The following is a 72089-nucleotide window of genomic DNA, read 5'->3' as shown; positions in this document are numbered from 1 at the left end:
TTTTATTTTTTTTATCTTTTGAGTTGAGGGAGGGGATTTGTTACAATTTTCCCTACAATAAACCAAGAAAAATAAAATACAATCCAATCATATAACTGATCAAGCATTTATTTTTCCATAGTATAAGATATTATTTTATTGACTTATATTGCGTATAAGTATTTGCCTTCACCAGCTTACTTATTCATGTTTGTTATAATTACATCGAATTATCTAATATATATATATATATATATATTATATATATATATATATATATATATATATATATAAGCACTGTCTAGTGTGCACGTAACCTCTCTACTGAAAATTCAAAATCAGGAAATAGTTATTTAAAAAAAACCCAGAAAAGATATAGTAATTTTCAGGAAATAGTTATTTTTTAAAAAAAAAGCCCAGAAAAGATATAGCTTCATCATTTCGTTTAATCTTCGCTGCTCACCAGAAAATTTAGTTTATTAATTTTTTTTTTTTTTGTGCTCAAAATTTTTTTGTTTGGGTTTGTTTTTTTTAATAACTCCATATTAGAATTTTTCGTGTACACACGTTTGGTCCAGCATGGACACACTTATTGTACTGTACTTCATACATATTGCTTAACGTGGTTCCTATATTAACTAGATGTACACCACATATTTTTTGTTAAGTGGATGCCACTCACAGAATAGTGTCATGTGGGTAGCGTGGTAGATTTTAATTGGTTAAAATTAGTGGACCTCATGTGGGATTCATTGATTTTAACCAATCATGGGATACACGTCGCCTGCAGAGTAGCCTACGGATGACATGTACAAAACCCATATTTATGGGGTGTCGACCTATTTTATAAATGATTAAAAAAATTTATATTTAAAATTTGTGGCATAATAATTAATAATTAATTTACAATATCGTACAATTTGATTTTGGATATTTCCAAATTATATAGTTAATATTTGGCTAGGTACATGTACATGTGTGACACGTAGACTTATAAGATGGAGATTATAATAATATCTTGTTTATTATTACATCATTAAATTACATAGTAGTTTGCTTGCATGTACACAACGTTGGATGTGAACGTTCTTATACAGTCTCGTGTTTCGTTCAGGATAATTAAATTTTTGCGGTATTTTTGATCTGAAATAGTTAAGATCATCGAATAATTCATTATTCTATGTCACGAGTCGAGCAGTGTTTAATGATGTAAACCAGTTATCATACATATATCAACCATGTAAAATAGAAAGAATAAACGAAATTTGATTTTTTATGGCAACATTTTTTTAGACTAGTCTATCATACCAGACTTGCTCAGTGTGATTTACTTAACTAACATAGTTAATTTGCAGACTATTATGTTAGTTCGAGGGTTTACTCAATGTACATCAAATTAAAGATAATGACTATGAGTTTACACATCATAAAAATAATAATAATAAAACGAAATTATAAAATTTGGACTGAAAACCATTACATATGATTTATCATGTACTAAACACACTAAAGATAGGCAAACATACATATATGGGCATTATGTATTTGGAAAAAAATAAATAAATTTATAGATATATTTTTTTTTCAAATAATTTTTTTTATTCATTATTGTAACCGTCGTTGACACCGTAGTCTAATTGATCACATGATCATTTCATTTATCCTCTATAAAAACCCATCAAAGTTCTCGCACACCTCTTCAATCCAAAAGGATTTAATTCTCTGCAACCATATTTTATGCAGAGATAAAAACAAATCATATTATTATATTTACATTTCATCATTAAAAAAAAAAAAAGGATTTAATTCCATTTCCTAAAAATGGGCAACAGCGACCAAGCATACCCGTCGTCGAACACCTACTCCGCCGCGACCCACCGCGTGGGGATTCCGCCGCCGCAGCCATTCGTGAAGTCGCTGAAGAACACGGTGAAGGAAACATTGTTCCCGGACGACCCTCTCCGCCAGTTCAAGAACCAACCTCCCCGGAAAAAGTTTGCTCTCGGGCTGCAGTACGTGTTCCCCATCCTTGAATGGGGTCCCCGCTACACTTTAGACTTCTTCAAAGCCGACCTTATCGCCGGAATCACCATAGCCAGCCTCGCCATCCCTCAGGGGATTAGCTACGCCAAGCTCGCCAACTTGCCCGCAGTTCAGGGCCTCTGTGAGTGTACATAAACTATATATATATATATAAATCCTCTCGTACGTACGTACCTGCAGCTAATTTACTTAATAAGTACTGTACGCCGCCGCAGATTCAAGCTTTGTTCCGCCATTGATATATGCTATGATGGGAAGCTCGAGAGATGTGGCGGTGGGCACCGTCGCGGTCGGGTCGCTGCTCACAGGTTCCATGCTGAGCGCGGCGGTGAACCCGGTCGAGAACCCGACTCTCTATCTTCATCTTGCTTTCACCGCCACTCTATTTACTGGGATTTTCGAAGCCGCTTTGGGCATTTTCAGGTTCTTCATTTTTCATTATGGGAGATTTTTGTGAAGTAAAAGCCAACTAGCGGAACCAAGCCCGGGTGGGCCCAAATTTTTTTTAAAATTTTGTATGTAAAATTTTGAATAATTTTGGTTTAGTTTGGTGTTAACCCGGGTAGTCCAATTCAAAATATTAAAGGATAGGAGAGCTTAAAATTTTAGCTCGGGTGGACTAAAAATCATGGGTCCGCCATTGAAGCCGAGAAGTGTTTCCTAGAAGCCCTCTGAAACGCTGTCATAGCATTGATAATATATCAATAGATTGATTAGCATGTACGATTGGGTGCAGGCTAGGGTTTATAGTGGATTTTCTGTCGCATGCAACGATAGTCGGATTCATGGCCGGAGCCGCGACGGTGGTGTGCCTGCAGCAGCTGAAAGGGATTTTCGGGCTCGACCATTTCACCCATGAAACTGATGTTATCTCAGTCATGCGCTCCGTTTTCTCTCAAACTCACCAGGTAATTAATTAATTTGCTCAAATCAAATGCTATTTTTTTTTATTTTGGTTTTCAGCTAAAATAGTATTTGCAACTTCTAAAAATTTAACTAACTAATACATGATAAATACACGTATAGAAACGTTAATGAAATTGGCCTTTTTTTGTTTTAAGAATACAAATCGCTAAAATTTGATCTTACTTCAATAATAAATTGGTCGTTTTTTTTTAACACTTTTTATGTCGTGTTAATGCGACGTCGAATATTAATATAAGACTGAGAAAAAATATAAATTTCAGTGCTGTCCTCAAAATGACATGTCCTCACCGACCTTGATCTGATCTGTATAATAGCCGTGAGGGTGCTGCCACCGTCTACAGATCATAAAATGTTGATGTAACACATGAAATTAAATTATATATGGTGCATATGCGTGGTCCAACTCCTTTTCCAGGAGAAGACACGACCTTAAATTTAGTCGATAACTTTATTATATGTAATCATAAAAATCAACAAATTATTATTTTTTTCATTTAATTAGTGGCCGTCGATTATATATCGATACCGAATTTCGTAGTCGATGGATCGCGACATGCAGTACTTCAATTAATCTGTGCCGATCGGTATTTTTTGTATGTACATGTGCAGTGGAAATGGGAAAGTGCAGTGCTGGGAATTGTGTTCCTCTTCTACCTCCTAAGTGCAAGATACTTTGTAAGTTCATAATTATCAACTATATATATATATATATAGGACTATATATATACTTCTTTTTCCAGCTCAGTTATTAAATATTTTATCCTTTAATATAATACCTTCAATTTTATAAAATATAATATATAATATGATGTAATAATTGGGGGGAAAAAAAAGCATGCATCAGATATTGCCAATTTATTATCAATCAATGCACATTCTCATCACATTATATTGGCATGTGGGCTGCTTCTGTAGTCGCTAGCTATATGCTACTCAAGACATTATATAATTTTGGACCACTCTGAAACTTAAAAGTAAAAAAGAATTAAAATCCAAAATTAAATTAATTTAATTTATGCATCATAATTCATATGCGCATGCTAATTAAAGTTTGAAGGACTAATATTAGAGTCACGTGCGGCTTAATCTTATAAAGAAATTAAGTAAGCCAAGAACATAAGAACACTAGACGACTTTTAGAGAGAGGAAAACTTGCATACTTGAATACTGTCATATTTGTAATAATCAAGTTATGAATTAATGAACGAACTGCTATCGATCTAGTGTGGAGATTCAATCTGATCTAGAACCATATAAGAATTACTCCTCGATTATTGTCCAGATATTAGCTAGTATTCAGCAGAGCAAATTAAGATTTAGAAAAAAAAATATACAAGTGGTTTCTAGAGAGATTTAATTTTATCACTAAGTTGTTAGAGTGTTTACTACAACTCCAATTAAATGGTAATTATATTTAGGAAGTAAGATGAGAAATGGAGTATTATTATTTATGGTTAATAAAATTTACTTTCTTGCTATTTTTATTTCTGGAAAAAAAAGTTTAAAGTTTGATTAGTAATAGAAAAATTGGTTGCATGCAGAGCAAAAAGAAGCCAAACATGTTCTGGGTATCCGCAATGGCCCCATTAACCTCTGTGATACTGGGAAGTCTGTTGGTTTACCTCACTCATGCTGAGAAACATGGAGTCCAAGTGGTGAGGGCTTTTCCGTAATTTCCCACTGACACACAATTCTTCCTTTCTTTTCTTGTCTTGCACACAATTATTGCAACACTTTGTGACAAATCACTTTACCGCAAATAATCGCCTACTTTCCACATTTCAATGCATACTTTTCACTTTGATTCATTCATAAATAGCCATCAATCAAAGTTTAAAATAGGTCTAAGAGACCACATGTTTTATACACGAAAACTCACGCGACCCCTGTTGTTGTTGATGGGTGTTTTAGTCGGTGAAGTAGGTGAATAATTGGTCAAAAGTCAAGAGTTTGATTTTTTCTATCAAAATTTTTTTGGACTAGCATGTCGCACAATACTTGTCAAGTGCGATTTATTTGACTAACGTAGTTTGCAGTCTATCGCGTTAGTTTGAGATTTAGCAATCAATGCGTATCAAAAGATAAAGGACGTGTATTGTCACGTCATTTAAAATAATAATAATAAATAAAAAAAAGCTCACATCTCATGACACAAATTTTTGGATCAGGTCGTGGGAATAGTGATTATCGGTCGTATGTTTCGAAATGTCTATATATATATATATATATATATATATATATTGCAAATTGAAATGTGAAATTTTTTTATAGATTGATAGGAAGATTTATTAATCTTGTAAAATACAGATAGGAAAATTGAAGAAGGGGATAAATCCAGCATCAATAATGGATATGGAATTCGGGTCAAAATATCTGACGACAGCTATCCGAACCGGTATCGTCACGGGTGTCATTGCTCTAGCTGTGAGTACTTTCTTTTCTTGTACTTATTATAATATTTAATTTAATTTCTATATTTGTAATATCACCAAATGAGACTATATTGCATGTGAAAAATCTACTCATGCAATTACCATATATTTGCAAGCTCAATAATCCACGTCTCATCTTATATAGTATTTGGTTACGAAAAATGTTTTACTAAAGCACTTCAACTTTTGTTTTTTTTTGGAAGCTATAAGTTTTGGCTTTTGAGTATTTGTTTCTAGTTATATTTTCAAATTAAATAAATATTTTTTAACATTTATCCAAAAATCAAAATTGACTATATTGTGTAATAAAAACACTTTTTGCTTATTTAAATATTTTTTTCCCAACCGGGTCTAAATTAAAGGGAAAGATACCAAATTACTGGCTGGTGTGGTCCAAAATGAGAGCCCCAAATTTCACCAAATTTACAACCAATAGATCATGCATATGGAGTACACAACTTCACGATCGATGCCACCATTAAATATGAATGGCCTCGATTAACTTAACTTAATTTTGTTCCTTAAGAAAAATAAGGAAAACATATTTCTCATGGAATTCCCACACGTAATAAACAATTGATGTGACCTTAATTCTATCACATCTTAATGTCTGTCCAATAAAATTGCAACACATCAAAGGCAAGTATTTCGAATTTTCTCTGCAACTTGTAGCTGATGTGACACCGAAATCTCATGTTCAGTACGAGATCTCGATTCGAGATTCAATTATAACAATCTCTTTTCCTGCCTCAAATATATGTGAAATATCTAGATTCATCAGAAATGTCATCGGAAAATGCTAACAAGACGTTGAAATGACAGGAAGGAATAGCAGTAGGCAGAAGCTTTGCAATGTTCAAGAATTACAACATTGATGGAAACAAAGAGATGATTGCCTTTGGGTTCATGAACATTGCTGGTTCTTTCACTTCTTGTTACCTAACCACAGGTAATTAACCACACGGGCCCAAGCCCAATGGAAAACCAAAGCCCAAAAAGTAGGCCATTATTAATAACAAATTGGATGAATATTTGCAGGCCCATTTTCGAGGACAGCGGTGAACTTCAATGCAGGATGCAAGACAGCAGTCTCCAACATAGTGATGGCATTTGCAGTGATGCTAACGTTGTTGTTTCTCACACCACTGTTCCATTACACCCCGCTCGTGGTCCTGTCGTCGATCATCATCGCCGCCATGCTCGGCCTCATAGACTACGAAGCCGCCATCCATCTCTATCACGTCGATAAATTCGACTTCTTGGTCTGCATGAGTGCCTACGTAGGAGTCGTCTTCGCCAACATAGAGATCGGCCTAGTCCTCGCGGTACATATGATCGTTGTTTCGTGATTGGAATTAACATATATATGATTTTAATGTATGAAAATTAATCCCTTTGCAGATTGGACTGTCTATTCTGAGGGTACTGTTGTTTGTTGCAAGGCCTAGGACTTTAGTTCTTGGTAATATTCCAGACTCTAAGGTTTACAGAAGTGTTGAGCAGTATCCAAACACCAACAATGTTCCAGGAGTTCTCATTCTTGAGATTGATGCACCTATTTATTTTGCTAATGCTAGCTATTTGAGAGAAAGGTACCATAAATAAAAATCAACTTATGATTAATCAAACAAGTTGTATATATTATGGCATCAATATAGACTTTATCTTGGTTTGTATTTCTTTTTACCAGAATTTCGAGGTGGATCGATGAAGAGGAAGAGAAGTTGAAGTCATCAGGAGAAACTGAATTACAGTACGTGATACTCGACATGAGTGGTAAGTTGCATGATTTCTTTTGAGATGCACATGTGATGCTCAAACACGACCATTTTTGACTGGGTTTTTGGAAATGTGGGCAGCTGTTGGGAACATTGATACAAGTGGGATTAGCATGCTTGATGAGGTCAAGAAGGTCATGGATCGAAGAGGGCTAAAGGTAACCGGTTTGTTTTTCAAATAAATTGCGGTGTCACTCACTAGTCAAGTGATCATATTTGAGCTTTACCATCTGCAAAAATGTTTAGTCTCATGTTGGTTGTTTCGACTTTGAAACGTGATCGTGCAGTTAGCGTTGGCCAATCCGGGAGGTGAGGTGATGAAGAAGCTGAACAAGGCGAAATTCCTGGAAACAATAGGGCAAGAATGGTTGTTTCTGACAGTGGGAGAAGCTGTTGGGGCATGCAATTATATGATGCACACTCAATGCAAGCAGAAAACGAGTGATGATGATTCCCAAAAATATAGCAGCAATGTGTGAGACGAATAGCCTCAGATTATCATTTATTAGAGAAAAAATGAAGAGACGAGTGTACTTATGGCATGTTGTATGTGTAGGTTGATTGAAAAGATGCGCATATTTGTGCTCTTTCAAAGTTGTATATCGGCTTTTATCAAGAGAAATCGATCCTTTCTTGTTATGGTTTCAGAAAGTACTCGAGCTCAATTTTGCATGATCATGTAGCCAAATACAGATCAATGTCCTGTGACGATGCAAACCCAAAGTAATCCATGTATGGATGTAAACAAATACTCCTTGTAATATTCATAATGTATGCAAGAAATCCTCGACTTCTGCTCATCATTCATGATACTGGTACGACATATAGACTGTACCTCCATAGGCCATAGCAGCTAACAAGAGTCGCACCGCCATAGCGACTCAGCAACATATCATAGCATACATCCGACCACCATAGCCACTACAATATAAAACAGCACAAGTCCGTGCCATCATAGCGGATCTTTTCATGCAACATAAGTATACAAACCCTCACACGCCAGCATACACATGGGAGTTTATAGTTACAGCCACCGCTGCTCCTGACGTTTGGAAACTCCCGGCCATAGTTTGTCGCAAATAAAGTCATTGAATGATTACATATACTTTTTCCATCGAAGTATATGTGGGACAAACAAGAAAGTTGCTCCAAAACGTGGAATCGAGAGAGTTTATGGTAATGGTTAACAAGCTTAGGCTTCTCTTGACTTTTAGTCTCAGTATAACTATTGTAACAATGGTGCGCTTTACAACTACACAGTTGAATAGATGAATCCTGGTATGCAGAGTAAGAGAAAGCTGGATGAAAAAATAAAATTACTCGAATATAAATTTTATTCCACAAGAAACACTAGGTTGAGTAGCGTTATTAAAATCCGGGGTGCATAGTTTGTTTCTTTGAGCTAGAGTAAGTAAAAATGGAATTAACATATCCCAGAAAACAGATCTCTAGTTTTCAACAGACACATTAGAATATTTGCAAGCACCTAACAGATGATTTTCAGAAACAAAATACCTAAAAACAAGGATTTAATGAGCAAGAATTTAGGAAGCCAGTCTCCTTAAAACGCAGGGCTTCTAAAATATAAGCACACCAAGACTTCAATGATCAACAGTGGAAGGCTCAAAGCATCCACAAAATGGTGCCTTATTCCGGCCCTGGCCTGTTCTTCTTGCTCCATACAGATAATCACGCAGAAGAACTCTCCGTCTTATCTCAGATATATTAGGTTTTGCTTCTTTTTCATCTCCGAGCTTGAGTAAAATAAACTGTAGTTTTTGTACCTCCAGCTGCAACCTCCCAATTTTTTCAGACATTCGTCGTGCCTGCTCAGATACCTTTCTCCTTGCATTTCCATCCCCTTCTAAGTCAAACGACGACTTGATATCAGAGAAAGTGCTATGTTCGACGGTTTTTATCAATCTGCCATTGAAGTCAAACAATTTTATGATGGCTACATCAGCTTCTTCAAGCTTACCTTTGAGTGTTTCACACTCAATCACAGCTTTGCCACGCTTTCCCTTTTCTGTAACCTGAAGTTTTCTCTTCAAATCTTGAACTGTGATTTGCAGATTCGCCAGTTTCTGAACATCTGAGTCAAGACGTTCCAACACCTTCTTCTTGTTCTCTTCTTGAACAGCCCCAGAAAATCTTTTTGAGATCTCTGACTTGTCCATGCTCGACTCTTTGACAAATAGTTCATCTGAGGCAAGAAACTCACCTTTTTGGTTCTTTATAGGATCTATATTTTCTGGTAACTCAACAATTTGATTATCCATATCGATCGGTTCTCTACTGCTGACTCCATAAGGTGAACCATTCGATATCTGATCAAGCATGATGTCTTTCATCAGAAGTGTATTTTCGGCCTCAGAGATCTCAGATGTTTGCTTCAGACTTCTTCTGTAACGCCAGCTCTCTGATTTTAGAAACTCAATTTTCCTTAATGACGTGTCCAATTTAGAATGCAGATCGATGCTTTCTTGAACCATGGCATCCCTTGTTGCAGCTGATGCCTTTTCATAGGCCTGAAGTCTGGAATGCAGATCACGCAATTCTGAAAGCATATCTTGCATTGGGGCCTTCTCATCCTCATTGAAATCAATTCCTTGCAAATCATTTATAACTTCAGCACCCTAAAACAAACAAACAAGAAAAAAACTCGGCAGTTGTCAAAACAAATGACTGGTAGATGCTGAGTGGAGATTTTCAATAAATTATACTCACACTAGGAAGCGTAAAATCAAAACAGTCAAAGAACTACAAAATAATGCATCATTGCATACATCAATTAAAGCTTCACCCGTGGTCAGTGTAACACTCATGTTAGCACAGAAGAATTTTATCCAATTCCGCAATCCATCCAATTAAAGAATATTATCCATATCATCAAGAGTCGAGACAACAAACCTCTACGTAAACTAATCCTTAAACAACTCTCTCGAATTTTGTTCCACCCAATAAAATATTCCACATACTTGTTTAGTGCAAGATGTTGATGAGCCAAAATCAAGAAATCAAAACGATAATAAAAAGCTAAGACTTTCACTACTTGCTAAAAATCGATTAAAACCTAAGGCAAAAACTTGTTCAAAGGAAAAACAGAGGCTGCTGTCTTGACAAGGGGTTTAAAGTTTAAAGACCAATCTGTATAAAGTATTGGTTATTTTTCACATCGTAAATTTCTGGTGTCATAAACTGTCCACCTACTTCAAGTAAATGTATCGCATTTTGTTCATATCCAAGCAGAACCATTATCAAGTGCACATTGCTAGGTAGCACCCATTTTGGGAATATAATGTTCTTTTCACCAGAAGAATTATGTCAGCCAATGGGGAATGCTACTTCAATAATTAAATTCAAAGGAATTACTGCAAGCATGGAAGATTTGTTCAACGTCAGATCAGCCGGTTACAATATATTTAGGGTACTCAATAATACCTGCAGTTCCTTATCTTCAGGATTTTGAAGCTTGATCTGTCGATCAGTGTGGTTCTCCAGGGAGGCTACACATGCCTTCAAGGAAACAATTTCAGGGCGAAATGCAGCAAGTTGATTTTTGAGACCTTCATTTTGATCGATATAGTCCAGACATGCCCCTTCGAGCTCGTGAAACTTTTGCTTGAAAAGAAGCTGACAGACCATGGAGTACTGTAATTGGCCAAACGCTTTTGTAGCCTGAATTTCCAACTCGTCAATCTCCTCTCCTTTCAATTTCAGCTCATTTTTCAGATTTTCCCCATTGCTTTTGCTCTTATTGAGCTCTTCATGCAAATCATGAAGCTCACCTTCCAGAATCTGACTCGCTTCACGCAGAAGATTATTCTCCGCGTTCAAATGGTCATTCGTTGTGGAAAGATTGATAATCTGATTCTCTTGGTCATCCCTAATAGTCTTAGACTCATTGCTCTCAAATTTCAAATCTTCCACAATTTTATGCAATTCAAATTTCTTTTTTTCAGCTATATTTATCTTTTGTTCAGCTTCTTGAAGTTCCAACTTCATCTGATGTAACACATTTTTTCCATTTTCAATATCGTCAGATAGCTGATCTTTGACAGTAGCAATAACCTTCAGCTCATTCTCTGATCTCTGCAATTGCTGCTTGAGGCAAAGAAGTTCGACATTTGATTCTTCCAACCTCCCCTCTGCCGAGCTTAACTTTCCCACTAGAACACCATTCACATAATGAAGTTTATTACGATCTTCTCCCAATTCTCTTACCGCCATTGATTTCTCTTCGGCACAGCTTCTCAATATCAAGGAGTGATTATCCAAAGTGAATACTTTATCACACAAAACACAATTTTCCTCTTCGAGTGCATTATTTTTTTCCTCCAAATGTGTAAATTTCTCCATCAGGGATCTTTTCTCCTCATAAACTTCTGATTTTTCTCTTTGCAAGGACTCACAGGTACCTTGCATGTCCATTAAATTTCTCTGTAAATCTTTGATCTGAATCATTAGTGCTTCCTTAATGCAGTCTCTTTCCTTCAATTTTAGCCTCAAATTTTCGCTTGTCTCGAGGTGATTAATTACCTCAATCTGTTTATCTGAGAGCTGCTCAGATCTTTCCTTGAACTCATGCTCGATGTTGCTTTTTTCCACGTGAAGATTATGTGCCTCATGTCTTAGCTGCCTCATCCACTCACCAAGAACAGATGATTCAATGGCCCAATGCTGATTTTCTTCCTCAGCTTTGCAGAGTGACGTTTTCAAATCTTGAATACTACTAAACAGCTGGTTGAAATAAAAATGGTGTTGTTCCGCTTTATCCATTAATGCAGGATCCTGATCAATGTTCAGAACTTTCAATAACTGACAAGTGCCAGCCCTCAGACTTGAAGCTTGGTCGGACAAAGATTTAATTTCGACTTGTTGCTCAACTTTGCTCTTCTCTAACTGTGACATAATCTTTTCAAACAAAGTGGATTTCTCTAAAAGTTGTTCATTCCTTTTCATCAAGGAGAAATTATTTTGTCTCAGCTCTTGAGCAGTTCTTTGCAAGACGAATATCTCGATTTCAAAATTCAAGGCATTATCTATCACTTCATCAAGTTCTCCCTTTCTCCACCGACATTCTTCGTGCAAATCACGCATTTCAGCTTCAACACCTATTAACCGCGACTCACTAATCCGAATGTAATTGCCATGTTCTTGCCTTGCTACCTCCAAAGATTTCTGCAGCTCTTGAACTTTGCGAAGAGTTGAGTCTCTTTCTTTCTCAAGAGCTATGTATCTTCCTTTTAGTTCTCCGTGATGTTTTCCAAGCTCTTCCAATCTTTTCAGGGTGCTTTCTAGCTGAGAATTTAAACCCTGCTTCTCACCGATGAGATCAGCGTTCTCATTTTCGAGCAACTGGCATGAATCTTCTAATGTTTTTGCTTTAACCACTAGCATCTGGAGCTGATCGTGAGCATCAGAAAGGGAATTTGCCATAACGGTGTTATTCTCAGTGAGGCCCTCCAAATTCTTGTTTGCTTCCTGTAGTTGGATCATGAGAGAGGCTTTATCGTCAAGAAGGGAAGATTTCTCCTTCAGAAGAGATTGTAAGGATTGCTCTAATGCTTCTATCTTTCCTCTGACTGCATCTAGCTCAGCATTCAAATCAGATAAGGAGGTTTCTAAGACTGCATTTTTCTCAAGAAGCTGCTCCATAATTTCCAGTTTCGTCATGAGAGCTTCTTTATCCCTTCTTTCTCCGTCCCAAGTTTCTTTCAAGTTGGAATTCTCATCCTGCAATTCCCTCACTGTTGGTCCAAAGGACTCTGGATTCAAGCCAACCATATGCACCTGGTCCACAACTGAATGATGCTTCTTTTGCAGATCATTCAATTCCTCTTTTAGGCAATATATTTCTTGCTGCAGTGCATTTCTTTCATCTAGTCGAAGTTCAACTTCCTCCTCAAGTTTCCCTTTTGAATCTTTTAAATCCGAAATCTCATCTTTCATCTCCTTGATCGACGAGGATGAAGATGCATTGAGCTCATCAAGATGTTTGTTCTCCTCCTTTACCTTAAGAACTTCATCTTGCAAACTTTGATTATGGGTCTGTGAAACGTCCAAAAGTTGAGCCCTCTTATGCAGCTCGGAAGCCATAGATCGCAGTTCTTCCTGTGTTTGGGCGTGCAAATGCTGCAAAGTCTGAAAAGCAGTCTCAGCCTCCACAAACCGTAACCGTTCTTCTTGTAAGCAAGCCCAAAGTTGTCCTAATTCCTTCTGCTTCTCTGTAAGATCTTGAGTTTGTGTTCCCATCTTCAACATCAAAGACTCCAACTCAGAGTGGAGAGACTGATTTGACCTTTCTAACAGGAGACATTTTTCTTCAGCACCCTTTAACTTGGATACTCCACTATCTATCTCTAGATTAAGGAGTTTAGCCTCGTCTTGTGCACGTGTAAGTTTGTCCTCTAGACTGGAAATCATCTCCAAGCATTGCTGGTATTGAAGAGCTGCAGCCTCCTTTTCATCAGTTAATTTGGAAATTGTTTGTTTAAGAATTTCAATTTCACTTTTCGACTTTTCTGCTCTCTCTTTCAACTGACTAGCATCTTCTTCAGTGACTCGTAGTTTGTTCTCTAAGTTTGATATCACCTCCAATGATTGCAAGTACTGATCAAGAGCTGCATCCTTTTCAACGGCCATCTTATCCCGTTCAACTCTCAAGGATTGTGCTTCCGTTTCAGCTACGCAAGCTCTTTGATTGGATTTCTCGGTATCCTCTCGAGCAGTATAGATAATAGCCTCTAGATCAGATAACCTTTCCAAGGATCTCTCATATTCTTGAAGCTTCGACTCTTTTTCAGATTCTAGTTTAGACAGTGATTCCTTCAAAATAACAACTTCGTTTTCAGCTTTAGTTGCACGATCGCTGTACACTCTGAAATCTTCTCGAGTCTGAGATATTTCCAATTCAAGCTGGGACAGTCTATCTACACTCTGTTGATACTGAACAAGGCCAGCTTCCTTCTCACTTTCCAATTTGGCAATGTATTCCTTCAACTTTAGGATTTCCTCAGATTCACGTTCTTCTGCACGTTTTGATGATTTTTCAAACCGGGTATTCTCTTTTTCCTCTGTTTCATCAAAATTAAGGCCCTTCCGCACCTTTTCAACTGATCCAAAGGGGTCGTTAAGCTGCTGTTTTAAAGCCCTCCTTCTTGCAACAGTGTCAGATTCATCAGTGAATTCTCCATTCTGTTTGAAAGCATCCGCATCAGGTGTTCTAGGATCAGTTCCAGAAAACACAGGTGAATCATCAGCAAACATAGAAGGGACTTGATTCGGAAAAGCTTCTGCCATAGTTCGATGTGCATGTCGAATCACACCAGTTGCATGATCATATCTTTCAGCCAGTGCACGATATGCTCTATAGAACTCCTCGACCATTCTCATAAGCTCGGGACGTTTCTTGTAATACATCTCAGCCCTCCTTGCAAAGGAATCTGCATCTTCCTCAATGAGCTTTATCATTACTTTAACTTTCACATCCATATCTATCAAAGCACAAGACAAATATTTCAGCAGAAAATACATAATGACGATCCAGGAGAATGCCCAAAAGGTATAAGATACAACAATTTTGATTCATGGCAGTGACCCCTGAGAAAGTAATGCCTAACTTTTGTAAACTTAACTGAAGAACATAAAAGGAACCATCAATCAGAAAACACCAAGGACCCGAGGCGTAAACACGATTCTCAAGTGAATATTGACATCTCTGTGCCATGTTTCCATATAACATAGCAGAAATTTCACAGAATATAGACTCATATGCAGTTAGAAGAAGATGGAACGGAGAAGCAAATACTTCTAATTCTCCAGTAAGTTCATAATTTCAATAAAACCGGAAAAAACCAGGTTATACCTGTGAGATTCTCCTGAAGCCATTTAGAATTCTTGGGGCTAATATGACTATCCCACCACCATGAGTACATACGTTTTGAATCTGTGTGCGACAACTTTGCCATCTCTTTCGATGCAAGCTCGAGCTTCAAATGGTGTAATCCAGGTACTCGATCCAATTAAACAAAACTCGGAAGCACCCAATTCAATAATAAAAGATAGAATTGAGTTGAAGATCACTTAGCCCCTGTCCCCAGTAATGGAAAGAATGGAGGAACCAATCAATTAGTCCCAAATATCTCAAGATTTCCAGAATCGAGTTGGGAAAAAAAAAAACCTTATAAAGTAAAAGTATCAACAACTTAGAAGATCGCATAACAAGCATTAATTAAACTGATCAACGAAATTAAGACCTGAAATTATCAACAACAAAAATGGGAGCCTCAAGAATTACCTGGCCAATAAAAAATCACGCAAGATCCCCACTGCAAAATGAACATAGAACTTCAGCAGCCTTTTCATCAAACAACTGCTCCACAACTCCTAGAACACAAAATTTAGTAATAAAGAACTAAAACACCCAACTACCCAGGAAACAGAAAACCAGATTTTGATCATACCAGAAATTGTAAAACCAGGATCACTAAGACAACCACAATTTGATTTCAAAACCCGTGAAAGATGATGAAGTGTGACAAGTCAACCAAACCAGCAATACAGTATGAACAAGCAAAAGTATTTACTGAAACGCATACGAAAAATAAAGATGGCTGGATTCTACGCTAAGAAAACATGGGATTAAACAAAACAAAGAAAAGAAAGTTAACAGTGCACAGATGAAACGGAAATATATTACACAATAGTCTGATTGGGAAATATGACCCAAAAAAGTATAGATTTGGAAAAAAATAACACACCCCATCTTCATCACAAAGTTTTCTCTTTCTTGGTGCCAGATCCTTCACTGTGTCTTTCAGCAGAGGCTTTAATTCCCTGGTGGAAAAAAATATGATCTTTGCTCATCTGTCAAGCCCATAGATTTTTTTATTTTTAATTTATTTAATAATAATAAGTATGGAAAACAAGAAAATGACAAATTTCATGGCGACTATTAGGTGTAGACTGCTTTGTTTTGTCGACTGTTTCCTTCTCACGCTTTCTTTTCTTTGCCATCTTTTTCGATAATAAATATGGTTTTTATTATTATTATCTTACAGTATATAATATAAACATTTTAATTAATTGATGAAACTTAATATAAAATTATGTTTAAATCATAATTAAATTCATAACATAAAAAAAAATTATTAGATGTATTATTCATTTAATGTGATCTTATATGATCTTATTTATTAGATTTTTCTTTTCTTTTTTTAGAAGAGTTCTTTATTAAATTTTTTTATTTATTAAAATGACATTAACTTTGTGATTTTTAGTGTCTTTTTATTTATGAAATATCACTCACCTCTAAATTAGAAAGTGTTTGGATTAAGAATCCGAAAGAAAAAAATGTTTTTTTAAAAAAATAAGTGTTTTTATTGTTTCAAATGTGTTTGGATAGATTTGAGGTGTTTTTAAAAGCAACAATGTTTGATAGAGCTTTTAAGAATCACTACTCAGCTTTTTCTCACCAATTTAATTAAGCCAAAATAAGTATTTTTTTAAAGCTCATATTTATAGCTTTTCAAATGTTTTTTTAAAACTCAACTTAAAAAAATTTGATTTCAATCTATTCATCTAAACACAAAATTATTACAATTTTTACTTTAAAAAGTACTTTTAAAAGCCAACTTAAAAAACTATTTTTTAAAATAAAATACTTATGTATCTAAACTGGTTCTTAATTCATTGTTGAGTTTTAGTGACTATTTATTTATAAAAACACTATATTTTTTGTATTTTTTAAGTTTATTTTTCTCTTTTTTGTTTTTTCTGTTTTTAGATTTTTCAAAACTCGTATTTACTTATAACGAGTAATGATACTGAATCAAATATTTTAAATTGAATAGTAGCCTTAGATTACTCTTCTACGATGTATTGGTAGATGAGATCCTAGCATATGGATAATACTCAAATCATGCATCTAACGGTTTGTATTTTTACACATATGCGTAATTAATTATATATTGTTGACGTGACAAATCATGAGACATTAGATCTATCATTGGGGTATTACTCATATGCTAGGTTGAAATCTACCATATTGGATTAAGTTTGGTATCAAATTAATATATTTATTATTTATCCAACATCAATCAAATCATTGATTATTGATCTTTTATAGCAATAAAATCATTAATATAAAATTACAATATTAATCCTCATATCTTTTTTGTTTATATTTATTCATCATTAAAAATATTAAAATAAAATTTACTATTTTATCTCAAATTTAATCATTCAAAGTAAACATATTATTTATCAATTACTATTTTACGTCAAACTCAAATATATGAATAATTATACCATTTTTTTCATTTCCAATCTTACTTATCAAACCAAAAATACCCTTAATCATCCTCAAAATGAGATTTTGTATAGGTCTTAATCGTAAAATCAATATTTTATATTTTAAATAATCATAAAATTTAATAGTTTTGCAATTTCAGTATTTTGAATCGTAGCACAGTATCATATTTCGATCATTTAAAAAAAATAGTAACAGTTATAATTACCAAAGGTCCAACAGCTAGCCTAAATTATTCTTGTCTTTATATCGCAGTATCATATAATTGTGGTCTAATCATTCATTAATATGCGTTGAATAATTTAAATTTGTGGGTTTAAGTTAAACATGTGAATTATTATTAGCATATTCTTTGTTTATTGGTCGATAATAAAATAAGACACATTTGATCCGCGTCACCAAACTGGTGATCCAATCTAGGCAACTACCAACAATGTAAAATTTAGCTTCAAATGATTTAATTAAATTTATGTTGTTGTAGTTAACCAAAGTCCCACATTGATAGATCAAAGAAAGATCATGTGTTAATATATGTAATGATATCTTCATTGGTATATATGAGGCATTTTAGGTGGTTCCAAAATCAAAACCATGAAGGTCTATACCTAAAGTGGACAATATCATATCAATGTTGAGATATCCGAATTTCATTGATCAATATATATATATATATATATATAACCACGATGATAAAAATATGAATCTTGACTCAAGTTATAATTAAATTTTGTTATCTTTGAACTTATTCTTTGTTATGATTCTTTGTTATGATAGTGTATGATTCGATATTTTATTAAATTGTTGAAGATGAGCAAACAAATCTCTATCACGTGATTGTTGCCGATTGGGAATCTTATAGCTGCCCTTTTACATTACATTTTAATTTACGAATCAATGAAAGAAGGCTTCCTTCAAATATTCTCCATCTAAAGTATGCATGTATAATAAATGGAGTGATTTTATATGTATATTAATTTATGCATGGAGTGATTTTATATGTATATTAATATTTGTGCATAAATTTTTTCATCAAAATTTCAATATAAATTTTTATTTCTCAAAATCTCATAACACACTATATAATAACAAAACTTCACGTTATAATTGGCGTAGATATTGATTTATGATATATTGAATGTACCTTTAGCATTATTCTAATAAATTAGTTTATCCATAAAAATTACTTTACTATTAGTATATTTATTATTTAGTTAGTGTTTGAGAGAATTTCTAGAAGGAACTTTTTAAATTTTTATTCACAAAATTTTTTAAAAGAAAAGATAACAAATGTTTCTTAAAAACTTTTCCAAACTCTACCTTAATAATGTTTTAAAAATTAACATTAAGTGCAACTGAGAGTGAATGCTTCTGATATGCTTTGTGCTACGTACATTTTCTACAACGGAAACGCATACAATGATAGCTCCCGTTATGTCAAATTATTAAGCCAAATAATAAAAATAAAGGGTCAAATTTACGTTATATATTTTTGGAGTAGATCTTTAATAAAAAAGTCTCACGGATCTATATTTTTTATCCGGATTGATCCGACTCATATTTCATATTTGTAATAAAAATTAATAATTTTTGTCATAAAAATAATTATTTTTCATGAGTCGAATCGAATATGATATCAATATCACATAACTTACGAGTTCATTTTATAAGAGTTTTTGTGATATATTTGTATCGCAATAAAATACAACATAAAATGGAACTGAGTATTTCATTTCGTGTAATGGTCAGTAAACATCCTCTTTTATATGTATTTGTGTGTATTTATGTGTGTTAGATTAGATTTCTAAAGTTAGATGAAGGGTATTAATGTAAATACGGTTAGTAATTAATTAATCATTTGAACAAAGAGGAACACGCACGCTGTCATTCCAGACTTTCGATCAGTTTGGCCCATTGGGTGTGCTTTGGACGGTTAGATTCATTAATTCTCATTATCAATCACCAAATCTTTGGCCCACAATAAATTGACATTTTCCCCTCTCGTTTTTGTTTGTGTCGATTATTTTATCCACGTTGTTTCCGAGATTCTACCTATATATTCACTGTCTCTATACACATTTAAGGATTGAGATTTAGTTTATCAATACATGTGAGGTCCACTATTTTTTCAGTGGATCCCACAAATATTGATAAATCTCGACTCTTAGGTACCGTTTGGTTCTAAGATAGGATAAATAGTACTTAGATAAATAATATAATGTAATATAAAATAAATAAAAAATGATAGTTAATATAATATTTGATTTGATTGATAGATTATAGTTTATATGATTTGATTGATTGATTGATTTTATATAAAAATGATAAATTATAATTTTGTCATTTTTAAAAATAAATAAAATATGAATAATATTATTTATAAGGGTAATATAGTAATTTAAATTCAATTATTTGATTGATATAAAATAAATGATTTAATTGATGTAAAATAAATAATTAATAGATGGATAAAAAGTATGACGAGAAGAACCAAGGATTAGATAGGATAAGTTATACAAGTATTATTTGTACTTGTACCAAACAATCCCTTAAAATAGTGTTATGTAGCACTTTTCAGGTTTTCCTTAACAAAATTTTAAAATTTTGTAAAATTTTGTTTAAAAAAAGTTGAGAAGTGTTTCATATAAGTTTTCCAAACACTACTTAAATACATCATTGGCGTAGTGTCTGTAAAAATATGATGAAATTATATGTTATTTCCGTCATGACTCAACACGTTAATGTTTTAAATGTTAAATTATAATTCTAAAAAAAGGTGAAATGAGAGTTTTTTCAAAAAAAAATAAAAAATTCTCTAGAGTAAATAAAATGCACATTTAATGAAACACTTATACAAGTCTAGATTGAAAGCGCGGATTCAATATGTTATTGTTCAAAATAAATAACATAAAGAAGCATGTTTTTAATAGAGGTTCTTGAAAAGGGACATAATTGTTTATTATTTGTTTTTTCTTGCCGAAAGGCAGCCTTTATGCTTCCCTCGTTTCTATGCTGATGTATCATCCTAAGTATATGCTGATCATTTTCTAACTTTCTTTGTATAGGTTTAACACTTTAATTAATATATATTTTTATTTTTTATTTTTTTGGTTTGGTGTTCAGATATCTTCATTGAGCACTGATGTGTAATTTTTTGGAAACCAGCACTAGCAATATGCTCTTCCTTGGATTAATTGACCTAACGATCAGATAAACTAATACACATGTAGATTCAGTCTTTTATGTCTATTAGTAAAATTCACGTGCAATGCACGTAGAAATATCTTTTGTTGTCGATAAATGTTGTTAAATAAATTAATTAAGATGAGAAGATATTAACACGCAGTTAATAAATTATTTTCATGGTAATAATATATAATTTTTTGGAAAAAAAAAACCTATTACATGTCTTAGTGATGTAATCAATGTAATCTTCGACATTGCAACTAATAAAAATATTTGCAATATTTTCGAACAATATAACACTTGCAGTTTCAATGTTTGTATTATTTACGGTCATGATTATTTTACATCCACATTAATAGTTTAGAATAAGACATTATCAATAATTCATGTAAGCTTATAAATATAAGTGTTATGTTTATTGTAGTTTTACATTAACACAATATTGATATTGAAACTTATGTAATTATTACAGCTCGATCGAGTTTTCTATTTTTTATTAATCTTAAGAAATTATGACATGTTTCGTACCATGAATTCGTCCTATTTTCTATCTCATGTATGTATGATTTATTCTTTATTTGTTAATAAGTGAGGAGATATGTTAATCAAATTATATTAAATATGATTTTGTAATTTTCAATGTTATATATTGATCACTATTGATTTATGAAAAAAATTGGTATAGATAATGCATTCTAAACCTTAATTTAAATTATTGCGTCAAATATTTTTTATTTTTTATTTGTGATCTTTCTATCTTTAACGATTTTTCATATCATGTGTTTTTAATTCTCCATAAAAAAATCATTATTATCATCATCTTTAATAATAATTCGTGTGAACTATCTTCATCAATCATTTGCATTTTTTTATCGTTATTATTTAATCAGACGATCTTTTTTTTATGCTAAAAATATTTACTTACAAGAAATAACAATAATTTCATCATTCGCATCTGCATTCTGGTATGTTATCGTCTTTTATTACTTGTATGTCAGTATCGTTAACGATCAATGTATTTGTTGAACATCCTCTTTTATTTTTGATTTCTCGTTTTTTGAAATCTACTGATCTCTTTTTGCTTACAATGCTCTCATTGGTGAAATTTTTGATTGAATTTTGAATGTCTTTAATTACAAATATTAACATTCCATATTTTATCTCAACCGTTTTGTTGCATATTTTTCTTTATTTATTCATCTGATTGAAAATTTGCATCAATATAATTTTTACAGGATCTTTAATTTAATATGAGACATGTCATCCATACTTTTTCTAGACTTTTGATTTATTAACTAACCCGTAGTAGATTGATTAACATAGATATATTTACAGACTTCAATAATATTTAAATAATATCAATCTTATATATAGCTTTGCTAAAAACAATTGAAGATATTCATCTCCAATATTTGTAAAAATATTCCTTCGTTAATTGTAATATCATCTCATAAAATAATTGTTATAGTTTTTAGATTTTTTGAGGAGAAAAGTAGTTAATTTTTTAAATTTCAACTTTTACATATATGATATTTGTGTATTGGTTTGTTCTTTATTTATTATTTTGGATTAAAACTTGACTTCACATGAATTGATTTATTTCAACACCGATGTGTAATTTATATATATATATATATATATATATATATATATATATATTTATATATATATATATATATTAATAACGTTTAAAAATATGATATTTTGTTATATTTAAGAACTCATGGTATAATTATTTAGTTCAATAGATCCTTACGCAAATTAAAATACATAAGATTTTTTGTTGAAAAAACATGACATTGCATCTACAAACAAATAAAAACTGAAGTATTTTGGTATTTCAATATTTTTGAAAACCGAAACCTTATCTAATATGCACACATTGTCAATTTTGACATTATCATAAGAATTGATTTTACAAAAGTATCCTCATAGAATTTATGAAGTGTGTACTAACCAAGGACAAAGTTGAAAATACGCAATGAAAAACTTTGATCTTGGTTCACACTTTTATAATTAGTATAGATAAGTAATATAATATATTATTTTTATGTCCTAGCCAATATTTAACTTTTACATTTATATCCTTATATGTATTTATTTTTACATAAATTTGTGTAGAGTAAAAGAACAAAGTTGTAGATTCACAATTGTAAAACTATACATTTTTATTCACACTTTTAAATAGGTAATAAATATGTCGTTTAGTATGTAGATTAATAAGAAGAACATTATACTCAAATAGCTCTATTGATTCGTGTGATTGGATTTTCAAATTTACACCTGTTTCTTTGTGATCACTAAGGTTATGTTTGGACATGTACTTATAAAATGTTTTTATAAAAACATTTTTTTAAAACTTTTTATAAAATATTTTAAAAGTTGTTTAAAAAATAAATATGTACGTTTTTGGACAACTATTTTATAAAAATATTTTAACATTTCAAAATTAATGTTGTTTTTCTTTGTCTTCCATAATTCCATTCTAAAAAAATCTAAAAACACATCTGAAGTGTTCTTTTAAAACTATATTTGGAAAACACTTTTTAAAAAAAATTTACAAAAATTTTATCCAAACACATACTTTAAGTTTTTTCACTTATAAAACACTAAAAAAGTTTTTAAAGTACATGTCCAAACGAAACCTTAGGTTTTATATGTGTCTTTATATATATATATATATATATATATATATATATATATATATATATATATATATATATACATAATAATTTATAACTCCTTATACATATATAAAGTTTCTATTTAAGTCCATCTGACAAATAGAAAATGTACATAAATTTATATACATCAAAGGACATGCCCAATAAGATATATTAATTAGTATTTGAGAGAGTTTCTAAGAAGCACTTCTCAGCTTTTTCTTAACAAAATTTTAAAAATTTGTGAAATTTTGTTAAAGGAAAAGTTGAGAAACGATTCCTAAAAGTTCTACCAAGCACTACCTAAATCCAAATAACTTTGATCAAGAGATCAATTTTAGCTTACTAAACTTTGTTTGAGGATCCTTGATACATAAATATTAACATAAAAATTAATTTGAATGACTAAAAAGAGAAGGAAAAAAACTATGGAGATAAGCTTCGTTATTTAATTCTGATTATTTGAAGACGTTGGTGGTAGATAATATCAATGTTGTTGCAAGAATTTCTCGCGTATGCGATAAGGAAATAAAAAAGTTTTCGAAGAATTTAAAATGCACAATCATTCCACCAGCTCCCTCCCAATTTGGTAGACCCTGCTTACACAACATGCATGCTATTAAAAAAAAAAACAATGTAAGTATGTAACTACTCGTAATCAAAGGGAATCGAATCCGAGATCAATTAACTAATTAAGTGGTGAATTTTGTAATATGATGATATCAAATTAGTTGATTAAGATTATTTTATTTATAACAACATTAATTCACAATCGAGTCTTGTGGTTTAGATGATTCATGGAGACTCCACTAGATGAAGTTCTTCTTCCCTACATTTAAAATGATGATATGTGCATGTGCCTCAATTATTTTCCTTGCTGTCCCATTTTAATGAGTATTCCGCAACCCACTCTATCCCTTGTGTCCATATTCTAATTATTATTTCTCCTACCACAACTTATTTTGGTACAATTATATATTTATATATATATATATAAATTAAATGAGTTTATAGTGAGTTCGTATATCAAATTAAGTTAATTATTTTATTTATATTTAAATGAGTTTATATAATGATTTATAATGATTTTTTATAAATTAATCATTTTCGTAAAAAAACGGGTATAAAACAATTGTTATATGTAGTCTTTTTGAATAATTGCGATTGCACAGATTGAGCCTGATTGAGGTGTGAACGAGAGATGTAAGATAGGTGTATATGTGTGTGTGCGATTCGGGGATAATTAATGATTATGTCCCTAAAGTTTCCTAACTTTCCCAAAAATATACTAACAATTTTTCTGGGCCAATTACGTCCCTCTTTTTATAAAAAGTTTCTCTGATATGTCCTCCAAACTAAAAATTTCCTATACTATCCTTATATTAATATTTTATATTAATATTTCGTATAAACATTTCCCAATATTTCCCAATGGCTGATGTTTATTTCCCAATGGCTAAAAATGGTATCAGAGCCTAGATAATTTTATTCATACTTTATATTATTCATTAAATCATATTTTTCTTTGTTGAGAAAGAGATTTTCAACAAACCATGGTTTCAAACAAGAGTTTGAACCAGAAGGATTTCATTTATATGAAATCCCAACAACAAGTGAATCTATTTAAAATAGATTCTTTACAAAACTTAAAGAGACTTAGGTCTTATATACTCTTTGAAGAGATTAAAAAATATGATTTCTAATTCTCAATTTCTAGAGATCACACCAGATTCGTCTAAACTCTCCGGAGATCTTAGAGAAATTCAAAAGACGGTACAATATTACAGTAATCAGCTGTACGAAATATCTCGGAAGATTGGAGAAATCCTTAAGAAACAAGAAGAAATTCTTGTAACTATAAAGGATCTTCAAATCAAAATCGTAAATCTAGAACACACTTCTAGTTCTAGAAAGGGAAATACGTAAGGAAGATTACCACTCTCGTTTGGTACCGAACCTCTGTTACATCAGAAAGGTAAAACCAAAATGGTTCAAAAACCTTTAACTGATGATGAAATAATGATTAATCTTATAAAGGAAGTATCAGAGAAAAACACTATCTGGTGACTACTTTAGAAAGATTAAATCTCGAGGATCTACAAGATCTTGCGGATTCTTTTGCGAATCTCAAAGTAGTAGATCTAAAAATGAATTCCCCTGAGGGTGAACAACCCATAGGGAATCCCTCTAGATATGTGGTTAAAACAGAAGAACCACATAGTGAGTTCCATGTTGGAGAAAATTCACATCCAATCGGAACCAGATCAAGAAGGAGTAATATGTCAATACATCAAACTCCTTATGGAAAAACTGTTTTAGACCCTATACATCATTATGAGGTTATGTTAAACCTAGATGTTCTGGACTTCAAAAACAGAGAAGATCTTATAGATGATTGGACATCAGCTATGAGAATAGCAGCAGGAACTTTAGATCTCAATAAAGAAGGATTTATCAAACTTCTGGAAATGAGTCTAATGGGATCTGTCAAGATAGCTTGGGAAATGACCATGCCAGAAACCAAGGAATCAATCTTAGCAGGAGAATCACTTAGCGAGATTGGAGGAAGAATGACCACCCTTTTTAAAGCACAATTCATAGGGGTAGACTATTTCAATAATCAAGATACAGAGAAAAAGAGAAGATATACTCAAGCTCTGTATAGCCTCGAGTTACATGATATCTGTTTAGTTGATGAATATATTATGTTATTCACCAAATACAGATGGAATTTGGGAGTTGAAGAAAATATAGCCATTCAGCTATTTTTCGCAAAAATGCCAAGCCCCTGGAGAGAAATGCTGATAAAAGAATACGTTTCAGGTAATCTTGATACATTGGCAAGACGCGCCTCCTTTTTGAAAGGTAAATTGGCGGAATGGTGCCATATGGCAGCATTACAGAAGAACTACAAGAAAATAAGGGGTATTAATAAGCATACTCCTCTATGTTGTAGAGAAAATGATCTCCCTACGGTTATAGGGAATAGATCACAGGGATTTAAGAGGAAGAAATTCAGAAATAATCCCTACAATAAAAGAATGAAAAGTTCTTGAAAACCAAGAACATTTTGGTCCAAACAAAAGGCCTGAGCCTATAGATCTGGTAGAAGAAGTGGACCTACACGAGCATCCCCAGCAACAAACTCATCACAAAGCAGGGGAAGAACACCATCTAGAAGAACTTTCAGAAGAACTCATACGAGAGCAAGTGAAAGTTTTAAGGATTGCAATTACTGGACATGTGGAACTGGAGGCCATATATCTACAAACTGTCCAGAAAACGAGAGAAAAGGAGTTAAACTCTTTGAAGCAACACCAGATATGGATGATGCGGTCTTCTTTGAAGATTTAGTCCAAGTATATCAATTTGAGGATATCCCCTCAGATGAAAGTATATACGAAGAAGAGATATTGTTTAACCAAGATGAATCTGAAGATGAATCAAAATCAAAATCAGAATAAAGAAGAAGTGTTTCGACACGAAACACATGAGAGTTTGGCTGGGTTTTTTAGTCAAACCACGATATCTCATAATATGGTCCAAAGGATTATGAGAGAAAATCCAATATTACAAAAGTACCAAGGATTTTCGGCAGGACAAGTAGAAAGAGTCTTAGGCAACCTAGGGCTTAGACAAAGAAGACATCATTTGATTTACAAAGTATCCAGAAGGGAAATGACAATCCCTATGGAGTTAACAAGTAATCAAATAGAGATGCAGTTAATTCCTTTTGAAGAAGTAAGAGAGGAATTGCAGAAGCTGAAAAGTAAGGAAGCAAGAACGATGTCTTGGATTCATATTGGAGTAATCCAAATAATGATCAAGGCAACTTTTAAAGAAGGAATAGATTCACCCATTGATATCGTAGTATGTGATAAAAGAATGGGGAATATCCAAGATGCTGTTCTGGGTACGATCTCAGGAAATCTATGTGCAGGGAAAATTGTAGGAGTTATTTATCCAAGAATAGCCTACAATTTAGCTGACAGAAACTTTAGTCGAGCCTTGACGTTGCATCAAAACTTCAAGGAAAAAAGATTAATGAAGGAAGGTAATAGACCATATTCTATTACTTATCAAATTTCATATGCTCTTTCTAATACTCATCATTATGAATTATTTATTAGAAATGAGTTTATTGAAATTCCAGAAATCTTTGGGAAAGTTGCTCAAGCAATATACCTGGAAATAATCGAGTTTCTTTTAATTCAAGAAACATACATTCAAATACAAGATAAACCGGTTCTATATAGAGATCTTAAAATAGAACCCCGTAGGTTATCTTTCCAAGGTAACCGAATGACAAGTCGAAGGTGGGAAAAATCTCCTATTCAGGAAATTCCACCAGAAGAAAAGGAGTTTTCGATAATAGGAAAACTTAGATCTCCAAAAGGATGGAAAAAAGTCAAAATAGTATTTGAAATTACAAGTCACAGGAACCAATTTCCTTGTAACTCGATTTACTATTTAGAGCAGCAGGTAGCAGGAACTTACCAAGCATTAATAAATATTGGAGAATTAGAAGTTCAAATATGTGGAATTTCAGGAAAAAAAGTGGATCAGCTCATTTTTGGCCTAGAGTTTCTGGAGGACCATAAACCATGAAAACTCCTTGAAAAAGGAATAGAGTTTATGGCAAAAGAAAAAACTTGGAGGATTCAATAAGAATTCTACGAGATGGAAAACCAAGACAATTGGATAAGGGACAATCCCTTAATCAGATTCGAAAACTCTGTTCACAAACAGAGGAAGAAGCAATTGTTGAAATTAGTAAGTCATGAACATGATTTACTAGAACGCATTGAGGAAGTAGAAAGGAGTAACCATACTCTACCTTCTGAAGCCTTAGGAAAACTAAAGGTGAATAGTCTTAATCGGATTACTAGGTACAAAATAGTCTGTTAAAAATGGCGGGGCCATTTAGTAATCCCTTTAAAAAATGACGACAAGTCCTTTCTCCATATACATTCCGATTGGTATGTTGTATGAACAATATAAGGCTGAATACTTTGCAGCTTATATTGACTCGGGAGCAGAAATTTGTACAGCAAAAAGGGGAGTCTTCCCTGAAGAATGTGAAGAAGAATTGCCAAAAATTGCTGGACGAGATTTCTCTCGAAGAATTTTAATTCTTTGCAAAGGAATAAAACAAGCAGAGATCCTTGTGGGAGGAGCAGGTCAAACACCTTGGTACAAGGTAAAAACACCACCAATCTATTTCCATGATACAGGAGCAGACATCCTGTTAGGAAATAACTTCTTACAAATGTTTAAGAAGTACACACAATACAACGAGTCAAGAAGACTTATGTTCACTACAATTTGTGATCATAAAATTATCGTTCAAAGACTCAAAGTTGCTTTTTATCGATAATTACCGATAATATTTCGCATCCAGCGTAGTGATAAAGGACAAATTTTTCACCCAAAAATGAAAGATCCAAGAAGGTTTGGAGAAACCATGTTGAAAATAACAAGAGAACAAAAACTCCAAACAGAGGATATGGAGCTTCTCAAAGTAACTCTAAATCACAGAGATATAGAGTTAGAAAATAAGGTATCCCTTGAAGATGTCAAAAAAAGATCAAAGAAAGTTACAATGAGCATCCTTTGTCATGGTGGGATAGAAATCAACTCAAAGCCAGTCTTACTCTAAATGAAGGCAAAGAGTATGAATTTGTCAGATATAAGCCTATCCCAATGAACATAACAGATCAAAGGGATATGAGAATGATTAGCAAGGAACATTTGGACATTGGTCTAATCAAAGAAGGAGTTTCACCATATAGCAGCCCAGGTTTTCTGGTCAGAAATCATGGTGAAATAAAAAGAGGGAAAATCAGGTTAGTTATTAACTAACAAGGTATTAATAAAATCCTGGAGTTTGATGGGTACTTCATACTCAGTAGAGAACATCTAATTAGCTGTGTACGAAACGCTAAAGTGTTCTCAAAATTTGATTGTAAGTCTGGATTCAACTAGATTCGAATGAAGGAAGGCAGTAAGAAATTCACAGCCTTCTCTACACCATAAGGACATTATATCTGGGAAGTTATGCCTATGAGATTGGTTAATGCACCCCAAATATTTCAAAGAAAAATGGATAATCTTTTTAAATATTATTTCAACTTCATGTTTCTTTATATTGATGATATTCTTATAGCATCAAAAAACATAGATGAACATGTTAAACATTTAGAGATTTTCTTTAAAATTTGTAAACAAGAAGGACTGGTTTTATCTGAAAAAAAAGCAGTCATAGCCATAAGAAAAATTGAATTCCTTGGGATTGAGATTGATGAAACTGGAATAATTCTACAACCCCATATTGTGAAAAAGGTAAAGAATTTTCTAGAAAAACTCAAAGATGTAAAACAACTCCAAAGTTTTCTAGGAGTAGTTAATTTTGCAGGGATGTTCATAAACAATCTGACAATGTACAGAAAGGTGTTCAGCCCTTTGTTAAAAAAGGATGCAAGGTTTATATGGACCGATGACCATACTAAAGGGGTGAACCAATTAAAGGAGATATGTAAGAATCTCCCAAAATGGATATACCCGTGGATGAAGATGATCTGGTGTTATTTACGGATGCTAGTGATGAATGGTGGGCAACAGTGCTTACTAAGATCACTCCGGATGGAGAAATACCATGCAGATACTGTAGCGGTCTTTTTTCAGAATCTGAAGCTATCAGATGACATATCAACGAGAAAGAATTTTATGCAGTTAAAAGGGCTTTCGAAAAAATGGCCATTATTTTTACTTGCTAAAAAATTCACTTTGAAGGTTGATAACACTCAGGTAAAAGCTTTCCTAAGGAATAAGATTGAATCTAAACATGAGAAAGCTAGGTTATTAAGATAGCAAGCTTTATGTCAAAATTATATTTTTGATATTGTTATTATTAAATCTCATGAAAATATTCTTGCAGATTTCTTAACAAGAGATAGAAGGAAGTGACGTAGATTCCATCATGAAAATACAGAGGAATCTCAGGGAATACCTTGGGCTACTTCAAACCGAGTTCAACCAGCTTGTCCTAAGTGCCGATATGGCGGGCAGGTTACAACAAGCTGATCGGATCAAAGTATCCAATCGAATCACAGGATGTATGCAAGCTCAAACTCAACTATGGGCTGCTATTCAAGGTTCAATTATACGTGTCATAGAAAAACCACTGGTTTCTCAAAAACAGGAAATGTTAAAACCATTGGTTTTACAAGAACAAGAAATACAGCCACCGGTTGTAAAACAATATGTTGAGGATTCTAATACTCAAGAAACAAACGCTAATCTATCATCAGCTTTTGATGATCTAGATAAAGCAACAATTGATGATGATAACTCATCAAGTCAACCCTCCGCCTCTGGGGTAAAAGAGGAAGAGATTAATCTTAGGCCCCACACTGACAAGGGCAAATCTAAGATCGATACTAACCCAGCTGTCATTTCTACATTTCAGGTTTATCAACAAAGATGGGAGAAATTAAGCACAAGAAGTGAAATCAACCCGATCATTTGCAGGGTTGATGTTGCAGGAATATATCCAAGGGTTTGGCTAAAAAACAATGTCAATCCTAAGGATGTAAAGCTATGGTATGAATTTGGGGCTCTAGCCTCAGTTTATACAACTTCACCAAGCTTTCAGGAAATATCACAACTACCAAAATGGATTCAGGAAGCAGTCCAAGAAACATGGGCAAATAATGATCATTTTTCCAGAGGAGATGTGCTCGAGTTATACTTCTTTAGTGCAGCTCCAGAACCAACAGGGAATGGATCACACGAGCCCTTTCATTTCATCAAGCTAAGGAGACCTGACATGAATAATCAAAGATTTATCAAGGATCCTATATCTGAAGAAATACCATTGCTGTCCACTTTTGGAGAAAATGAAATCTCAACCAGAAGGGCATGGGGCATTTGGGTTTGTCTCACCGAGATGGATAAGGTCAAGTTTCCGTTCAAATTTTATCAAAATTCTGTGAATGAATCATTCATGTTAAACACAATGACAGGAAAAACTACGGCTTTTGCGGAAGAACTCTTCGAAAAGAAGAGAAACTTTTTGTGGAACAACAAGCTAACGGGGAGTAAAGAAACTCGCCGAAAATTTTGTAACATGGCTCATATCGAAAGATGGTCAGAGAATATCTGCCCAGAATGTCCAAACCAGAAGGAGCCAGAATTCGGAAAAATCTTCAAGCCCCGAACGGATCGAAAAGATTTTTCTGAGACAAGCAAAGGTGGACAGGGACCACCAAAATCGCGTTTTCCCAGGGGCCCACTGCAAAAGCAAAAGATGCCCCGACAACAATAAAAAAGGCATGTGAGGAGAATAAATCCAAAAGAAAAAGTCAAGCAAGTAACTCCTCCACTAGTAAAAGATGTCATCGGGCATGTGACTCTCCCACTAGCAAAAGATGACATCAATAATGGCATAAAGAATTCAAGACAACTGTAAGATTCCCTGAAGTTTCTCGGTGAAACGAGTGGAACTTCGGCTTTAAATACAGGATTTTGAGGAAGCTGAAGACATCGATCATTCCCTTCAGTTTTCTTACGAAATAAAAATTATTGTAATATTTCTCTTTCTGAGTTTGTGTTAAATTTTTGTTTTATGCATTTCAAGAACAAGACTACTATGAGTAGCTAAACTATTTATCTCCTCCTCTTCAAAGGAGGTTGATTTATGTAATAATATGTTGTCTGAATAAATTTTCTAAGTCTCTTGTTCATCCATGCTTATATTTTATAAATAATTTTATATATCATACGCCTTAAGGTAGAAAACGAATTAAGGCTGTGCTGGGTGTCGTTGAAGGAGCTTGTACAGAAACCATCTGTTGCGACTGCGTGGTTGAGTGTGAGGAGCACTTCGTAAAACTCGGCAGGTATGACCCGACGACACTATGGTCAAAGAGGTATTTAATTTTAATTAATCTTACAAAAGCATGATGGGCTTATGCATAACTTTAATAAAATTGGGAAATAAAGGGCAGAATAGGTATTTTTTAGTTTCAAGGACATGTTCGAGACACTTTTTAATCGAAAAGGGATATTTTCAGGATACGAAAAATAAAAGGGATATAATTGGCTCAATAACAAAACTAGAGGGATATATTTAGGAATTATCCCGTGCGATTCGTATTCATTGGTTAAAAAAGATTTGTTGATTTTTCATTTCACACTACGTACACACTACCAAACATCATAGATTAATATAATACCATGTACTGACTAGCACCCGTTGGCTCATGAGATGAAAAGTTGATTAATTAGGAAAAAAAATAACTACTATTTTAATAAATTATATATGTATATTAATATAACATTACTTTTCACGTACAGTTACTTTTCCTTCCCGAGATATTTTCCTGCAACATTCAAAAAATTAATAGGTGTTCTTGATTTAAGAAGTATTTGCAATCACAAAAAAATTATTGTTAGATTTTGGCTTAAAAATTAAAATCGCTTTTGTGTATTTTTTTAAACTCGATCAAATTATGTGTTAGCTTATGCTTAACTTAATTGAAATTCAAAATCTAGTTATATGATGATTATGTCTCCAAAAGTGATTTTAATAAAAAAAAAAAGTTTATGTTAAAATCACTCTAATCACTTATTTATCAAACACTACCCAACTTTGATTTTTAGATTTTCACATTTGTTTCCAAACACTACCAAGTTTTGATTTTTCTTAACTTTTTATAATTTTTAAATTTAATCACTTTTACAAAAGCATATATAATCTTTTGCAAACACTCCTTTAGTATAATAGATTTACCTTTGCAGTCCACTTCGATATTTTTTATCCCTAACACCTATACATATAAAGTAAACATTTTTTGAGGGAAACTGTAATTTTGGTCTTGTACGTTGTCACTTTGCACTTTAATTCGGTCCTCTATGTTTTCATGTTTTCGATTTTTGGCAATTTTAGTCTTTTTTATTCGAAAATGCTTACGTAATATTATACATGTCAGCTCCACATCAGCACTGCATTGGTGTCATATCAGAAAAAAGACTAAAATTATCAAAAAAAAATAAAAATAGCGGAATAAAATTAAAATCTGAAAATATAGGACCGAAATCGAAAAGTGATTTCCCTATTCTCCATAATAGCTGATTTAGGCACTATAGATTTCCCTTTCTTGCATTATAGATTTTGAAAGGGATGTAACATATTTTTATCATGTATTTATTTGTTTGTCTTGTGAATATATGGTTGATTGAAAAAAGTGGATACGAAATTGGTTTGTCCAAACCTAGATAGGCTTTTTCCACAATCGACAGCTTTCCATATTTCAAACAACTCTTACATGTAGCATTGAATCATTAATTAATTATTGATTTTTTTTTTTAGTGAACCAGAAGTTGCCATCTTGGATTAAATGGACTAGAAATTTATAAATATAATTTCAATTGTTTTATTAACAAAAATACACATATTAGATACTCGTGGAATTCAATATTTGATGTATTAAACCTTAAAAATATAGTTTGCTTACATCTAACATTCACTCACTTTACTCAAGTCCGAAAAGATCTCTCAAGGAGGATGACAAATTCAAATATCAACAACCAAGAAAACAAAATGAGAGTCAGTTCCTAAGTGTTTATAAATGATACGATTGCATCATGATTTACCTGTCGAATGAATCGAGGGGAAAAAAAATAGTGAATGTGTGTTATATTAGGAAACCACATATACTTTATGTAAAATTTATATTTTTATTTATATATTCTAACTTAAATGTATATTAATTACTCCAAAAAATATTATATTTATAAATATGAAGATACATGCTATGATGCTACAGAGATAAAATATTGACATGGCTGTTCTCGTCTGCATATTGTATATTTTTAATACAAATGTGTATATTGGTTTAAATCCAGGCCCAATTTTAATTAATTTCGAAGCCCAACTGAAAATATCAGAATGTTTAGATTGGGTTAGATAGGTTTGTCAATTGTAGATGTGATATGCCGGCCCAGATCCACGAATAATCCATTACACAAAGAATTGATGGTAAATCCATACCATATTTTATATTTATATATATATATATATAATACTGTGGCAAGGAACCGGCTAGTTCGTGAGATGAGATAATCATTATATACTGTGTAAGAATGATAAATGAAAATACATTTGTTGAGGTAATATAATTGTTTCTGATAAGTTAGAGTGATCGAACTTTGGAGCTTGGGTGTTGTGCGAGAGTTGCACCATTACCACCATTTATAGTTTTTTGATAAAATGACAAGCGTTCGATCCTATAATTGAAATCAGAGTCAAGGTCATGGATTCGATTTACATTGATTAAAAGAAGTACAATTAATGAGAAAGAGATTGTTGAATTCAATAATTGTTGCATTTAAGCAGTTGCGTGATTTAAAAAATTTGAGTTGTACAATTATAGGACTTGAAGTAAACTTAATTGGAGTTAAACAAGAAAATATCACTGTTTTATTTATTTTTCACATCTAACCGTAAATAACCATGTTAATTTTCTGTTGTTAACAAGAGACTAAGTATAATAATTCGGTCTTCGAGTGTGTAATTTTTTTTCCTGAATCATCTTTGTATTTAATCAATAGATAAAATATTAAATTAAGTGTTAAAATCACTATAAATAATGAATTTAAGATGTTAAATTGTAACTTTTTAATCATTACTATCACTAATCTATCTATTCTATTTCTATCCACCCAAAAACTCCACCGAATATTTTGTGAAACGAATTTCTTAATTAAACTGAGTCATAAAAAAATATTATTTTTTGTAGAGCAGTCAATTCGAATTTGGCCCAAGCACTAAAAAAAGATAGGTTAGGTTGTATTGTTGGTGGCCTGCCAATTTTTTTTTTTACAATTTTTTTTATTATATTCTAATTATTATTTTTAATAATTTATGTATGGATGAATAATTTTGAATTATTTATATCATTAGAAATGATATATATATGGATGAGTTTTAAAATATTTATATGATTTATAATAGTTCATGTATAATCAAGAATTTTGAACAATTATATTATTTATAAATTTATATATGATTAATGAATTTTTAAATATCGAAATTATTTATATTTGCTAATATATATATATATATATATGATTTTTTCCCCCTTTTTTGTCAATTTTTTTAAAAATATTTTTGGTTGATTGACCCGCCAAACCCGTAACTTATAACAGCGGGGCGGCTCGAATTGACAAGTTTGATTTTTTGAGTAGGTATTCTGTGAGACAATATCACGAATCTATATCCTTGAGACATGTCAATTCGACTCATATTTACAATGAAAGTAATACTTTTGACATAAAAAATAATATTTTTTTCACGATTCGGTTAAATAGAAGATTTATCTCTCATAATTAACTCTGTGACAATATCATAAGAATTTTTACCTTATTTTTTTATATCAAAAATATTATTTTTCACTTAAGATATATATCATAACGATCTATCTCATGGATAAAAATCAATAAGATCACTCATAGAAAACGGTTTCAGAAATCTTTACCTGACGAATTGAGACGAGTCAATCCTGCACATTTTTACAATTAAAAGTAATACTTTTGTCAATTGAAGTTTTGTACAATTAAAAGTAATACTTTTGTCAATTGAAGTTTTGTGTTTTGTATAATGTTAAACATTTTCTAGTGGAAAAATAATATAAAAAAACCAAAAAATATGGGTTTCCCTCAAAAAGTGAGAAGAATCATATAGTCCAACAAGTTTTAAGAACTCATGCGTCATAAACTTTATGCAGAAAACATCAAATATTATACAATTTTATTTTCCGAGCACTACTACGCGTTAACATCGTGGTATACACTCAAATGGCTTGTTTCATCCGAACATGTTACATGTTTAATTTAGAAAAAAAATAAAAAAATTTAAGAGCCTTTAAATTTTAAGTAACTTTTTTTTAAACAAATGTTGAATAACTCGTAAACTCTGAAAAATTGTTAAAATAAGAATAGTCACGTACTCTAAAATTTGATGATGAAGATATGCCGAAAGTCTCACATAAATTTACCCTTCATTAATTAGTGTTAGGTGTGAACAAATTAGTTTATATATATATATATATATATATATATATATATATATATATATATATATATATAAAATCAAAATTCGAGCGAAATCAATCTATCAGATTTCAAAGTTGTAAGTCAAACCAAACTATTTATAATTAAATACCAAACATAGGTTTCAGATTGGCTCCATTTGACTTGATTTGGATGATCGTTTTTAAAATTTACTTTTTTTTTTCAATATATATATATATATATATATATATATATATATATATATATGTTACTTTTTTAAAATATACTTTAATTTTTATAAACTAACTATTATAAATGGATATATTTCCATATTCATAAATAAATTAAATAATTAAAAATTATAATGTATGACAAGGACATTTTAAATCTCGCCTCACATATAAATTCTCAAAATGAAATAGGTCAGCTAGAAAAAAATTTACAATCATCTACTCTCACTCTCCAAAAAATTATACACATTTATCTTCCGTCTTCATTCAAATTCAGTCCTCTAGATTCATTTGCATACAATATTGATTGCTAAGTTTTTCAACCTCATCCAAAACTTCACAGAGATCAATTTCATCATGGTGAAGATTGAAAAAGTTAATGGATTTTTTTTTTTTTTTTTGCCAATAATGGGCCGGTTTAGAGATTGAAAACCCTAAATTATATGTGTGTGTGTGTGTGTGTGTAACACTGATTATCGATTTTTCATACTACTAATTATATGATATGACCTAAAAATCAAATAATATACATATAATTAATATTCATAAAAATGGTTTGTTTGAGACTTTCTTAATAACAAATTTGAAACAAACCAATTTCTTCCATCTGACATGACTACAATCGACTAAAAACTAATCCAAACCAACATTATATATTACATGTGAAAGTGTTATTGTGTGCATGTACATATATATAAAATTTGAAAGACAAGAGCCATTATCTTCCCAAATTTGACATATTAGTGAGCCCTACTAAAAGCTAAAGGATAATAATTTGGAAAATGCCAAAAGTACAACAAATATCGCGTACAATGATATTTACAACAATAATATCGTGAGATTTTGCTATTTTATAGTGATATTTTATATTTAATGTATCGTGAAATTTTGATAAATTAAATTATTGTATTGAAATTTTGTTTAATAAAATTTGATGTACAAATTTCGTTGTACATATAGCTATCACTTTAATAATTTATATTGAATAAGAATTGATTGAATATGAAATGTGATAAGCCCATTGGTCCACCTAGGCCTTGTTAATGAATCAAAAGAGGACATGTAAAAAAAGTAAAAGAGACAAGAATTAACCTTACACATGTCATTTCCTAAGTCGTAGCCTTACTTTTTGTACATCAGATAAGGCACTAATTCGATGCCTTTGACCCATATGTGCCCCATATAAAGCTTCTCTTCTTCATATCTTTCATGATTGTAGTATTTTTATTTTGTTGTCACCACTTTCTTCTTCTTCTTTTTAATTATAAAAAAAAAACTATCAAATCATGGACGAAAGTTGTGACAAACAACTTCTTGTAATCAAGAATGTGAGTCATAGAATTTTCAATTATAAAAACTAGAGAGCAAAAAAAAATGAAACGAGTCAGTCGATGCGCTACTACATTGTTGGATCGTCTCACATGAGCAATTCTCATAAACCCATCAACAAGCATTTCTTTAATGGAAGAGACCATATCTTCTTCAACCCCCAAATAATCGTTACAATCTTTATTGTGACCACTTTTACTTTGGCTTTTAATATACATATGGATGCCTACTTATGTATGTGAGGGGGAAAATGAAAAAAAGACTTCCTTTTTTTTTTTTAAATCGCTCTCGCGCTCGCTCTCGTTCTCGTTCTATGTTAATCCCAAGTCCGCCCATGGCAGCAATAAACTATCAGTAGTTGTATTTTTAATATAGTACACTTGTTAGATTATAATGTGATGTGATCTATTTGTTTTATTCCATCTAACGACTTACGATGAATATAATTTAATCGGCAGATGCCATATGAATTAAATATAAATAATGAACATAATAATTTTAAATCCGATCTAATCTTTATCTTATATGATCAAAAGATTTGGCGATTATATTTATAGAAACTAGGAAAGTCTCCCTCTGACTTTTGGGCCATTCTGAGACTTGTTTCAATATATTTTAACTCATTCAAACTTAAAAAAGCAACACAACACTTGGAACATATCCGTATAAGGAAACTTTTTTGTTTAATAAATTATAAAATTACGATATTATAAATTTTTCAGCATATTATCTTTAAATATGTGTGTGTATCTTAATGGTGCCATTATTATTGGATAACTATTATTTGCGAAACATTATCTTTATTCTTTAGAGACTCAGTCTCCGGTGCAAAAAAAGGTAGGAAACATAACAGGTTGGAGTGGGTCCTTTTTAGTTTTAATACAAAAAAATCTAATCTAGTACTTGGTAAATTTTATCCAATCAATCAATTTTTTTTTATATAAAAAAATAACTCTAATAAGATTTAAGTTATATTTATGAGGGCTAGTTTTGAGCTTTTTATTAAAGATTAAAATAAGAGGTTATTTTTTATTAGAAAAAAATGAATTTTTTGGAATGGTAACATATAGGTTTGGTCAATTAAAAAACTAGCTTTTGCAATGGTTATTATTTATGTTTTTTTGTGATATGATAACCCGCGACCGCTATCATGTTTTTTTAAAAAAAATTATGAGCTTATCTTCTTATTAATTTAAAGAGCTAGCACCTAAATGTACCAATAGGGATGAATTTAATAGTATGTTTGGGTACTGAAATTTTGTGAATAAGGATAATTGAGTTAATGAATACATCAATCGAATTTAGTACTTCAATTTCATCATTTGGTGAACCAGTGATTGTTTTCAAAACAACTTAATTTTTAATTAACACAAAAAATTAATGTGAAACCGTTTTATATGTTAATTAATTTTGTGATACAAATCTTCGATCGAACTTGACTTATCGATTTAATTATACCAAAAATATTATTTTTTATTATAAATATGAATCGAGTGTTAATAAGATTGTCTTAGACTCTCAATATCAGAGACGTGCTATTTTATTAAATCAAATTTCGGGGAAAAAATTCCACATCTACGCATCTTAAACTGATCGAGAATGCGCATGTAAATGGGGGAAAAAAGGTTCATATTTTAAACGTGATTCAACCTATTTCGAGTTTATTATCAGTGAAAATTAGGTTGTTGATGCTTTACCAGATTCTTTTATTAAAATTCCCAATTATAAAATCTGTACAAATAAATAAATTTCTAGCTTTATTTAAAAAATAAATATAAATATTTTAGTGGTCAAAAATCTGAATGGCAACATAGAAAATAATATATGTCACATCCAAGGGAGTCTGTTTTAACTTTTTACCTAAGAGTGCGTGCATTATGTGTTTGTACATGTAAGTTTTTTCTTCTTTTCCTTTTTTTTTTTTTTCCAATTTGTTTTTTTTTTCAAAAACAGTAAATTAATTATATTTTGTATTTGAAAATGTTTATTTTTCGAAAAAATAATAAATGAAATATTATGATCTTACTATTTCTTATTTATTATTATTATTGAGCTTAAATATTTTGTCTAGCTGTTTTGCGAGTTTATTACTACCATGTTTTATGTACCATATTTATTTTATGATAAAATAATGATTTTAGTCATGTAAATTGGTAGTTATATATTTTAATCTTGTAATTTATCAAAGATTGGTTTGTAATATATCTTTGTAACTTGATCATCTTTTATTTTGGTCTTTTATGTATGAATAACTCAATTGCTCATTTGACATCGATCTTCCCTTATGTGAAACAAAATTTTTTTTTTAACTATTTTGAAATATTGAGTGTCGTTTTGGTTTATTTATCCTTCAATTTTATTTATATGGATCTTGATGCATGTGACACGAGTTTTATTTGGACCATGTGGGCTTATTTATATTTGCAATTAACTACATATATATTGCAATAATAATTTTACTTATATGATACAAATTTTTTTTGAAAAAGTACTAAGAAGGAATTATCATAGTCTGTACTTTTTCGTAAAAATAATGTGAGTAGTACATAATGGTACCGTTTGGTACAAGTATAATTAGTATTTGTACAACTTATACTATCAAATCTCACGTTATTCTATTTATCCATCTATTAATTATTTATTTTATATCAATCAAATTATTAATCATTTATCTTACATCAATCAAATCATTGAATTTAAATTACTATATTACCCTTATAAATAATATTATTCATATTTTATTTATTCTCAAAAAGACAAAATGATAATTTATATTTTTAATATAAAATTCAATCAATCAAATCCAATAAACTATAATCTATCAATCAAATCAAATACTAAATTAACTATTATTTTTTATTTATTTTTTATTACATTATATTATTTATCCAAATATTATTTATCCTATCCTCGAACCAAACGGTGTCATTATAAATATAATATCGAAAATATTAATTAATTAAATAATCGATTATATTATACATGAAAACAAATAATTATATCCTTATCATCATAGCCCATAAGTTGCACTTACACAGTAACATCAAAAGAATGCAAAAACGACAAAATTGCACGCGTAGAAAGGACCAAAATAATATAAAAAGTAAAAACTACAAATAGAAAAATATATATATATTTTTTCCCAATGTAATGTTATCTTTGCTATCTTATAATGATTGAGTGGGTTAGAATAATTTTTTGTTGGAGAATACTAACTTTCGAATAATCGTTTGCGTCTCTCACTCACTTCATGTTTAAAAATAACTTTTATCTTATGCGTGTGTATTTTTTTTACTAGTATTATATTATATATGTATTAAATATCAAGTATTTCGATAAATCCATTATAAATTTTCATATTTATTTAGAAAAATATTTACCGTTACGAATATACAGCTATACAAGGAGACGAGCACTTCTTTTGCAACAATTATCAAATTTTCATATTTATTTAGAAAAATATTTACCGTTAAGAATTAAGAATATACAAGGAGACGAGCACTTCTTTTCCAACAATTATCAAATTTTCATATTTATTTAGAAAAATATATACTGTTAAGAATATACAAGGGGGCGAGTACTTATTTTCCAACAATTATCAAATTGGTTGCATAAAGTAGAGAATCCTAACGAAGGTATATATCATGGTGTTAACACAAAATTGGTAGTATTTATAATATCTTATTGTAAGTACTATTCAATTTCTCTACATAATTTTCAAACGTTTAATTGCCAGAAACTTCGAAACACTTAAAAAATAAACTATTGCATACATTTTTCCCGTTTAAAACTCTTGTGATTTACTGAGTATAAGATAGGTATTTCATTACAAGATTAATCAACTATAAAAAAAAATTTACATGCTCCCAAACAAAAAAGGAGGAAGAAGAAATAGCAAAAGCGAGGATCGAATGTGCAGTTGTATTCGCCGATCTCTTAAAATGATTGAAAATGATGGAGCTTTGAGAATCCAATAATAATTTGATATATGTCGCAATAGATCCCTTATAACTAAGATCTTCTTCTGACTTCGTGACTCAGAAGAGTATCCGATGTAATTTGATGAATCTCTAGATGTCCTCTTCAGAGATTTGTAACCCACCTTTAAGCGCTAGGAGAGCATACAATACCGACGGGGACTTTCCAATCTTTCTACCAAAAACCAATATCGATCGGTTGGCCCTCATAATTCTGGATCACTCTTTCAATGACTGTTAGTGTAAACATTTGCTTCATAACTAGAATGACTTTCTGAATGACATAAAGTTCCAGAAAAGAGTTAGAAAAACACAATCTATACTTTATTAATTTATTTAATAAATATAATTTTGTAAGTTTATTTTCAATAATTACACAGTAGAATAAGTAAAACGGGAGTTTAATTTCTGTCATGAATTTGAATACAAAATAGCTTGAGTTATAAAGTGTTTATTATTTACACTAGTCTCAAGTGCATGCGCCACATGTTTACACTGTTGAAATAATTATCATTAATTTTCATATATTTTTTATTATTATTATGAATGGTATCTAAAAATTTAATGGTGTAGATAGATAAAGATAAATAAACACTTTTATATATTTATTAAAAGATTTCAAAAGGTAGATAAGATATATCATATATTACACAAAAGATACCAAAATTAATTAGTTTAAGACTCTCTTGATTTCTAAATTCTAATGTAGTATAAATAAATAGTATATATATTTTAGTTAAAAGAGGAAAAATAATTCTTCATAAAGCAAAAATCTAAAGATCAGATTTTACCTCTTTGGATTTTTTAAAATGTTTTTTTAAATCAGTTATTCTCTGTTTTTAGCAATACGTTTTTTACCAACCAAAGAGTTTAAGTATATATATATGTATAAATTACTGTTGTAAATGTATTATAATGGATATATTTTTAAAAAAATTAAAATGGATATAACAAATGAACTGAAAATAATAATAATAATAATAATAATAATAATAATATGAAATTTTAGTTTGGAAATATCCCCTCGGTAAGAAATCTAAATAAACATTTGTACGATTTTCTTTTCACTTATTTGAAGGGGAAAAAAATGAAAACCACGTTGGAAGAGAAAGGCCACAATTTTGATTTCTTCTTCTTCTTTTTTTTTTGTTTTTTTTTTTTGTATCGTGGTGTCACCTCATTAATTTAATTAACATTAAAAATTTGAAAGAAAATAATATTCTAAAACAAGTACAACAAAGTTTTAAAATATCATTAATTTTTCCAAATTATTATTATTATAAATAAGATAGATGAGTTTGATCAATTATTGTCCATGAGAGAATATTCATCAGAGCCCAACTCCACATGGACCTAAAACGACACAAAATAATAAACACAACAATTTCGGTGAGATTTTCCTGAAACAAATATTTTATTCAATTTCATTAAAATATATTATTTTGTATGTCAAAAATATAAATTTTAATTTATATTTAGACTTATTCGATCCATGCATAAATATCAGTAAAATCATCTCACCCAAACCTACCAAATAATAAATCATATAAAATTGGGATGGCGTGCATTATTGAAAATGACTTGTAATTTTTTAGATAAATTTTGCCAAGAAACCCACGCTAAAATCCAAAACAGAGGAGAAATAATTGCTGAGCGAGAATGCGGGGGGACCCCTTGCCCCTTATCTTGCTCGGAGTTTTTTTGTTTGTTTTTTTATTTTCTTTTTGTTTTCATTTTTTTTTCTTCCTCTCCAATAATGAAAATTGCGTGCACTTCTACACTTTCTCTCATCTTTAAAATGGCTCGAAAATCAGCCATTTACAACTCCCCTTTCTGTTGAGATTTAGGTATTTGTTTCGATAAGTTTTCAGAGATTTTGGGGAGTCATAAAAATCAGAGACTCCCACTGGAAACCTTCATCTGCTTTTGCTGAATCTTTTGCATCACCAACTTCGAGTGGTTTGGTTGTAGCTTGTTTAATCGGTTTCTTTTTCGTGATGGGTTTTTGTTTTGTGAGGATTTGACTGAGATTTTGGTGGAGAAACCAAGAAACCGTGGCAAGATTCAAGAGGAAAAGATATTGGCTTTTTTTAATTTTTGTTAAACATGTCAGTTTACTAGAAATGGAAGCTAATGAGATTTAACAAACTTTATGAAAGCTTTTTACTGATTTTTTTAATGAAAAAAATTGCTGCTTTTTCTTGCTTTTTTGTGTTATGATTGTTTCGGGTTTTGAGAGTGAACCCAGCTTTTGATTATTCTTTTGAGGCATATTATAAAAGTGGGAGTCTTTTTTCATGGAGTAACTTACCCACTGATTCCAGGTTAGCTGATCTTTATGATATAAAAAGTTTGATGAATTTTCTCAGTTTTGATCTTTCTATTTTGTGTTCTTTAAATATGATTTAGTTTCCTTTTTCTTCTTTTCCAGTTGAGAAAATTATCTGATTACTGATGCTGAGGAACAGATCAAGAACAGTGACCACCAAACAAGCTATAATGGCTGACCAAAACCCAATCCATTCTCCTGCTAAAAATCCAACAAAACCGGTATCATCTTTCTTGAATTCTCCAAGATTTTTCAATGGGTTTCTGTCAAGAACAATTTCTGATCCTTTAGTCAGCCCAACTTCAATCTTAGACACAAGAATTTCACCAAATTTTGTGACCCCATTTGGCTACGATAATATCTTGTCCAAATCCCCAACCCCATGCCCTGAAATCACCAACAAATCTTCACTCAACAAACAGAATCCAGAAGCCATTGGACTCGCTTTAGTCCATTCAATCAATGAGGAAAGAACCGATGAGAAGTTCTCAAGAACGGTTGTTTATGGAGCAAAACTCAAGATTCAAATCCCCACCATCAATTCGCAGCCCGAATCGCCTAATTCTCCGGCGGATTTCGGAATAAAAACTCGGGATTCTCAGCTGTCGAGCCCATTTTCGGGCACCCCGGTTAAGGATTACTTCACCAGACAGCTCTCTTTGAAAGAAATGGAGCTTTCCGAAGATTACACTTGTGTGATCACACATGGACCGAATCCGAAAACTACTCATATATTCGACGATTGCATTGTGGAGAATTGTTGTGAAGATGATGCTAAATTGTGTGGAGATTTGGGGAGAATTGAGACTGGTTTTCTTGAAACCAACGTCTCAAATTCTCCACCCATGAGCTTCTTGAGTTCTTGTCACACTTGCAAACAAAGTCTTGAACTGGGGAAAGAGATTTACATTTACAGGTTAGCCCAATAAAATATTTATGTTAAATAATTCATATATTATATTAACTATGAATAAATATTGTTTTGCCTTTTATATTATTTCATTGTATAATTGGTAGTTGATTGATGATTGAATTTGCTGTTAGTACTAAATTATTGTTTGTATAAGATGTACTGCTTCCATGAGTGAGTTGTTGAGCTCTTATACTTGCCACTATATAAAATTTTCTACAAACCATATGTTTCCCCAAAAATACAAGGTTTTCGATACATGGACAATGACGGTCACGTGTTACTTTTGAAATCACAAAACTATCTCGAATTAATTGAACGAACTCTTTTAAAAGTGCATTTAAGACAATCTTGTAATTTCAAAAGTAACGTGTGTAATGTTTAGCGTTATTTGTACATATAACATTTTTCAAAACTTACTGTCTCCCTCGCGCGCATTTGAGCATCTCTAGTGTCCAACAAAGGATTCAAAGACTTAAAATCTGTCGTTTTTTTTCGATCGAGGGTCGATCAGTTCGCTCTTGCGTTCGACAATAGTTAAGCTTAACCAAGAGTTGATATTGTTTTCAGGGGAGAGAAAGCTTTTTGTAGCCATGAATGCCGTTATCAAGAAATGCTTTTTGAAGGAATGAAGAATGAAGAGATGGATGATGATTTTTAGGACTCCTTTGTTTTTTTGGGGAAAAAAAGAAGATATTCTATATATTACTACTACAAAGCATTGGATTTTCATTTTTCAATGCTCCTCTTTATTGCTTCAAGAGGAATTCAGCATCTTCAAAAGGGATTTCTATTGATTTTCCATGATCTGTTGGAAGATGACTCAACTAGTCTCTCCTCTTTTTTTGTTTTTTTTTTAAATAATATATATTTCTTGATTTATTTTTTTTTGGGGACTTCTTCTTACCGGTCTTGAATCTCTGTCGCCTGAATAATGTAACTAAGAATTATTGATGGGATCCAATGACGATTAATATTTACTTTATCCCCTTATTTTTAGCATTTTAATGACAACGGCTAATGTGTTTTGGAACAAATTATCTGTTGTAGGATTGAATTCATGCTAGCATAACGTAAAATAGTACTTTAACGTTGAATCCAATGGTTCAAAATTGATTTGGTCATGGGAGAATTTGTCGAATCGACACAAATTACGACTTGATCTCGGAGATATTTCGATTCTATTTTGATCTTGGGGATATTTCGATTCTAGCGAATTATGATGCTATATATATATATATAATATATTCAATCAGTTTGATTCTTAACAAATTTGTATTCGCAATTCCTGAAGGCTGTTTTAGCAATTAGATTATTGGATGTAGTGCGTGAACACAACGATTATGTCAGTATCTCATCAACCGAATTATACAATTTGCTATATCTAAATACTAATGAAAATGGGATAAGTACCGGATAATCTACACATGCATGGTGGTTAACGAGGGTAGATAAGTTTATTTGGTCATTGATTAATGGTGACCTGGAATGCCATTTAAAGCTGGAATGGATTCATATACAGGATAATATCCAACTATTAGAGGGTATAAAAATAGTAAAATACCAACAAACATGTGAAAGGACGTAAGATGTTTTTTTTCTAATGTGATGCTAGTTAGATATTATTATAGGAATATAAGATAGATTTATTAAGATTAGGTTATTCCAAGATGGATTGACCAGATATTTATATAAAGTAAAAATAATATGACATAAATTTGGTTCGAGTTCGCGAGAGTTTTTGTGACTTATTTATATTAATGTTCAAAGTAACTATCTTGTGAGATAGATCGACTATGTTCATCTCTGATATGAAAATTAATATTATTGATATAAAATATTATTTTTTCATTAGTTAAGTCGAAAATATATATCACAAAAGTGATCCATGAAAACAGTATCAAAATTTAAATCAAAACAAATGTAGTACTGTACTGTTAATTAATGGAAAGGTGTTTTAGAAAATTGAAAATAATAATAGAGAAAAGATAAAAACGGACAGATAAATTCAATTATATATATGATATGATATATATTTTTGTTTCTCTCAATAATATAGTAGAGATAAGACAGATGATAATGATAATTCAACAGTATAATAAAGGGACATCAAATAGTACAAGAAAATGCAAATTGGTGGAGGTGGGGTTGATGATAATATCAGTACCCTGTGTGGAACCATATCTAGTGCAAAATGGACCCTCCGTAATTTTAGTTTAGATCTTTGTTTTCTTCTTCAAAACGAAAAAATAAATAATCCACTTTTATAAGTTTGATATTATGCTTTTGCACATTCTCAGTACTTAATCACATATATATTTTTACGACGTTGATGTAGCTTGGTTGGGGTCTCGATCGGCTCGATTTCGGGATGCATCTTGACCGTCCATTCACAATGATCTAGCAAGCATGTGATGTGCTTGGTGCCCTAATTAATCAAGTTGTTATTATTGATACCTTCTGAAATAATTGCTTGCCATGTTAATGGGACATATATGCCAATGTATTTTGCTAGCTGCATATTTTTTTAATTTTCAGTCTAGAATTCGGAATATCGATCCGACCCGATTTATAAGTTCGGCTAGTCGAGCGAGCATGCATCGGACTACTTTTCCAGTAGTCCAGTTGATCATTCGAGATTGACGACTCCGATCCACGACATGATCCCTCTAGAGCCCGGCACTGGGATTAGTCTAATTATATTGTTTTGGAAATCATGAATAGTTGCATATGTACATATATAATGGAATTTGATAAAATATGAGCATACAAATGTAATATATCATATTTATATATCGATCATCTCTTAGCAGGAAGAGTAAATTAAATATATCACGTATAATTCAAGACTTTCTATACCGAAGAGGTAATTACTAAGTAGTCTCAAAATTAAGGTAAACCTAGCGGACAACGCGCATACGATACATGTGCATCAATTATTTTGGAAATAGTGTTTACTCAAGATTTTGTGAACTCACCTATAGCTAGCTCATTTAAGAATTTGAATAAATTTAAATAATTTTATACAAGAAAATGAAATCAAAGCATGATGATTCAAAATCGCATGGATTAGTTGAGGAGTGATTTTTGTACTTACATCCTTGAGATTTTGCAGAAGTTGTCCATAGAATTGAAGTTTTGAATTTTCGGAAGACAATTTGCTTAGGTATGATTTTATTTTTAAAATTTGAAAACTAATCTACATATGGATTGGCATGTTAAAATGGCGAGATTACGTGTGATGTGAATATGGTGAGATTACGTGTGAAAAAAAACTATCATATAGATATGTGGCTGGTTTTTTAATAATAAAAATAATAATAATGCTAATAATAATAATAATAATATTTATAATAATAATAATACTAATAATAATAGCAAACAATTCTTGTTGGGAGGAATTTTAGGACATAAACACAAGTTGGCTGCCTAAACTCGGCCTAATTAAACTCTAGCATCTTGCTTTGTAGGAAAGACACCATTTTAGGAATTTATTATTATTTTGGAGATGGATGGCCTAGGCCTGTTTGGGTTTGGATACACCAATCGGCCCATTAGATACATCCAATCGGCCCATTATTAGGCAGGCACCCATTTAGTGTGGAGTATATATATTGATTTATTATTCATCTTTAACTTTTTTTTGTTAAATATTTGGCTAAAATTCTACAAAAATAAAAAAATAAAAATTTGTTTTTTTTCCCAAGCATGTTAAAAGTAATAGTTTCTTTATTGTAGATATTGATGAGATGATGCATCTTACATTTAAAAACAAAAAAAAAAACAAACGTGACGCTTTTCACGAATAAAAATCTATAAATCTGTTTCACAAAAATCTATTATTTATGTATTATGGTGTCATTCTTCAGGCAAACAGTGGACGTACGAAACATAATTAGGAACATTCTTGGAAACTCCCACCTTTGTCCCAACTAAATTGACGTTCAACCAACCAGCCTACGGATGTCTTCTTAGGTTTTCAACTTCTTTTCTCGGAAGTTGCCAATTTCACAATCACCCCGTAATCCTTTTCCCTCTTTATAGTTTTTAATGTTTGCTTTATTTGAAGGGTTAGTATTAAGTATATGAGTCTATGATAATGTCATGTATCAAAATATATAGAATATTAATTTTAAAAGTACATCCAATATTTTATACACGATATTTATCTCGATTATATATCATGAGCTTGTTATTATATCAAGAAAATTTTTATTAAATTTATGATAAGATTTGGACAAATGAAATTTTTGTTTTGAATTTTCTGTGATGTAAGAAATAATTTACAAATATTGATGTACATGTGTATTATCACTCAAATATATATCCAAGATCGAGTAAAAACTTGAATTTCCGTTTTCCAAACTTCAAATTTTATTATGTTAAAGTCCTAAATTTGAGACGAGATCTTACACTACAAAAGTTTTTCATCGGATTAAAAAATATATTTTTATGTACGTACGTAATTTTTTTTTCCTCAAAATATATGGGATTGATGTCACAATAATGTTAGATACCGTTTGGTATCATGGATGAGATGTGCGATAGATGAATAAAAACATGATAAGATGTGGATAAGCAAGACATAGATATGAATAATATGTTGTTTTGCATGTTTTTTATTTAGTATTGTGTTTATTCTCTTAATCACCATTGTCAATTTCACTTATATGACACTCATCCTCCACTAATACCATGGGTTAAGAGGTATTTGTCATCAAGCCTATATCTAATGTTATACCGGGCCATGAGATATCATTGTGTTAACAAAAAAATGAGAAAAACATGGGATGAGTAAAAATTTGTGTCACATCCCACTACCATCTCATGTACCAAACGGTACCTAATTAATTAATGTATTTTTATTATCACCGGGAAATTTCTTGACATCTTCTTGAGAAGACCTAAGTAATGGTCATTTTAATAATGCAGGATATATGATATGTGATGAATTTCATTTGAAACTTAAGAAGAAACGCTACTGTGCATGCATGAACATGATGTAAGAGCGTGATTGAACAATAGAAAATTGTGTTGATTTTATGTTATATGTGAGAAATTCTTTAATGAAGTTGCTTAAAAATTATAAATAAAGACATAGATCCCATTATGTATGAACCACAAAGGAGAAATCTAAAGCCAGGCACTAGTCTCGATCGTGCAAAGTCGAGTAGGCAAAATTGCACTTATGATATAACCTCCCTGAAAAAAATCATAAAACAGGTATATATGAAATTAATGATATTTTAAATCCCGAATCTATATAAAAATGAGGAGTAAAACTCTCTGCAAATGGAACAAAAATGACTAAAAATTTTAAAAACAAAGAGTCCGAAAAGACTTTTAATTTTTACAGAAGGGGTATATGCAATATTTCACAGGGTGGAAAACACAATTTGTGCTGCATAGAATTATAGTAAAAAAAAACATTTATTTTTAGGGAATTGTTAATCGAGAAAAATTTCAGAAACTATCCGTGTCCGTATCCGAAATTTACGAGGCCAATATATACATTAACTTATAATGTATCTTCATATTATGGAAATTTCACCCAATCTTTTAAGATAATTAGATTCCATCTAGACATTATTTTAAAAACGTTTTTAATGTTTTATAAGTGAAAAAAAAAACTTAAAAGTATATGTTTGGATATACAATTTTTGTAAAATGCTTTTGAAAAATATTTTTTAAAAAATATTGTCTAACTACAATTTTTAAAGAAAACTTTAAGGATGAGTTTTTAGATGTTTATAGAATTGAATTATGAAAGACAAAGACGGACAACATTAATTTTGAAATGTTAAAAGTTTTTTTTATAGAATAGCTGTTAAAAATCAAACACGTATTCCTAAAAAAACTTTTAAACATTTTATAAAACGTCTTAATTAGGTTTGATCTCATTTCCCCATATAATATAATACTAATCGCATGTGATCATGAATTTCTAGTAATAATTATATTTAAAAAAAAATAAGAGTACATTGTTGTTTTATATGTACAATGAATGTTACAAACAAATACACGTTAATTTAAAATTTACAACAATATTTCAAATACACTTTTTAATTTGAAAATTAATATCTAACCGTGATTTTTGCAAAAATTAAAATTTAATTAAATGTCGCCCGAGGCCCCTGCATGTATGTATAAATACATACATCGGCAGCTCTACAAGCATTAACCAGAAATGGACATTTAATGATAAAGTTTTGAGGAGGAGTTGTTCTTCGATCGATCCCTGAAATTGTGTGTGTATTAAGAAATCGAATCTCTGCTACTGATAATTCGATCGATTCTTGAAGTCGGGGGATGAAGGTGAACCCAGCACCTGGAATTAAGTGGATGGCTGATATTGGCTGCCGGAAGATCAGTAAGCTGCGGCGGTTGCCCTTTATCTTCGAAAAGGTTTTGGAGTTGCCGTTTCCCGCCGGTGCCGACGTTTGGGTGGAGGAAACACCGGAATCCATTACATTCACCGTCCACACCTGCGATATCGCCGGAGATATCAAGGCCGATACTGTTGAGACCTTTCCCGGAGTTTCCAAGATTGTCATTCGGGGAGAGGGGCCAGCGGGAAGTGATGAGTTCGAGCTCGATTTGTGGAGGATTCGGCTGCCGGAGATAACCATGCCGCAGCTCGCCTACGCTGCCTGCAGCAACGGCGACCTGGTGGTGACTGTGCCCAAAGGGGCGGTGGAGAAGGAGAGTCCGGGGGTTGTTTACAGCTACGGAGCTGGAGTTGCGTGAAATATTATTTGGGGAGTTGTTTTCAAATGTTTTAAAATTATTATTATTAAATTTTCGTAATTTTGTTAAGAAAAGTTGTGTTTCCTTCAACCAGTTACCTTTTTTTTTTAATTTACTTATGCCTGTATAGGATGTTGTTAGATTTCATAATGAAGTTTTCGTGTTTTCACTTTTCATTTCAAAATGTCAGCCCAAAAGGAAAATAAATAAATAAATAAATTTCCCTCCACAAAATTGTGCTTGCCATGTGGTATATCCACTGTTCCAAAAGACAGCATCTAAGATCATCTGTCCAGATCCAATGGCTCCGGGACGTTGGATTGCCTTCCGAACACTATCTCAGAGGGCAGCTAAGAACGGGACGTTGGATTGCCTTCCGAACACTATCTCAGAGGGCAGCTAAAAACTTCCCGTTAGACGGTTGTCCGTTTGATTTTCGTATTTCTCATTCAGTTTTTCTTTAAAAAGATTTTTAAAATAATCCAGTATACTAATTCAATTTTTGTTTGTTAACAAAAAAGTATTTCGAAAAACAATATCTAATAATTTGTTCTAACGTATAAGACTTCCACCCATACTTGAGTAAATGTTGATCCAAGGCACCGTTTGATTGCTTTGATGGTATAATTAAAGAAATTTACTAAGAATGATAAGTAAAGCTGAAGCAGTGGATAAATTTTGGTAGTGTTTGGGAGAGATACACTTTTGAGCCTTTCATTCAATAAATTAACCGCACCGTTACAAAATTAAACACCTACACATAGATCTAACATATAGCACTGACCACGATTTATTAACTTAGTACCCCATTGAAAAGTCTAATTTTCTCACAATTATATATAGTTCCAACGAAAATAAATAACTAAACATAAATAGTCTTTATATTAAAGATGGTGGCTGGTTCGTTGGAAGGATTGGGTAACATGTAAATTTTCATAGAAACAAAGCTCTTGCGAAAACCATAGTGTGCCTCAGGCAATTAATGGCAAAGGCTTAACCGATACAGCTATCAAATGCTCACTATCAACTCTCACGCACAACACAAATTAAGGCAAGAAAAATAAAGTCGGAGAAGGAGAATCCATCCACCAATAAAGAAAATTCGAAGTCAAGGAACACCTAAACCAAAACAAAATCACATAGAAGATTTAAGCTCATCGCTTCTTGGAGACACCGACAGTCTTTCCTCGGCGCCCGGTAGTCTTGGTGTGCTGCCCGCGCACGCGAAGACCCCAGTAGTGACGGAGCCCACGATGGTTCCTGCAAGCATCGTGAAAATTGGAATAAAGAAAAGCCCAGCTAGAGGTCAAGATATATTAGAAGCTAATATTTGAAGTTAAACCTGATCTTCTTCAAGCGTTCAAGATCGTCCCTGAGTTTCATGTCCAGTGCATTGGAAGTCACCTGAGAGAACTTTCCATCCTTGTAATCCTTCTTCCTGTTTAAAAACCAGTCGGGGATCTTGAATTGGCGGGGATTACCCACTATAACCATCAAGTTATCGATCTCAGCATTAGAAAGTTCACCGGCCCTAGTTAGAAAATCGAAACTTTATTTATTTCGAACATGAAAAATATTGAAAGAATGCCTAATGAAGATTCTGAAACACCTTATAAACCTGAAGAGACAATCTCATCAATATATCACTATTGAACATAATAGAAAGAAAGGATGCAATTGAGCAACGAAATGCAATATAGTAGAGATGGTAATATAGATATTTTGAACAAAAAGAGATTCGAACAATATACAAACCGTATAGTCAACTTTCAGTTGCAACTCGACAGGAGTATGAGATCCAATTCAAATGTCAATAGGAACATTCAATATCAGACTTTCAGCAATTTCATAGTCTCGTCAAAGGCTGAAGGATCCAGATCCCTGACTATTATCATCTATTCTGAGAACCAAAACATGTGTCGCCGTTTCACAAAATTGCACTTAGGAATTTGAAGAATTTTTCAATTTGACAGGACAACTCAAGGACATGACATTATTATCTGTCCAGTGAACAGTTTCCTTGAGATGGAGCTCAAACTCTTACAAGTTCTTTCTAAAGCTTGTTGGTTGTCGCAAGCTTTATCTTGCTGTCATTACTTACTTAAATGATAAATATATATACCATTTACTTTATACTGATTTTAATTTAATAAAACATAAATATTTATTACAATTAACTTTCACAGATAAGTGTCTTTGTAATTAAAATCAATCCAATACCATTTTGATAACACATTTAGGGGACTAGAATTTATTGTAATCTGAATTAAATAAATGAAAAACAAGCTCGAAGAAATCTACGGCACAGAAGAGTAATTCAAAAAATTGCATATATGATATGTCTCCTGAACAAATAGAATTTTCGAAATAAATGAATTTATAACAGCATAAATAACAATAGACAATTGCCAAGCACAACACAGACAGTAAATTAGCATCCGAGAAACAAACACTCGGAATCAGGATCAAATTCAAGCTAGTATGAACTGATGTGGCGCAAATCTAAAGAGGGAGAAAAGAGAGAACCTTTTGTTCATGTCTACGTCGGCCTTCTTGCACACAATATTGGCGAAACGGCGGCCGATACCCTTGATGGAGGTCAAAGCGAACATGATTTTCTGCTTCCCATCCACGTTCGTGTTCTGCACACGCAGAATGTGCTGGAACTCCTCATTCGACACCAGCGACTGCAATTCAAAAGAAATCAACGATGAATCAAGCAATTCAAAACATGATAAGAAAGCAATGAACTCGAAGAGCATCGGATGCGCAGATATTGGAGACCATACCATGGCTAGGTTTACGATTCTATGTTCGCTGTTTCACTTCCCACTCTACGCCAATTCCGATTCTCAAACCCTAGTAGATTGCTGGATGGGTTTTATATACGAATTTTCGAACAGGGATAAAAGTAGGCCTCCAATGGCAAAGGCCCAACTACGATTGGGCCCATACTTTCGGCTGGAACAACTGTAATTGGATAATTATTACCAATTATATTTTTTGTTTGGATGTGTCGTATTTAACTATAACTAGTCATATTAATATACTCTCTTAATTATATATATATATATATATATATATATATTTTTAAGATAGTATATTATATATATATATATATTCGTAAAAAAATTAAATATATTTATATACAAACAAAATAAGATTTAATTTAAAATAAATATAGGATTAAATATTTATAAAAAAAAAACTATTTTGGTTCAATTTCCTACGTGACATCTGACAATTCAGTAATTTTCGATTTCACCTCTAGATTAAAATATTGGAAAATTAAAAATTAATATAAAAAAAACCAAAATTTCAAAATTCAGTGAACCAGAACCTAAAATTGAATAAATTTAATAGAAATATTTTTTCTTCCTCAAAAAAAATAAAAAACATGCACCGACATTGGCCTAATTTCCCTAGAAATTAAATTGAGTACTTCTCTTATATATCATAATAATTGTATTTTTTTCGAAGACTCGAACGCCGGATCTAGAGGTGCAAACAAACCGAATCGAGCCGAATAATGGTACAATTTTAAGGCTTGAATTCGGCTCGATAAGAGTATATTCGAGATCGATTCGAAGTTCGATAATTTCAAATATTTTGGCTCAAGCTCGGCTCAAAATGAAGTTCGAGTTCGGCTCGAAATATTCGAACCTATTCGTGAACTATTCAGATATTATGGTTCGAAAAGCTCGAAATGTTCGAAAAAGTTTGAAATGCATATATATTTATTATATAATTATATTACATTAATTAAATATTAAGGCTGATGAAATATTCGCGAACTATCGAACAAAATAATTTCAGCTCGAGCTTTGCTCGAAAAAAAGTTCGAACATGTTCGAATTCGGCTCGAGTTCGTAAAGCTCGAATACGAATCAAATATTTATCGAGCGAGCTCGTAAAATTCACGAAGAGGTTCAGTTCGTTTGCACCCCTAGTCGGACCTATTGTTTGAATCCAGGATTATACCCAAGAGAAGAATGCATGCACTTTGTGTGTGAAATAATGATCATAGTTTAATAGTTTATATAAGTGAAATGATAATAATAATTTTTGTATTTATTAAACGGGCTAATTGCATTCACCCCCTGTGAAAAGTCAAAAATGCATAAAACACCCTGTGTAAAATTAATAGCATGTTAAACCCTATGTTTTTAAAAAATTAGCATAAAAACCCCTATGAGAGGGTATAAATGTACCCGAGTTTGTATAACATAGGGGTGAAATGTGCTATATTTTAAAAAACTGAGGGATACATTAGCCTATTAATATTTCTTAGGAGGTTTTATGATTTTTAGAATTTTTACAGGGGAGATTAATGCAATTAGCCCTTTATTAAACAAATGATTTTAAATATTTTATGGCAAAAAAATTTTACGAATAATTTAATAAGAATTTATAATTGGTTAGATGTGACAAATAAGTTAGAGATAAGGGGATAGTAGAATTAGAAAAAATAAAGGTAGTTTAGTCATTTGATATCTCACTTCGAAAATATATGGTTTAAATTTTGGGTAAAATAGAAAAAAAAAAATTGACCTCTAAAACAGTTATTATGATTTATGAGTTATACGATTATTGTAGAAACTAGTGTATTTTGAATATGTGCATATACATAAATCTTTTTTAATATATATTTGTTTATGCTAATTAATTTTTATGTTATTTTAAGAACTCATATGATAATTAAATATTCAAAAAAAATTTATTAAGGCCCCGTTTGGATTTGGTAGACATTTTTTGAAAAAAACACTTTTTAAGCTATAATTTTTGGCTTTTGAAAAAACTCTAATGACTTTAAAAAGTGCTTATTTAAGCACTTTTTTGGTCAACCAAACACTTTATTGAATGAAAAGCACTTTAAAAATTATTTTTTTGGCCTAGCTTTTGAAACCAAACATGGCCTAAGATGATAGAATTTTTGTTAAATAAAATTTTTTTGAAACCGGATAAGAAATTATATATAAATATAAGTAAATTAATAGCTACTTTATACTATTTAACATCACTAATATTGTTTTCATTAGGACATAATTGTAACTTTTATTTAGGTTTCACCAAAATAAATGTAAATTAGTTAATATATGGTGCATATTTTAAATTTTATGGATATAGAAAATTGGGTTCTTTTTGTTTGAAAGGTCGTGACACAACTTCAATAATGCGACAATTGTTAACAATTATATAATTTATTTTTTTATTTGAATATATCTCATAGTTCAACTATTGATCTTTTGCATGCATTGCATGTTGATATAATTAAAAATTTCATGTAAACATCATAATTTTGTTCTTTTCAAATCGATAGTTATTCATGGTTTTTAAATAATATATATATATATATATATCGAAAATTAATATTTTCATGTTTTTGGCCGCTGAATCTAAAACGACAACCATTCTACTGCCTTAGTGTTGCAGTCACCGTGCTCTGTTTCAGTCGGTGACATCGCTGTCCCATGTATACACACACACACACACATATATATGTATACACACACACACACACACATATATATGTATACATGGGACAGCGATGTCACCGACTGAAACAGAGCACGGTGACTGCAACACTAAGGCAGTAGAATGGTTGTCGTTTTAGATTCAGCGGCCAAAAACATGAAAATATTAATTTTCGAAGTATTCTCTAATAACAAGCATGTATACACACCATCAACACACACGCATACACATGCATACATACATACATACATACATACATACATACGTTATACATAAATATTTATGTAATATTTTGGAGAGTTTTTAGGAAGCACTTATCAGCTTTTTCTTAATAAAATTTCACAAAATTTCAAAATTTTGTTAAGAAAACGCTGAGAAATACTTCCTATATGCTCTCTCAAACACTGCCTTAGGTAGTATTTGGTAGAGCTTCTACAAAGTACTTCTTAGCTCTTAGCTGCATAGAAATCATGTTTTTGAGTGTTTGTAAATGTTAAATTCCACTTTAGCTTATACAACTTTTTATCCAAAAGCAAGAAGCTAAAATTTGATGCTTTTTTGGCTTCTGTTTTTTCGTTTAAGGTATAAAATTACAAGTTGACATATATAACCTTAATAAGCTTATCATATTACATATGCTTTTATTATTATTTTTAAATATTTTTTAATTTTACATTATTATTACAAGTATTTTTTTAAAGAAAATATTTTTAAAATTTTACATTATTATTACAAGCATTTTTTAAATTTTTTTTTTTAAATTTTACATTTTTATTACAAACATTTATTTAAATATATATATATATATTGTATTTTCATACATTTTTGTACATATCTTATATATTTATACAAATATTTTCATTTTTTATATTTTATTTTTATTAATCTTATATACTTTTTCAAGTATTCATCTTATAAAAAATTAAATGTTTTTGATACAAAATTCAAATGTAAAATAATATATAAATTCATTTTTTATAGTGTGAGTATCAAAAAATTAAATAATCAAATAAGGGTATGATTGTCATTTTGTCTAAAAATTAAGCTTTGAAGCAATTATTCTCCAAACACTAAACTTTAGCTTGTTTTAGTTTTCAACTTCTATTTCCAAATACTTTCTACTCTAGCTTCTCACCAACTTCAAAATAATCTCTACTAGAATCACTGTTAAACAAGTAAAAGCTCTCCAAAATACTCCCTTAGATCTATATATACTAGCATTATTGTTTACACGTTATACATATATATTTAGATCTATATATGCTAGCTTTTGTATAAACACTAAAACCGTTGGCGATACACCTTTTTTTTATTTTGATAGTGTTTCATTTCAAAACAATTTTGTTCCCGCTTTATTTGGAGGGAGAAAAAAAAAAGCACAACTTTTTTATGGAATGAGCTTCAGATTGTTTGGAGTCCATATAAAAGTTTTGAAATTCATTTTATTAAAGAAAATAATAAGTTATTCTAATTTCAATGTGAACTAAAAAATATGCATTCCGTGCATTTGATGGTCAAATATATGTTTATGCTTAATCCTCGTTTAATCTCACTTGTAGAACTAGAATGACACTAGTTCTAAATGCTCGGATGGATAAAAATAGATCAACAGTTGTTTATATTTGAACAATAATAAGCGAATACAACCGGAACCCAAAATTGGCGGATCAATGTAAAAAGAAGGTTCTTTCCCTACTTTGTTATGTGGAAAGGCCAGTTAAGAACTACAAGAAGCTAACAATATGCAGCTTCTATGGTACAAAATGCAAGAAATGCATCAACAAGCTTAGCTGAATACAATTACCGTCATACAATAAATCAGGAGTTGTCATGTGGCGTTGGCATTTGCTGCTAGACCGTGCCTTTCAAGTATTCTAATGGTCTCTTCCTCCGCACTGCCAAGACAAAACACAGAAGTGCACCAGCTTTGATAAACACACGGACAAAACCTTGGAATAAAATAAATTCGGAAGAGCGAGTGGCAAAAACCATAATGTAATCTCAGTTTTTGACATATCTTTGTCGGCACGGATGCAAAATACAGTTCTTTCACATAGGGGTGACTCATACTTGGAAAAAGAAATGCAAGGAAATATATGTTCTTGATTAGGATGTGAACCTTCAATGATAAACCATAAGTCTGATCGTTTTACAGAATTTAATGTTTGATTAAAAATTCAACTTTCTGCTGCACTGATACATTCACAGGAAGCTCAACGTTAGTACATTACCAAATGACAGATTTCTTTTGCCCAAGAAAAAAAAAACATCAAGGTGCGTCCTTTTTTTTCAGAGGTGTCTAAGCACATCCACTAGGCAGATAGCATGAGAACAAAAATTGTATGAATCATGTGGAAGTGGAAGTCTCTTATAGTTTCCTTTAAAAGGGGCTTCCGAGTTATTTTATTCCCGAAACTAATATTACCTTATGGACGAGTAAATGAAAAGAAATGGAAACTCTAATGAGTTTGTATGCATATTTGAATCGCCTAGATTAATATAGAAAGCATCTTTTTAAAAAAAAAACAAACTCCTTATAACATTCGATGACAAATTCTTAGTTATAATAATGTCGGATGAGATCGCTTCATATGTTCGTGCAAAAAAATTCATATAAATTTTGATATTTACCTCCCAGGTCTTAGAATTTTGTACTTTCCTGGCTCAGTGAGATCTACAATTGTCGATCCTGCACGATCAGAGTGAATAACACCACCATTGTAGATGTATGCACAGTGCTTCCAGAGATTTTCGAAATCCATGATATCTAGGCTGCTAGGTTGCCCACTAAGGTTCGCACTTGTCAGGGCCAATGCACTTCTGGAACCACGGGCTATTAATCTGATGAAGTTGTGGTCAGGGACTCGAACGCCTATGCTTTCCAAACCTGGGTTTAAAGATTTCTCAAGGATGCTCGACTCCCCTGCGATATGTCAACATAAAGTCTGTAGTTTACACTGCACCAACTATAACAAAGCAAATATAATATATTCCCAATAAAGAATGTTACAGGTGATATGGAAAAATAAAAAAAACAGAGAATGTAACCGACTTAATGCCAGCAGCATTTACGACTTACAAAATCTAACTGGCTAACTCTGTTGCCAAAAAGAGTGAAATAACATCATCACCAAAGGTCCATTCATTACAATAATTAAAACGAGAAGCTAATGAGCTTCACAAACCTCGTCTTAACACCAGTGTAACAGGTCCAGGAAGAAGAGAGTTAAGCAACACATGAGGCAAGTGATCGATGACAGCAAAGCGTTCTATGTCATTAACATCACCGACACAAATTGCTAGAGGACTCGTGTACTTGCGACCTTTAATTTCATAAATCCGATGCACTGCATCCATGGAGCTACACTAGGCAAATATACAAAAATAAGCTTTGATATCACCACATCTGAGACAATACTTTATATACGGACTAAACAAACCTCCACTCTGTAAATAAAAGAAGAATTCAGAGTAAGGCACATACCAAGCATCACAAGCAAAACCATAAAGGGTATCAGTGGGAACAGCAATCACTTTCCCAGCCTTTAAAGCTTTAATGGCCTCTTCAGCATAATCCTCCGTCGCCGGGCGCAGCACACCCAATTCACCAATCTCCATACCATTCCCATCACATTTCTCCACACTCCCAGACATCCCTTTTACAAGGAACCCTCCATTGTCCCTCCTGCGTTGTAATGTGATCAAAGTTTTCAACTTTCGCACACCTTCAAATACACGTATACTTTAGTAAACATTTATTCGAACACATGCAACGCAAATTTAAGCACGAGAAAAGGAAACAAACAAAAGAGAACCCCGAAACAGCATAATCTGTTAAAATCTAGCGCACCTAGAGAAGGTCCGAAAAGGGAGCTCGAGAAGAAGGGTAGCGCTTTTGTCTGCACAAATGTTGTTGGAATTGTTGTTTGCATCGAGCCTACCGTAGATAGCGGCTAAATTGTAAAAGTCAACCCTATTTATGGATTTTGGGCCTATGGCTTTGGGCCAAACCGGTACACTTAATTTTAATCCAGAAGTAGTTGGTTGGGCTGGGTTGGTCTCATCACCCGAACAACTGCACCAGGCTCTCCGATGTACCCTATTACTCCAACCCATTACGTTAACGTTATTTTGGTGTAACACTAATTTCAATATAGTATAATTTTTACACCAAATACAAAACTATCTCCAACCCATCAACTATAAACTCTACGCTAAAAGAGATATTTTCAGAATATTCCCCATTATTTTATTTAACAACTAATTTATTCCACAAAAAATTTATAAACATAATAATTTATATATTTATTATTATTATTTTATTAATTAAATATAGTATTATAAAAGAATAATTGAGGTAATTACTATAAACAATTTTTTTTATTACAAATTTATTAAAATAATATCCTAAGCTATGATAGTGTCTGATTTTCTCTTCCAACCAACGCTATTTTCAGCTCTATGCTGGAGGAGAAATACACTAAATGTTACACAGTTAATGTCGTTTTGGTAAAAAGTAAAAAAAATCTAATAACTAAAAAAAGGTAAGATCATATAAAATAACCAATTTACCTAATAATTTTGGTTTTGTTGTGAATTAATTTAATATATAATCATAATTTTATCTAAAATTCAAGCTAGTATGTACTGACGTGGCGCAAATCTAAATATGGAGAAAAGAGAGGACCTTTTGTTCATGTCTACGTCGGCCTTCTTGCAGACAATATTGGTGAAACGGCGGCCTCGATACCCTTGATGGAGGTCAAAGCGAACATGATCTTCTGCTTCCCATCCACGTTTGTGTTCTGCACACGCAGAATATGCTGGAACTCCTCCTACGACACCAGCGACTGCAATTCAAAAGAAATCAACGATGAATCAAGCAATTCAAAGCATGAAATAAATCAATGAACTCGAAGAGCATCAAATGTGCAGAGATTGGAGCCATACCATGGCTATGTTTAGTGGTTTACTATTCTCTGTTCGCTGTTTCACACTTCCCACTCTCCGCCAATTCCCTATTCTCAAACCCTAGAACATTTTCGAACAGGGATAAAAGTAGGCCTCCGATGGCATAGGCCCAACTACAATAGGGCCAATACTTTCGGCTTGGAACAAGGGGTAATTATTTTAAAATCCCTAAACCTAAACATAAATTTTTCCTAACTCCCTACATTCAAATTTTTTAGTTTGCACTCCCTAGTGGTCCCCAATTTTGATTAAACAAGTATTTAACTAATCTTTTGTACTTTGGCATTGTTTTACCTATCGAACCAGTTCATGTCGTGAAGAACTATTGGTTGCGCAAGGTTTCCAGCCTATATACTTTAGATTAGGGTCCAACATGCTTTCGTAAAGTAAATCAAATTTAAATACCTCTTTGACCATAATGTCGTCGGGTCATACCTGCCGAGTTTTACGAAGTGCTCCTCACACTCCAGCCACGCAGTCCCAACAGATGGTTTCTGCACAAGCTCCTTCAACGACACCCAGCACAGCCTTAATTCGTTTTCTACCTTAAGGCGTATGGTATATAAATTTAATTATAAAATATGAACATGAAAGAACAAGAGACTTTAGAAAAATTATTCAGACATAATATTATTACATAAATCAACTCCTTTGAAGAGGAGAAGACAACTTGTTTAGCTACTCATAGTAGCCTCGTTCTTGAAATACATAAACGAAAACTTATTACAATAGAAAGAGAAATATTACAACAATTTTATTCGTAAGAAAACTGAAGGGAATGATCGATGTCTTCAGCTTCCTCAAATGCCTGTATTTATAGATGTAGTTCCACTCGTTTCACCGAGAAACTTCAGGGAATCTTACAGTTGTCTTGTATTTTTTTTATGCCATTATTGATGGCATCTTTTACTAGTGGAGGAGGCAGCTTGTCTTGAATTTTTTATGCCATTATTGATGGCATATTTTACTAGTGGAGGAATCACATGACTGCCACTTTCTTTTGGCTTTATTCTCCTCACATGTCTGCTTTATTGTTGTCGGGGCATCTTTTGCTTTTGAAGTAGACCCCTGTGAAAACGCATCTTTGGTGGTCCTTGTCCACCTTTGCTTGTCTCGGAAAAATCCTTTCGATCCGTTCGGGGTCTAAAGGTTTTTCCAAATTCTGGCTCTTTCTGATTTGGGCATTCTGGGCAGATATTCTCTGACCATCGTCCAATATGAGCCATGTTACAAAATTTTCGGCGAGTTTCTTTACTCCCCGGCAGCTTGTTGTTCCACAAAAGATTTCTCTTGTTTTCGAAGAGTTCTTCCGCAAATGCTGTAGTTTTTCCTGTCATTGTGTTCAACAGGAACGATCCATTCACAGAATTCTGATAAAATTTGAATGGAAACTTGACTTTTTCCATCTCAGTAAGACAGACCCAAATACCCCATGCCCTTCTGGTTGAGATCTCATTTTCCCCGAAAGTGGACACCAAGGGTATTTCTTCAGTTTTAGGATCCTTGATAAATTTATGACTGTTTATATCAGGTCTCCTCAGCTTGATAAAATGAAAGGGTTCGTGTGATCCTTTCACTGTTGGTTCTGGAGCTGCACTGAAAAAATATAACTCAAGCACATCTCCTCTGGACAAATGATCATTATTTGCCCATGTTTCTTGGACTGCTTCCTGAATATCATTTTGGTAATTGTGATATCTCCATAAAGCTTGGTGACGTTGTATAAACTGAGGCCAAAGCCCCAAATTCATACCAGAGTTTTAAATCTTTAGAATTGACATTGTTTTTTAGCCAAACCCTTGGATATATTCCTGCAACATCAACCCTGCAAGTATTCGGGTTGATTTCATTCCTTGTATTCAATTTCTCCCACTTCTGTTGATAAACCTAAAATGGAGAAATAATAGATGGATTAGTATCAATCTTAGATTTGCCCTTGTCAGTGTTGGGCCTAAGATTGATCTCTTCCTCTTTTACCCCAGAGGCGGAGGGTTGACTTGATGAGTTATCCTCATCAATTGTTGCTTCATCCAGATCATCAAAGGCTGATGATAGATTAGCTCTTGTTTCTTGAGTTTTAGATTCCTCAACATCTTGTTTTACAACCGGTGGTTGTGTTTCTTGTTCTTGTAAAACCAATGGTTTTAGTATATCTTGTTTATGAGAAACCAATGGTTTCTCTATAGCCTTCACAATTGGCCCTTGAATAGCAGCCCATAATTGTGTTTGAGCTTGCATACATCCTGTAATTCGATTAGATACTTTGATCCGATCAGCTTGTTGTAACCTGCCGGCCATTTCAGCATTAATGGCTAACTGGTTGAACTCATTTTGAAGCAACCCAAGGTGTTCCCTGAGATGCCTCTGCATTTTCAGGATGGAATCCACGTCACTGCCTTCCATCTCTTGTTAAAAAATCTGCAAGAATATTTTAATGAGATTTAATAATAACAATATCAAAAATATAATTTTGACATAATGCTTGTCATCTTAATAACCTAGCTTTCTCAGGTTTAGATTCAATCTTATTCTTTAGGAAAACTTTTACCTGGGTGTTATCAACCTTCAGAGTGAATTTTTTAGCAAGTAAAAATAATGGCCATTTTTCAAAAGCCCTTTTAACCGCATAAAATTCCTTCTCGTTGATATGCCATCTAATGGCCTCAGATTCTGAAAAAAGACCGCTACAGTATCTGCATGGTATTTCCCCTTCTGGAGTGATTTTGGTAAGGACTGCCGCCCACCAATCGTCGCTGGCATCCGTAAATAATACCAGATCATCTTCATCTACGGGTATAGCCATTTTTGGGAGATTCTTACATATCTCTTTTAATTGATTTACCCCTTTAGTATGGTCATCGGTCCATATAAACCTAGCACCCTTTTTTAACAAATGACTGAACACCTTTCTGTACATTGCTAGATTGTTAATGAACATCCCTGCAAAATTAACTACTCCAAGAAAACTCTGGAGTTGTTTTACATCTTTGAGTTTATCTGGAAAATTCTTTACCTTTTCCACAATATGGGGTTGTAGAATTATTCCAGTTTCATCAATCTCAATACCGAGGAATTCAATTTTCCTTGTTGTTATGACTGCTTTCTTTTCAGATAACACCAGTCCTTCTTGTTTACAAATTTTAGAGAAAATCTCTAAGTGTTTAACGTGTTCGTCTATATTTTTTGATGCTATAAGAATATCATCAATATAAACAAACATAAAGTTGAAATAATCTTTAAAAAGGTTATCCATCTTTCTTTGAAATATTTGGGGTGCATTATCCAATCCCATAGGCATAACTTCCCAAATATAGTGTCCTTGTGGAGTAGAGAAGGCTGTGAATTTCTTACTGCCTTCTTCCATTCTTATCTGGTAGAATCCAGACTTACAATCAAATTTTGAGAACACTCTAGCATTTCGTACACAGCTAATTAGATGTTCTCTACTAGGTATGAAGTACCCGTCAAACTCCAGGATTTTATTAATACCTTGGTAGTTAATAACTAACCTGTGTTTCCCTCTTTTTATTTCACCATGATTTCTGACCAGAAAACCTGGGCTACTATATGGTGAAACTCCTTCTTTGATTAGACCAAGGTCCAAATGTTCCTTGATAATCATTCTCATATCCCTTTGATCTGTTATGTTCATCGGGATAGGCTTATATCTAACGAATTCATACTCTTTGCCTTCCTTTAGAGTAAGACTGGCTTTGAGTTGATTTCTATCCCACCATGCCAAATGATGCTCATTATAACTTTCTTTGAGCCTCTTTTTGACATCTTCAAGGGATACCTTATTTTCTAACTCTATATCTCTATGATTTAGAGTTACCTTGAGAAGCTCCATATCCTCTGTTTGGAGTTCTTGTTCTGTTGTTATTTTCAACATGGTTTTTCCAAACCTTCTTGGATCTTTCATTTTTGGGTGAAAAAGTTGTCCCTTATCATCACGCTGGCTGCGAAATATGATCGGCAATTGTCGATAAAAAGCAACTTTGAGTCTTTGAACGATAATTTTATGATCACAAATTGTAGTGAACATAAGTCTTCTTGACTCATTGTCTTGTGTGTACTTCTTAAAAATTTGTAAGAAGTTATTTCCTAACAGGATATCAGCTCCTGTATCATGGAAATAGATTGGTGGTGTCTTTACCTTGTACCAAGGTGTCTGACCTGCTCCTCCTATAAGGATCTCTGCTTGTTTTATTCCTTTGCAAAGAATTAAAATTCTTCGAGAGAAATCTCGTCCAGCAATTTTTGGCAAATCTTCTTCACATTTTTCAGGGAAGACTCCTCTTTTTGCTGTACAAATTCCTGCTCCCGAATCAATATAAGCTGCAAAGTATTCAGCCTTATATTGTTCATACAACATCCCTATCGGAATGTATATGGAGAAAGGACTTGTTGTCATTTTTTAAAGGGATTACTAAATAGCCCTGCCATTTTTAACAGACTGTGTTGTAACTCAGTAATCCTATTAAGACTATTCACCTTTAGTCTTCCTAAGGCTTCAGAAGGTAGAGTATGGTTACTTCTTTCTACCTCTTCAATGCGATCTAGTAAATCATGTTCATGACTTACTAATTTCAACAGCTGCTTCTTCCTCTGTTTGTAAACAGAGTTCTCGAATCTGATTAAGGGATTGTCCCTTCTCCAATTCTCTTGGTTTTCCATCTCGTAGAATTCTTATTGAATCCTCCAAGTCTTTTCTTCTGCCATGAACTCTATTCCTTTTTCAAGGCGTTTCCATGGTTTATGGTCTTCCAGAAACTCTAGGCCAAGAATGAGCTGATCCACTTCTTTTCCTGGAATTCCACATATTTGAACTTCCAATTCTCCAATATTTATCAATCCTTGGTAAGTTCCTTTTTCATGTTGTTCCAAATAGTAAATCGAGTTACAAGGGAACTGGTTCCGATGACTTGTAATATCGAATACTATTTTCACTTCTTTCCATCCTTCTGGAGATCTAAGTTTTCCTATTATAGAAAACTCTTTTTCTTCTGGTGGAATTTCTTGAATAGGAGATTTGTCCCATCTCCTACTTGTCATTCGGTTTCCTTGGAAAGATAACCTTCGAGGTTCTATTTTAAGGTCTCTGTATAGAACCGGTCTGTCTTGAATTTGAATGTCTGTTTCCTGAATTAAAGGAAACTCGATTCTTTCTGGGTATATTGCATGAGCAACTTTTTCAAAGATCTCTGGAATTTCAATGAACTCATTTCTAATAAATAATTCAGAATGATGAGTATTAGAAATAGCATATGAAATTTGATATGTAATAGAATATGGTCTATTACCTTCCTTCATTAGTCTCTTTTCCTTGAAGTTTTGATGCAACGTCAAGGCTTGACTAAAGTCCCTGTCAGATAAATTGTAGGCTATTCTTGGATAGATAACTCCTACAATTTTTTCTGCACAAAGATTTCCTGAGATAGTACCCAGGACAACATCTTGAATATTCCCCATTATTTTATCGCATACTACGATATCTATGGGTGAATCTATTCCTTCTTTAAAAGTTGCCTTGATCATTATTCGGATTGCTCCAATATGAATCCAAGACATCGTCCTTGCTACCTCACCTTTCAGCTTTTGCAATTCCTCTCTTATTTCTTCAAAATGAATTAACTGCATCTCTATTTGATTACTTGTTAACTCCATGGGGATTGCCATTTCCCTTCTGGATACTTTGCAAATCAAATTATGTCTTCTTTGTCTAAGCCCTAGGTTGCCTAAGACTCTTTCTACTTGTCCTGCCGAAAATCCCCGGTACTTTTGTAACGTTGGATTTTCTCTCATAATCCTTTGGACCATATTATGAGATATCGTGGTTTGGCTAAAGAATCCAGCCAAACTTTCATGTGTTTCATGCCGAAACACTTCTTCTTTATTCTGATTCTGATTCTGATCCATCCTCAGAATCTTCTTGACTAAACAATATCTCTTCTTCGTATATGCTTTCATCTGAGGGAATATCCTCAAATTGATATACTTGGACTAGATATTGAAAGAAGACCGCATCATCCATATCTGGTGTAGCTTCAAAGAATTTAACTCCTTTTTTCTTGTTTTCTGGACAATTTGTAGATATATGTCATCTTGCTCCACATGTTCAGCAGTTGCAATCCTTGAAACTTTCACTTGCTCTTGTATGAGTTCTTCTGAAAGTTCTTCTTGATGGTGTTTTTCCCCTGCTTTGTGATGAGCTTGTTACTGGGGATGTTCTTGTAGGTCCACTTCTTCTTCCTGACCTATAAGATCTGGCCTTTTGTTTGGACCAAAATGTTCTTGGTTTCCAAGAACTTCTCATTCTTTTATTGTAGGGATTACTTCTGAATTTTTTTCTTTTAAATCCCTGTGATCTGTTTCCAATGATCGTTGGAAGATCATTATCTTTACAACATAAAGGTGTACGTTTATTTATACCCCTTATTTTCTTGTAGTTCTTCTGTAATGCTGTCATATGGCACCATTCTGCCAATTTTCCTTTCAAAAAGGACGCGCGTCTTGCCAAAGTGTCAAGATGACCTGGAACGTATTCTTTAATCAGCATTTCTCTCCAGGGACTTGGCATTTTTGCGAAAAATAGCTAAATAGCTACATTTTCCTCGACTCCTGAATTTCATCTGTATTTAGTGAATAACATAATGTATTCATCAACTAAACAGATATCATGTAACTCGAGGCTATACAGAGCTTGAGTATATCTTCTCTTTTTCTCTGTATCTTGATTGTTGAAATAGTCTACCCCTATGAATTGTGCTTTAAATAGGGTGGCCATTCTTTCTCCAATTTCGCTGAGGGATTCTCCTGCTAAGATTGATTCCTTCGTATCTGGCATAGTCATCTCCCAAGCAATCTTGACAGATCCCATTAGACTCATTTCTAGAAGTTTAATGAATCCTTCTTTATTGAGATCTAATGTCCCGGCTGCAATTCTCATAGCTGACGTCCAATCATCTATAAGATCTTCTCTATTTTTGAAGTCCAAAACATCAAGGTTTAACATAACCCCATAAGGATGTATTGGATCTAAAACAGTTTTTCCGTAAAGAGTTTGATGGAGTGTGATTTTACTCCTTCTTGATCTGGTTCCTGTTGGATGTGAATTTTCTCCAACCTGAAACTCACTATGTGGTTCTTTTGTTTTAACCACATATCTTGGGGGATTCCCTATGGGTTGTTCACCCTCAGGGGAGTTCATTTTTAGATCTACTACTTTGAGATTCGCAAAAGAATCTGCGAGATCTTGTAGATCCTCGAGATTTAATCTCTCTAAAGTAGTCATCAGATAGTGTTTTTCTCTGATACTGCTTTTATAAGATTAATCATCCTTTCATCATCAGTTAAAGGTTTTTGAACCATTTTGGTTTTACCTTTCTGATGTAACAACGGTTCGGTTCCAAACGAGAGTGGTAACCTTCCTCCTGTATTTCCTTTTCTAGAACCTAAAGTTTGTTCTAGATTTGTGATTTTAGTTTGAAGATCCTTTAGGGTTACAAGAATTTCTTCTTGTTTCTTAAGGATACCTTCAATCTGCCGAGATATTTCATACAGCTGATTGCTGTAATATTGTACCGTCTTTTGAATTTGTCTAAGATCTCCGGAGAGTTTAGAGGAATCTGGGGTAATTTCTAAAAATTGAGAGTTAGAAATCATCTTTCTGTCGTAAGTAATCTATTGTGAACAAATTAACTTGTTTATAGGATTTCATATAAATAAAATTCTCTTGATTCAAACCTTCGTTTGAAGTCATCTTTTGTAAAAAATCTTCTCCTCAACAAAGAAAAGTATGAGTTAACGAATAATATTAAGTCTGAATATTTAACCTAAGGCTCTGATACCATTTTTGCACATAATTTTTTGTTCCAAAATAAGCATTAAAACATGAGATATAAGCACAGAGATCTTTAGATATAAGTATAAAACCTTCAGATCTAAGCACAAAACAACCCATATTGAGTACAAGAATTAAATATTAAAATAATCAAGTTTTGTGATCCTTAGGGAGTGCAAAGAAAGAATTTTTAAGGGAGGGAGTTGGGAGAAAGAAAGGTTTAGGTTTGGGGATTTATTCATAATTGACTCTTGGAACAACTTTAATTAGATAATTATTAGCAATTATATTTTTTGTTTGAATATAACTCATATTTTTTTTATTTTTTTTGAAAAGGAAATATCTAATATACCACCAAAATTCAAATGTAATCGAGTACAACGGCGTGAAGCCATGCCGAAAAACCAGAAAACGTCCAAGTAAAAGGACGAGAACAAGAAAAAGCATAATATAACTCATATTTAACCAAAACTAGTCATAGACTCTCCTAAAATTCAATATATATATATAGGGTTTTTTTCAAGTGTCCACCTATCATGCTCACTACCATGCCCACCAATGATGTGACACTATTCTATTGGACCTACAATTTATCACATTTTTATAACATCCAATAGAATAGTGCCACATCATTGGTGGACATGATATGTGGGCACTTGAAAGAAACTCTCTATATATATAGATAGAGTTTTGCTATGCTGCCCACCTCCTGTACCCACCTATGAGGTGACACTCATCCATTTGATGAACCATTTGTATATGATTCATCTCATCAATTGGATGATTGTCACCTCATAGGTGGACATGGAGGTGGGCACGGAAGGTGGGCAACATAGCAAAACTATATAAATATAAATATATATTTATATATATATATATATATATATATATATATATAGTAAAAAATGCACAAAACTTACGTGTGTAAAAGATTAAAAATGCACAAAACTTACGTGTGTAAAAGATAAATTTTTTATATGTAGTTTTAAAAAAAACAAACAAAACATAGAGTTAGTAGAAGGTTTTTAGTGAGATGGTGGATAGGTTGGGTTAATTATGGAATAATATATTTTGATTTTTTTCAAATATAGTTATTATAATTAGGGGTGGTCGTTTGGAGTATACTTTTTAAAAAAATCGGGTTCGGGTTGATATTGCGATTTTTCGGGTTGATGTCGGGTAGTATAATTACTATCCGATCAGGTTCGGGTACACGAGAAAACTCGACAAATTTTTTTTTTTTTGAAACTTCAATATATATTAGTATGTATTATCGGGTTTTTTTATTTTTAATTTAAAAAAATAAAATAAATTCAAAAATAATGCATGCCACAGCTGATTGCAAAACTACTGCAATCCGCTGTGGTTGAGAGTGGACGCTCATGCTGGCAGCGGACGCTGCGAGCATAAGCACATGGGGACTTGCAATTTTTGCATGTCCCCATGTGCAACCCCCTCCCCTTTTTTTTGTTTCTTTTAAATTAATTATATAACTAATTATATTTTATAAAATTATTATTTATTTAGTATCATTATGATAATTTTTTTTCAAAAATCTGAATTTTAGTTCGAATTTGATGATCCGGCTAAAAAATTATTAAGAAAACAAAACAAAAAATTTACGGTTAAAAAAATTAAATTGATTAAATAATTTTTTTGATCAAATATATTTATAAAAAAATTATTTAATATAAATAAACATATTTTCATTAAATTTATTTTATTTTTAACTTAAATTTGGGTAGCAAAGTTATAATTTGTTTGGATTTGTAAATGTCTCTTGGTTCTGTGGATAAATTTAGAAGAGTTGATTCAAATTTATTTGAGACAAATTTATGCAAAAATGCTAATAAAAAAATTTCAACCCGAATTCGAGCCGAAAAGAAA

At 32.1% G+C, this 72089-nt stretch overlaps 6 protein-coding genes across 11 annotated transcripts; 3 read left to right on the top strand and 3 right to left on the bottom strand.

Moving 5' to 3' along the window:
- Window positions 1–1673: 1673 nt before the first annotated feature.
- LOC140879586 (sulfate transporter 3.1-like) lies at window positions 1674–7831 on the top strand. Its single transcript, XM_073283352.1, has 12 exons — window positions 1674–2143; window positions 2238–2445; window positions 2759–2930; window positions 3559–3624; window positions 4491–4604; window positions 5257–5373; window positions 6204–6330; window positions 6420–6706; window positions 6783–6973; window positions 7072–7157; window positions 7241–7317; window positions 7447–7831. The coding sequence occupies exons 1-12, from the start codon at window positions 1801–1803 to the stop codon at window positions 7636–7638; spliced, it is 1980 nt and encodes a 659-aa protein (XP_073139453.1). The 5' UTR covers window positions 1674–1800; the 3' UTR covers window positions 7639–7831.
- Window positions 7832–8462: 631 nt separating this feature from the next.
- LOC140885476 (protein NETWORKED 1D-like) lies at window positions 8463–16088 on the bottom strand. Of its 5 annotated transcripts, none has more exons than XM_073292460.1 (5): window positions 15922–16088; window positions 15459–15547; window positions 15027–15251; window positions 10601–14655; window positions 8463–9795 (listed from the first exon to the last, which is right to left on the bottom strand). In XM_073292460.1, exons 3-5 carry the CDS (start codon window positions 15127–15129, stop codon window positions 8761–8763), a joined length of 5193 nt encoding a protein of 1730 aa, XP_073148561.1. In that variant the 5' UTR covers window positions 15130–15251; window positions 15459–15547; window positions 15922–16088; the 3' UTR covers window positions 8463–8760. The 5 variants fall into 5 exon arrangements, with proteins under 5 accessions (XP_073148561.1, XP_073148563.1, XP_073148566.1 ...); XM_073292462.1 differs by having other exon boundaries at window positions 15459–15533; XM_073292465.1 differs by having other exon boundaries at window positions 15459–15489.
- A 27587-nt stretch (window positions 16089–43675) lies between these two features.
- Window positions 43676–46146, top strand: LOC140881777 (FCS-Like Zinc finger 8-like). The gene is made up of 3 exons (XM_073287350.1): window positions 43676–44251; window positions 44359–45172; window positions 45737–46146. The coding sequence occupies exons 2-3, from the start codon at window positions 44382–44384 to the stop codon at window positions 45825–45827; spliced, it is 882 nt and encodes a 293-aa protein (XP_073143451.1). The 5' UTR covers window positions 43676–44251; window positions 44359–44381; the 3' UTR covers window positions 45828–46146.
- A 5329-nt stretch (window positions 46147–51475) lies between these two features.
- LOC140877264 (uncharacterized) lies at window positions 51476–51913 on the top strand. Its single transcript, XM_073280806.1, has one exon. It carries the CDS (start codon window positions 51476–51478, stop codon window positions 51911–51913), a length of 438 nt encoding a protein of 145 aa, XP_073136907.1.
- A 914-nt stretch (window positions 51914–52827) lies between these two features.
- LOC140882342 (small ribosomal subunit protein uS13z/uS13y/uS13x-like) lies at window positions 52828–54781 on the bottom strand. The gene is made up of 4 exons (XM_073288291.1): window positions 54703–54781; window positions 54440–54600; window positions 53256–53444; window positions 52828–53173 (listed from the first exon to the last, which is right to left on the bottom strand). The coding sequence occupies exons 1-4, from the start codon at window positions 54703–54705 to the stop codon at window positions 53068–53070; spliced, it is 459 nt and encodes a 152-aa protein (XP_073144392.1). The 5' UTR covers window positions 54706–54781; the 3' UTR covers window positions 52828–53067.
- A 4202-nt stretch (window positions 54782–58983) lies between these two features.
- On the bottom strand, window positions 58984–61370 carry LOC140884632 (uncharacterized). 2 transcript variants are annotated; one of them, XM_073291449.1, is made up of 5 exons: window positions 61239–61370; window positions 60873–61113; window positions 60574–60749; window positions 60020–60311; window positions 58984–59283 (listed from the first exon to the last, which is right to left on the bottom strand). In XM_073291449.1, the coding sequence occupies exons 1-5, from the start codon at window positions 61318–61320 to the stop codon at window positions 59217–59219; spliced, it is 858 nt and encodes a 285-aa protein (XP_073147550.1). In that variant the 5' UTR covers window positions 61321–61370; the 3' UTR covers window positions 58984–59216. The 2 variants fall into 2 exon arrangements, with proteins under 2 accessions (XP_073147550.1, XP_073147551.1); XM_073291450.1 differs by having other exon boundaries at window positions 60873–61073; window positions 61239–61318.
- Window positions 61371–72089: the final 10719 nt, after the last annotated feature.

The sequence above is a fragment of the Henckelia pumila genome, chromosome 2 (genome assembly GCF_033568475.1).
Source record: "Henckelia pumila isolate YLH828 chromosome 2, ASM3356847v2, whole genome shotgun sequence".
NCBI lineage: Eukaryota > Viridiplantae > Streptophyta > Magnoliopsida > Lamiales > Gesneriaceae > Henckelia > Henckelia pumila.
The sequence above is the reverse complement of the archived record's forward strand: the minus strand, read 5'-3'. Positions and strand labels throughout refer to the sequence as shown.

Bases quoted from the DNA above. Each gene is read 5' to 3' on its own strand.
- LOC140884632 (XM_073291449.1), bottom strand. From the start codon at position 61,320: ATGCAAACAACAATTCCAACAACATTTGTGCAGACAAAAGCGCTACCC. The intron at 60,750-60,872 runs GTATGTGCCTTA...TGCCTAGTGTAG, and splicing joins GGTTTTGCTTGTGATGCTTG to CTCCATGGATGCAGTGCATC. The intron at 60,312-60,573 runs GTTTGTGAAGCT...GACATATCGCAG, and splicing joins TACACTGGTGTTAAGACGAG to GGGAGTCGAGCATCCTTGAG.
- LOC140881777 (XM_073287350.1), top strand. From the start codon at position 44,382: ATGCTGAGGAACAGATCAAGAACAGTGACCACCAAACAAGCTATAATG. The intron at 45,173-45,736 runs GTTAGCCCAATA...TATTGTTTTCAG, and splicing joins AAAGAGATTTACATTTACAG to GGGAGAGAAAGCTTTTTGTA.
- LOC140877264 (XM_073280806.1), top strand. From the start codon at position 51,476: ATGAAGGTGAACCCAGCACCTGGAATTAAGTGGATGGCTGATATTGGC.
- LOC140879586 (XM_073283352.1), top strand. From the start codon at position 1,801: ATGGGCAACAGCGACCAAGCATACCCGTCGTCGAACACCTACTCCGCC. The intron at 2,446-2,758 runs GTTCTTCATTTT...GATTGGGTGCAG, and splicing joins GCCGCTTTGGGCATTTTCAG to GCTAGGGTTTATAGTGGATT. The intron at 4,605-5,256 runs GTGAGGGCTTTT...TGTAAAATACAG, and splicing joins AGAAACATGGAGTCCAAGTG to ATAGGAAAATTGAAGAAGGG.
- LOC140882342 (XM_073288291.1), bottom strand. The intron at 53,445-54,439 runs GTTCTCTCTTTT...TTTTCTAACTAG, and splicing joins GACGTAGACATGAACAAAAG to GGCCGGTGAACTTTCTAATG. The intron at 53,174-53,255 runs GTTTAACTTCAA...CGATGCTTGCAG, and splicing joins GAACGCTTGAAGAAGATCAG to GAACCATCGTGGGCTCCGTC.
- LOC140885476 (XM_073292460.1), bottom strand. From the start codon at position 15,129: ATGGCAAAGTTGTCGCACACAGATTCAAAACGTATGTACTCATGGTGG. The intron at 14,656-15,026 runs GTATAACCTGGT...GTGCTTTGATAG, and splicing joins GCTTCAGGAGAATCTCACAG to ATATGGATGTGAAAGTTAAA. The intron at 9,796-10,600 runs GTATTATTGAGT...TGTTTGTTTTAG, and splicing joins CTGAAGATAAGGAACTGCAG to GGTGCTGAAGTTATAAATGA.